A 72,089-nucleotide genomic window follows, 5' to 3' on the forward strand; every position below is an offset into this window, starting at 1 on the left:
GCATGGGTGTCCCCGGGGGTTTGTATAGGCCTACCACCCAGGGGTACAATGGTAATCCGGCTGGGCGCGGGTCCCAGCCGTCAGTGTCTATGCTCCCCGGCTTCTCCACCGGTCATTGGGGCCCGCTGACTCGTGGGTCCCGCCGGCTGCTGGCCTCTTGGCCGGCAGGCCGGCCCCACTGCTTGGGGGCTTTGTCGGCGGCTGGTTACTGTTGCTTCGCCTCTGATGACGAGGGCTTTGTCGAGGTAAGTGTGGCTACAGTGTCACCGCCTTGCGAGCCCTCACTGTAGCCTTACCTCGTCTTGTCTCCTTAATGGGGCGCATGCTTCGAGGGAGGGAGGTAGCCGGCTATTGGGAGCCGGCCACATCCCTGGCCAACTAGAGAAGGCCAGGCCGTCTTCAGGTGTCTCTCTGGCAAAGGGGGCCGCCGCCCACGGGCCGTACTGGCACTTGTGTGGGTGACATCGAGGCCAACATGGCTACAGTGCGGCGCCGGACGGGGGATGGCTGGCCCGTACGGCGCCCTGTGGCCATGCCTGTTCCGGGATTCGGGGGTAGTGGGTTGTACTGCGGCCATGCCCCATCCTATTGCCGTTACGTGGGTACAGTCTTAATAGGTGCAGTCTTGGCCGGCTTTCTTCATGGCCGGCTTCTGGGAGTCGGCCCTCTTGGGGCCGGCTTCTGGGAGTCGGTCCTCTTGGGGCCGGCTCCCTGGAGTCGGTTATCTTGTTTCTTTCTTGGGGGAGGTTTCTGGGGCTCGGTCGCCTTCTGGGAATCGGCCCTGGGGATAGCCGGCCGGGGGAAGGCGGCCCTATGCTTTGTATGCTTGAAGGCCTGAACGGCCTGAAATTTTTTTCGACGAGCCAGGGGGAGTCGGTTAGGCTACCCGTGGCCATTTACTCCGACATTCATGCTGACGCAGTTAACAATTTTCTGGATTAAAAATAATCCAGGAAATTCAAAAAAATGTTTAAAACTTCTAAAAATCATAGAAGTTCAACTGTAACTCATAATGAAATAAATTATATATGAAAAATGATAAAAAAAATCCAATCTTTCCGTCTGTATCATTTCTATCCATGTTTGAAGAACTTAAAGTTGCTATATAAGACAATTTGAATTAATGGCATTTGGAATGCCTTATGAGGAGTTTGAATTTGAATCTTGCGTTCAAACCAACTCAATTTAAATCATTGCTAGCTGCATTAGCTCAAATCACAGCATATTGCCATGTCACATTCATGCATCATATTATTGCATTACGTTGATTGTGTTCCCTCTCATTTGCCGGTGATTGTCCCCTCTTAGTAGACGTGGTTCCGACGATGAGTTCGATGACACCGATGAAGAGCTATACTATCTTCAGAAGTGCCAGGCAAGCAAAACCCCCTTGATCACTCTGATACAATCCCACTCTCTCACTGCTGCTCTCTTTTACTGCATTAGGACAACAACGATTGAACTGTTACATGCTGCAGTAGTTGAACCCCTTTCCTCTACATTACCTGTCTTTGCCACAGTAAATAGTTGAAACCCACTAGCATGAGTAGGATTTGTTTGATCCATGATGTGCCTACTCATTTATGCTTGCTTGTCATGCCTGCTATTGCTTAGAGTTGTGTCAGGTCCGATTCATCGGGGATGAATTGGAATGAGGCCATCATATCCTACTGTTAAGAGCTAAGTGTGTGAACACGATTTGGTAAAGGTAGCGATGAGAGGCCATGTAGTAGTACATGGTGGGTTGTCTCATTGAAACCGTCCTCAGGAACTGAGTTCTGTGTTTGTGATCCAAGAATAGCCACTACCACACGTTGGGCCCTGAAATATGACCCCGCTCGACTTATTAACCCCCTTGTCCTCTGTCCAGGAGTTGCAACTAGTTTCTGGTGTTTGTAGTATGCTGGAGGCCGTGCGTAGTGCTGACCGGAGGGGTGGGCTATGTTGCGGTAGGCAAGTGGCCCGATGTACCGAGTCGCCCGTTTGGTGTCTCGGGAACCCTGCACACATCATTCGGGGCCGTAGTGGAAACCTCGGTCGGACTCCCTGTGGATGGAACCTGAATAGGCTATAAACCTTTACTAGGGATTTGTGTGGTTAGTCAGCTCGTGGTCTACACCTACGTCGGCTTTCGCTTGAAGTCTGCCGAGCACATGTCGTGTGCACACGCTAAGTGGTGGAAACATGTGTGAAGAAGTACATCCCTGCAGGGTTATAAATGATCTATTCGAATAGCCGCGTCCACGGTAAAGGACTACTTGTTTGCTTATACAGTTCATAGACAAGTGAAAGTGGATACTCTAAAATGCGCAAGATAAGCGTGAGTGCTATGGATGGTCTTCTCGTAGGGAGAAGGGAGCGGATCCATAGTGGTGTATTGATATGGTGAATATGTGGACTCGTGTGCGCCACCTCAAAAGAGTTACCAGCAGTTGTAGTAAAGGATAGCCACCGAGTCAAAGCTGGCTTGCTGCAGTTAAACTCCACCACCCCTTTGTTGATACTGATGCATATGTAGCTAGTTCTGATGTAAGTCTTGCTGGGTACATTTGTACTCACGTTTGCTTAATTTATGTTTTTGCAGAGAGACTTCAGTCTCACTAGTAGTTCCGCGTGGACTTCGACCTTTAGCTTGTTACCTCAGCTACGATCTTGTACCCTTGGGAGGGTCTTGTAGATAGTCAGGCTTCACAGCCTTTTTCATTTGTAGTTGTCTGTACTCAGACATGTTATGCTTCCGTTGCTTGTATGCTCTGTATGTTGGGTCATGTGACCCCTGTTTGTATGCTATGTGGCTCTTCTTGCCTTTATCTATATGAGTTATGTTGAGTTATGTTGTGATGCCATGTTGTACAACACATACTTGCATGTTATGCGTACGTGTAACGTGTATTGCTATGTGTTGGATCCGCCAATCTAGTTGTTTATTCCTGGTAGCCTCTCTTATGGGGAAATGTCTCCTAGTGCCTCCACTGAGCCATGGTAGCTTGCTACTGCTCTAGAACACTTAGGCTGGCCGGCATGTGTCCTTCTTTGTTCCTGTGTCTATCCCTTCGGGGAAATGTCACGCGTTGTTCCTTTAAGTCCTTGTAGCTTGCTACGACTTGGGTTCATACGTTGATGATGGACACGTTCGCTGCTGGGTCATGTATGCCTGTCCCTATAAGTTAGTGCCACTTTGGGTTTACGACTAGTCATGTCGGCCCGGGTTCTCTGTCATATGGATGCTAGCGACACTATCATATATGTGAGCCAAAAGGCGCAAACGGTCCCGGGCCAGGTAAGGTGGCACCTGTGGGGATACCGTGCGTGAGGCCGCAAAGTGATATGATGTGTTACATGCTAGATCGGTGTGACTTAGGATCGGGGTCCTGACTGCTATAAAATACCTTATGGAAAAGAAAGACGCTAAACCTAGACTCATTAGGTGGGTTCTCTTGCTGCAAGAATTTGACTTCCATATCATTGATAGAAAGGGAGCTGAGAATCTCGTGGCTGATAATTTGTCTAGGCTTGAAAATATTCTTGATGACCCACAACCTATTAATGATAGTTTTCCTAATGAACAATTAGCTGCAATAAATGTTTCTCATAACACTCCTTGGTATGCCGACTATGCTAATTACATTGTTGCTAAATATACAACACCTAGCTTCACATACCAACAAAAGAAAAAAATCTTCTATGATTTAAGACACTACTGATACATCTCCAACATATCTATAATTTATGAAGTATTCATGCCGTTTTATTATCATTCTGGATGTTTTAGAATCATTTAATAGCAACTTCATATCATTTTTTGGGACTAACCTATTGACCCAGTGCCAGTTGCTGTTTTTTGCTTGTTTTTTACATCGCAGGAAATCAATATCAAACGGAGTACAAACACCGCGAAACTTCTTGGAGATTTTTATGGACCAGAACACCCAAGATGGGCCAGAGCAGCACCTGGGGGGTGCCCCGAGGCGGGCACAACTCACCAGGGAGCGCCTGGGGGCCCATGCGCGCCTAGGTGGGTTCTGCCCACCTCGGTGGCCTCCTGCACCCCCTCTTTACCCTTTAAAATCAGAAATATTCCAAAAACCCTCGCGGTTAACCTAGATCAGAAGCTCCGCCGTCGGAGGCCTCTGTAGCCACGAAAACCAATCTACACTCCGTTCCAGCAGCCTGCCGGAGGGGGGAATCATCTCCGGTGGCCATCTTCATCATCCCGGCGGCCACCACGATGATGAGGGTGTAGTCCACCCTCGGGCTGAGGGTTTGTACCAGTAGCTATGTATTTAATTAATCTCTCTCTCGTATTCTTGAGATGTCACGATCTTGATGTATCGCAGGCTTTGTTAATATAGTCGGATCATATGGTGTTTTCCCCTCTCTATCTTGTTGTGATAATTTAGTTTTTTCCCTTTGAAATTTTGTTGTTATCGGATTTAATACTTTTATGGATTTGAGAACACTTGATATATGTCTTGCAATTGAATACTCATGGTGACAATGGGGTATTGTATTGATTCACTTGATATATGTTTTGGCACTCAACTAGCGGATTCCCGAGGTGACATTGGGGTAATCTATGCATAGGGGTTGATGCATGTTCTTGTCTTTGTTTCTCCGGTAGAAATCTTGGGGCACTCTTTGAGTTCTTTGTGTTGGATTGAGTATTATGAATATGAATTTTCTTTGGTGTTATTTTAGTACGAACTCTAGGATAGATCAAACGGAAAAAATAGCTTTGTGTTATTTTAGTATGGACTCTTGAATAGATCGAACAGAAAGAATAGCTTTGAGGTGGTTTCATACCCTACAAACAATTTATTCTTATGTTCTCCACTAGATAGGAACTTTGCAGTGATTCTTTATTGCACTTTGAAGGATTGTTATATGATCCAATTATATTAGCATTGTTGAGAGGTTGCACTAGCGAAAGTACGGACCCTAGGCCTCACTTTCAAGCATTGTAATACCGTTTTTGTGCCCGTTTACTATTTGCTACCTTGCTGTTATTTTTTATTCAGATTATAAAAATATATTTCTACCAACAATATAACACTTTTATCACCATCTCTTCGCCGAACTAGTGCACCTATACAATTTGCCATTGTATTGGGTGTGTTGGGGACACAAGAGATTTCTTGTATTTGGTTGCAGGGTCGTTTGAGAGAGACCATCTTCATCCTACACCTCTCACGATTGATAAACCTTAGGTCATCCACTTGAGGGAAAACTGATACTGTCCTACAAAACTCTGCGCTTGGAGGCCCAACACGTGTCTACAAGAATAAAGTTGTGTAGTAGAGATCAAGCTCTTTTCTGGCGTCGTTGCTGGGGAGGTGAGTGCTTGAAGGTATATATGTAGGTCTTGCAATTGAATCTTTTAGTTTCTTGTTTATCACTAGTTTGGTTTATAAAAGAAAACTACAAAAGAATGGAATTGAGGTTGCATCATATTATTGATCATCTTTATAATATCTTTCTTGGAAATGATGGTTCGGAAATTGTGCTCAATTGTTAGAAGAAGAAGTCAATAAAATGTTTGGCACAAAATATTTAAATGATGAGCATGATTGCAATGTTGTTAGTATGAATTCTTTGAATATCCATGATGCTAATGATATGCAAAGTCATAAGCTTGGGGATGCTATGTTTGATGAAGATAATACTTTTACTCCCCAAGTTTTGATGAGAAAATTTATTATGATGAAAGCATGCCTCCTATTTATGATGATTATATTGATGAAAGTGGACATGGAGAGGTCATGACTTTGTTTAATGATGATTCCACTATCTTGGAAGATATTTCAATTCATTTTGACAATGAAGTTGCTATCTATGATGATTATTGTGATGACATGTATGCTATAAAGAATAAGGATAACCATGAAGCTTGTCATCATGATTTTAATTTTCAATCCCATGATAGTTATTTTGTTGAGTTTGCTCCCACTACTATGATTGAGAATAAAGTTGCTTACGTGGAGAGTAACAAAATTTCTATGCTTATGCATCATGAAAATAATGCTTTATGTGATGGTTATATTGTTGAATTCATTCATGATGCTGCTGAAAATTATTATGAGAGAGGAACATATGCTTTTACATATTGCAAAAATTTCATGTTTCCCCTCTATGTGTTGAAAGTTTTGAAATTATGCATGTTTTACCTTCCTATGCTAGTTGATTCTTGTTCCCATAAGTTGTTTGCTCACAAAATCCCTATGCATAGGAAGTGGGTTAGACTTAAATGTTATAGTCATATGCTTCATGATGCTCCCGTTGTGTTTCAATTCCTATCTTTTATACGAGCATCATTGAAATCATCATGCCTAGCTTAAAAGGCATTAAAGAAAAGCGCTTGTTGGGAGAGAACCCAACACTTTTACCTACTGTTGTTATGTGTTAACGTGATTAAGCTACTGTAGTAATCATTTTTTTATTGCTTTTGTTTCAATAAAGTGCCAAGTAAAGCCTTTGGGATCATGTTGGGTGATAGTTGATTTGATCTTGCTGAAAAACAAAAACTTTTGCGCTCACGAAAATAAGTCTCATTTTTAACAGAAGAGTGATTTGAGTTGATTCTTTTTCCAGAAGTTTAATATAAAAATTTCTCACGTGGTCCTAATTTTTTCATAATTTTTGGAGTAGCAGAAGTTGGTAGTTATCTAGATCATTAGAGACTATTCTGTTTTTGACAGATTCTGTTTTCAATGCATAGTTTGCTTGCTTTCTAGTTTCTATGGCTTGTATTGCTCAATATAAATTGTGGAAATGATATGACATAGTAGGCATCGTGTGGAAACAATTATGAATCTTGTCTTTGACATTACCAAAGTGAAATGGTTTGCTCTTTATCATACTAACCTATCTCACAAAGTTCCGTTAAGTTTTGTGTGATTGAAGTTTTCAAGTTTTGGGTGAGATATCGATATGAGGAGAATAAGGAGTGACAAGACCCTAAGCTTGGGGATGCCCGAGGCACCCCAAGGTAATATCGAGTGAATATCCAAGCAACTAAGATTGGGGATGCCTCGGAAGCCATCCCCTCTTTTGTCTTCAACATTATCGGTAACCTCACTTGGAGCTATGTTTTCATTCGTCACATGATATGAGTTTTGCTTGGAGCATCAATTTATTTATTTCGGATTTTCTTTATTTTATTTAGAATAATGTTTTGCATCTTTTATTTTAATAAAAATGTCAAGTATAGCCTTTGCCATGCTTATTTTGCAAGTCTACATGTTGCTGTTTCAAAGGAGAAAGTTTATCGATGTTGCAAAAATTCCCGAGGAAAGTCAGAATGTGATAAAATGTTGAATTTTTTTTGACAGAATAAAATTTTGAAACTTTTTGCATAATAACATCTGATGAATTTTCTACAATATGGTAGAATTTCATAATGTTTGGAGTTGAATAAGTATTGATACTCTTGCATTCTTTACAGACTGTATTGTTTTGGCAGATTGCTGTTATGTTTGCATTGTTTGCATATGTTTGCTTGTTTAATGATTCTATTGGAGGATAGGAGTATTAAATATGTAGAGGCTTTTAGTATGCAATTTTAAGTAATAATTTTAGTGATTTGCTACAGTAGAGAATGATAAGGTATTTTGCATTGGTTTATACTAACTTATCTCACGAGTTCTTTTTGAGTTTTGTGTGGATGAAGCTTTTGAGATTTAGGAAAACTGTGATATGAGAGGAATTAGGGAGACACAAGAGCTCAAGCTTGGGGATTCCCAAGGCACCCCACGATAATATTTTAATAAGTATCAAGCATCTAAGCTTGCTGATGCCCCGGTAGGCATCCCACCTTTCTTCTTTAACAATTATCGGTTAGTATCGGTTGAGACCAAGTTTTTGCTTCTTCACATGATGTGTGCTATTCTTGAAATTTAATTTTATTTTGTTTTGCTTGCTTTTTAAATAAAATACTTAGATCTGAAAGTTTTTAAATAAAATAGAGTCCTCAAATAGTTGCCAGGGAGCCTAGGTAAGGGGCTTGCACATCCCGTCAACGAAGCTCTTTTCTTTGGAAGTGCTCTAGTGCTTCACTTATATCTTTTTGGAGTAGCTTGTCATTTATTATTGTGGTTCACTTATATCATGCCTAGTGGTAGCTTCACTTTGGGTTTAGAAAGTGAAATCTTTTGAGGCTTGACAATCACAATTATGGTCATACAAGCAATTCATGAATAATTAGTATAAGGAAGAGAACTTTCACATGCAAATACACTATCTTGGAAATCTTTTGTGATTGTGAGGCCCCATCAAAATATTATATGCCGAAATTGTTGACGTTGGACAAGGAAGACAACGTAATGGTTTATGTTTGTTCATATTCACATAGAAGTTATATTTTCATAGATCCTTCAACATGTGGTGCTTGCCCCCCATCTTTACTAGCCAAAAATTCCGCACAAAGTAGATATACTACTTGTGCATCCAAAAACCCTTAAACCCAAATCTTATTTTCAAGAGTCCACCATACCTACCTAAGGATTGAGCAAGATCCTTCAGGTAAGTTGTCATTGGTGCAATAAGGCAATAAAAATTGCTTCTAAAAGTGTTAGATCATTTAGTGTAAGAGAAAATTGAGCATTGTACGAACTTGTGATGGAAAAGAATAAAAGCGACAGACTGCATAATAAAGGTTGCTATCATAAGAGGCAATGTAACATGACGTTCTTTTGCACTAAGGGGTTGAGCATACAAACAAATAAGCGCATGGCAACCTCTGCTTCCCTCCGCGAAGGGATGATCTTTAAATTTTCAGTATTTACTTTTATGCAAAGAGTCAAAGTTTTTCTCTCTATTCCTTTTATTTTTCTCTTTTGGCAAGCATCATGTGGTGACGAAAGATCTAGGTACATATGTCCAGTTGAATATGGGTGGCATGAGTTATTATTGTTGACATCACCCTTGAGGTGAATACATTGGGAGGCAAAACAATAAGCCCCTATCTTTCTATGTGTCCGGTTGAAACGGTTTGCTCATGTGTATGCGGTGAGTGTTAGCAATCATACAAGACTATACGATGGCTGACTATGTGGAGCTCTTGCTTAAACTCTGTTGAATAAGTTGAATTGCAATTGCTTGCTGACTAAGAACATAGGTTGTTGAGTTTCAAGAGAGTTTCAAGACTATATGATGCCTGTGCATAGTCTGGGCAACAGACCCAGGGTTTGTTGCACCGACAGAAGCCCCCCAGGCCTGCCGCGAACATGCTGGCGAGCGTCGTCGGGGTAGGGTCTAATAAGTGCACATGCGAGGGTTGCTGAAGAGGCTGATCTCTTGAGGTATTCTTTGCTTATTCATTAGCCTTGATTCCGGGCCAGTTTCCGGTTTCCCCGTGCGTCGTGTAAAGCCAGTAGTGGTGGGGCCGCTCCAGTAATGGCCCGTGAATGACTTTAACGCACGGGGTAGAAACGGCCAATTCATTCTTCCCACCACGCCCTGATCCTTGACACGTATGCTCATGCATCGCGCAGGGTAGGTAACGGAGGCGCGTGGCGTGGGAGAGCATCAGGGTGAGGGCCCGGTCGTCTTAAATTGGCGGAGGAGGACGGTGGCCGCCCATTGATGGTGCATCTCCCCTCCTTTCCCCACCTATAAATGGGAGGGGCGGAGGAGGGCGGAGTCACTCGTCCTCGCATTCCTCCTCTTCTTTCTTCTGCTTCTGCTGGTTATGTCGAAGGGGAGAGCCTGGGGCCAGCCCCCGGGCTCTTGGTCGGGGGTCGCCACACGTTGGTGCTGTTGCTCGGGGAGTGATCCTGGTCCTTGGTGTGGCGAACTTCTTGGTTCCTTCGAGGCTCGGCTGGGAGGCGGGGCTGGAGATCGTTGGTAATCCCAGCACTGCCCCTCCCGGAAGTCTTGGGGCTGATGTTGACGAGAGGTGCGCCTTCCTGCCCGCCAAGGTGGGGAGCGGTGCGCCTCAAGCCCCCTGGCCGCCTTGGCCGTTTGCTGCTTTCCCGAGGAAGGCGCCGGACTGGAGTCTTGGCGCTTCTCGGGAGCAGCGGTGGTGAGTAGAAAACAAGGGAAGACAGAGAAGGCGGGTGGCAAGGGGTCAAGTCAGAGTACGATGGCGTGGATGCCTTCGCCTCCGACTGGTGACCTGCTGCCTCGTCTTCCTGCTCTTGCCCTCCCCCCGGCATCATCATCACTAGCCTCCTAGGGTGATAGCCGGGGGGGATGTTCTCTTGGCGCCTTCGCCTCGCCTCCAGCAGTCCTCCAGCTGAGCTTTGGTGGATGACTCCACCGGTGCTCAAGCCGGGGCTTCTTGTTGGCTCTAGAGGTGGCAACCAGAGGGCCCCGCCCTGTCCTCCGTACTCCTCCTTCGCAGCCTCGCCACTCCCGATCTTGTCATGCCGCGCCAGGCGGGTCCTGATGGGACCGAGGTGGGCTCCTCTTTGGGCGCCCCTTTTCCCGTCTTTTCGTCCTTCTGCCGAAGTGCCTGAAGGAGGGAAAACAAAAAGAGGGGATTACGGGGCACTTATATTTTTTCAATCTTAAATCTGTAGGCAATTGCCAAATTTTAATTCAAATAATGTATTCTCTCGAGTCCATGTTTGTGTTCTATAATGCTTGTACTTGTATCAGCATATTAATGAAAAAGATGAACCTTGCCGGGAACTCGTGCATATGTATGTCCATGCAGAGGTGAGATGCCTATTTAATATAAATAAACGAGTTTTTCCCTGGCATGCTATCCTGCCGGTACCCTTCTTGTCAACCAGAGATCTGCGACTTCCGGGGAACAAACAGAGGGACCAGCCCCCCGCCATCTTCTTTTTACCAAAGGCCACTGCGACCATCCTGACTGAAGCAACGCTCGAGTCATGGGTGGGAGCACCTACGTCTCAAAAGAGTGGCGATGCTTTCTCATGCAAAGTTATAGCCTTACGGAACACTGATGGACATGAGGTAAAACTTATCTGTTTGGCTTGCCGGGGATCGCTCTGCCAAGCAATCTTCTTAACTCCTTGTCGAAGCCACGTTCACGGCAGGAACCTGTAGCTTCATGCAGATGAGAATGAATGCAGGATGCGATCCTATCTATATGCATATGCAAATGCTCATGAAATGCTTATGCAGTGATCTTGGTATGCTCATGGATGCATGCAATATTGGTCGGGGGCCCCCCACAACGCTTCTTTATTTTCTCTCGCACGGGGTCATCGCCCCGGCTTTGTACAATGGGTTACATGCAGCTGAGGCAAGGCCTGTACAAAAGGGTGGCTACCGGGTAGGGCCCGACAGCTGCGCCTTACGGGTAGAACTTGCGGAGATGCTCAATATTCCTTGACTTTTGCAACTGAGTGCCATCTCCAGTCTCCAAACGGACTGCATCGGGTCTAGTGGCTCGTACTACCCGGTAAGGGCTGTCGGTGTCAAAACTGGCCGATCTCGGGTAGGGGGTCCTGAACTATGCATCTGAGGATCGAAGGTAACAAGGGACACGGGGAACACGATGTTTACCTAGGTTCGGGCTCTCTTAATGGAGGTAAAACCCTACTTCCTGCTTGATTGTACTTGATGAGTATAGGGGTTACAAGAGTTGATCTACCTCGAGATCGTACTGGCTAAACCCCAGACATCTGGCCTATTTGAATTCTGATAGCCTCTACGGACTAAACCCTCCGGTTTATATATACATCGGAGGGGCCTAGGGTTGTACAGAGTCGGCTTGCAGAAGAAGGAAATTACATATCCGGACGCCAATCTTGCCATCCACACATAGGAGAGACCTATCCGGACACGGGGAAAGGTCTTCTACCTTGTATCTTCATGGTCCATCTGTTTGACCCATATCACATAGCCCAGACACCCGAGGACCCCCTAATCCAGGACTCCCTCAGTAGCCCCTGAACCAGTCTTCAATGACGATATGTTCGGCTCGCGAATTGTCTCCAGCATTGCAAAGCGGGTTCCTCCTCCCGAATACTTCAGCAATCTTCTGAATAAAAGAACTGTATCTGGCTCTGCATGACATTCACAACCCTCAACCACAAAGGCAAAATATTCAATCAAAATAATGTCTGTCAACTGACAACTTTTTCGGCGAAACGCCACACCTGGCCTCTTTAACATTTCGAACTATTTTTGCATCCCGCTTCGCATTTTGAGGCGCGGCCTCCATTGACACGTCTTGTCAAATCAGAGATCATGCCCGCTTATTGCGGGATCCTCATCAATACGGTTTTGGGTAATCCAACCGTGTCATTCGCACGACCCCTTGGGAACAGGTGAGATTTAAGGCTTGAGGGGGGGAGCTTGATATTCATTGCCTATATAAGTGGATAAAGATCCCTCTTTTGTCCCCACGCCTTCTTCCTTCTCCTGTTTCCCCATCCTCAAGCTCCAGCGCCCAATCTTCAATCCTTCCCACCGCCACCAACCTCTCCAGCCATGTCCGGATCTGGCTCGAAGGGCAAGTGGGAGGCCTCCTCTGTCACGGAGAAGCACGTAAAGGAGCTCCGGGAGGTGGGGTACCTGTCTGCGGACATCGCACACAGGCTCCCTGCCGAGGGGCAAGTTATCCCCACCCCGAAGTCCGGCGAAAGGGTTGTGTTCTTCCCACAATTCCTCTACGGGCTAGGGTTTCCCCTTCACCCCTTCGTCCGCGGCCTCATGTTCTACTACGGGCTAGATTCCCATGATCTAGCCCCAAATTATTTCCTCCACATCTCGGCGTTTATCTTCATGTGTGAGGCACTACTCTGGATCCCCCCACACTTCGGCCTATGGCTAAAAGTTTTCAATGTGAATCCAAAGGTGGTCGACGGGCAGCATGCAGACTGCGGCGGTGCCATGGTGAGCATGCTCTAGAACACCACTTGGCCTAAAGGGGCCTTCATGGAGACCGTCAAAAGTGTGGCAACAGGAGTGGTTCTATATCACCGAACCCTGTGGCGCTAGGTGGGCGGCCACTCCTGAGTTCAGATCCGGGCCCCCTATGCGGCTCGCGTCGTGGACCAACAAGTGTCTGTACTGGGGATCGACCGCGGAAATGCTGATGCTACAAAAGCGCATCACGAACATCATAGGGAAGAACACCAGTATCACTAATGTGATTCAGGTGATGCTCTTCGGCCGGATCCTTCCCTGCCAACTCCGTCCCCTCCACATGTGGGAGTTCAATCCGGAAGGTCCGCGGACCCTGCAACGCTTCTTCGGCACAACACATGAAGACATCTGGAGGCTGCTCTTCAAGGCCCAGAAGACGTGGCCGAACAAGACCGAAGACATCGGCCTCGACAGCGAGAATCCGGCCACTCCGGTAAGTGTGTTATTTGAACATACACTTGGTCCATAAATTCTTAGGCATAACGAGTTTTGTGTCCCTCTCGCAGGGATGGATAGCAAAGGCGGAGCGGATCAAGTGTCCGGCACCGCTGCCTAAAGATCCGGCCACAACCCAGCTTATGAACATGCTGGTTCTGGCACCCTATCAGGCGTCGAAGAAGAAGGTCAAGAAGAAGAGCAAGGAGGCCAAGGGTGGCCTCCACCGTAAGGGTACTTCGGACGCAGTGTCCGGAGAGACCGAAGCCCCCTCCTCCCACAAGGGAGATGAAGACGAAGAGGAGGAGGAGGAAAATGCATCTCCCCTCAAGGGGAGGAAAAAGAAAAGGGCAGCCTCCACAGACCCGGAGGAGGGGGTGTCCAAGAGGGGGAAAATTACCCTCTCGGATGGTTCGGATTCAGATATCGAACCCATCTCCAAGAGGCCCCCCCAGGGCGAAGCCCCTGGCCGCATCGTATGTATCAAAGCATACTTTACAAATATTTGGTCCTTTATGTTTTCAATATAACATATTATGTTGTGTGTATTTCAGTCCTGCCCGCGACCTCCCCCATCCCTCGCTATCTAAGGGGAGCTCTCTGGCACCAGAGATGGCAGAGAGCGTGACGCCTCCGCGAGCCTCTCTGCCAACCACCGTGGATGACACCGAGGTGTTGTCCTGAAGGGCCTCTCCGGGCCATGGAGGGGTGAGTGCGGCTGCTAATACAGCAACTGAGGGTGAGGCCTCGGCCGCCGAGAACATGGTGGGTGCAACCCCCATGGAGACCGATGGCGGGGGCCCTAACCAGTCTGGCCCCCAGCCTAACACTATTCCGGAGACAGATATGGCTCCAGAATTGAGCGAGCAACCCCCTTTGAAGGAGGGGGAGCATCGACTCCGGCGGCGAACTCTGCTAATCCGGAGGCGCGAAACGCTCTGGTGGAGGCACTACGACGTGCTTCCATCGTGGAGGAGCACCGCACCCTGATGGGTATGGTGGTTGAGAAGGTTCAGTCCGCCAAGAGCGGTCTGAACGAAGCCTTCACCAGCCTGCTAACAGGCTTCGAGGTATGCGACGTAATACTCTTAGATGCTTTACATATGAAGGAAATATGCCTGTATATAGATAGTAGCCCCTAAGACTATGTTCGGTTTTGAAAAGAGCCGAACAGAGGATCACATAGTATTCGGAAGAGGTGACGTACTTTTATATTTTATAATAGGCTTCCTTGTTGGCGAAAACTGCCCAGGCTGATGAAGTTTCAGAACTCAATCTGAAGCTTAAGCTGGCTGATGATAAGATCGACCGCATTAACAAGCGGTTCGATGAGGCGCAAGGTATGTTTAAAAGAGCTCTTGTACGTCTGAAGGGATATGCAAATTTAGAGTTAAGCTCATGCACTGCTATGATTATGATTGCAGGTAGCGCGGCCGGGGTTGATACCCTCAAGAGAGCCCTTGCGCAGGCGAGGGCAAATAAAGCAGCCGTTGATAAAGCGGCTGCGGAACTGAAGACCGAACAGGTCGCCCGCCGCCAGCACGAGGAGAGGGTGGCCGAGGTAGAGCAAGAGCTGAAGGACGCCATCGGCAAGTGCGAGGCCTTGGACGAGAAGAGTACGGCCCAAGCGGCCGATCTCGCCAAGGCCCTCCAAGAGGCCAAAGAGGCGCGGACCAAGTCCGGGGGTGCTCGGGAGGAGATCCGGCAAGCCGAACAGATAGTGGCTGGTAAGCCCTTTCTCTTGCAGAGTATATTTGGTGGTCAGAGATATGCCTTGCTCAATCGACTGTGGAGTTCTCTAGATGCCTTTGCGGATCTTCCGAGGAGTGCCGCCAACGCCGCACAGTCCTTCCGGGCACAGGAGGGGAGCTCGACAGAGAAGCTATTCTGGTCACAGTTCCTGGCACCGGAGCAACCGGTGTTTTTGAACAACTAGATTAAGCAACTGGCGGAGCTGCATCGGATGTCCAGCTTAGCCATGAGGGACGTCATAGTCTGGCTATGGCCGTCCGAACCCATTCTGAGTAGCTACTTTGGCCTGGTGAGGTGACTCGTCGATGCGCTGCCCCGAGTTGAAGCCGTAAAGCGCTCGGCGTGCATAGAGGTGTGCGTATGGCCTTTGCCTATGTGAAGATGCACTGGGCAAACATGAAGGCCACCGTCATGGCGACCGAGGGCCCACCCGAAGGCAAGGACCACCGAAAGCCGAAGCAGTACTTCGACGACATCCTACTGGGTGCCCGAATAGTAGAGGGCCAATGCTCAAAGGATATCATGTTTTAGTGAATGTAATATGTTTATCCAGACTTTGTGTTAAGAACCAAGGCCTGTAATATATGTATGCTTTTATCTGGAATTATTTTACTCCTGTGCGGCCGTTTTTTTAATTCTGAGAGTTTGCCAGTCGTTGGCTTCTTCCCCCACGTAGATGCTACGGGGTTGTTCGGAATAGTACGCGATCACACTTGACCCAACATCTTGGTCCATAAAGGAGGTGTCTGCATAGCGAATCACGCAATCAGACTATGTGGCTTTATCACTTTCACTAAGCCATAGGTATTTGACGGTGGGACGAAGTAATAGCCCCTAGTGCGTATGCGGCCATCCGAACAGGGATGTCTTAGACGCGTGACTGGGAGAAGACCAGTCCTTCGTATAATACAGAGTAAATCGCTAAAGATTTGTGGCAAGTCACCGAATCGCCGACCAGCTCTCGCCATATCATGATAGTCAGTTTTCGGCTTTCTCTCTTGAGTTGTTTGACCGGACGAACCAGAAACACAATCGCAATAGTTCTCCCTTTACTGCCTTAGCCAAACAAGCGGAACGTAAGGTGGTAATCACAGGAGCCAGGCAACCCAACTATTGACCAAAGATATGATTCGGAGCTGATGCATATAAGGAAATATTCGGGACGCCGAAGTATACTATAGAAGCGTTCGGACTTTTGGAAATGTTCGTGGTCGGATGGAGCCCCTGGCTTTTAAACTGTACCAAAGTATGTATGGCAATGTGAAGCAAAGACGAAATACAGATTATGAAATAAACCAACACCGAACAGGGGTTGGCAGCCAAAAATTGTTTCCATTTTAATCTGTTTAATACGACGAAATGTTTTATTACACAGAATGCCTAAACCTCAAGGCTATTTTACATGCCGAGAATTCCTAAACAAGGGGAAGCTGTATACAGGGCCGGAAAAGAAAAAGGTATTATTGAAGATTCCCTTGATGCCCTGCCACACGTCTGCGCCCTGTCACCTTGGTGCCGGATCCTTTGAGAGGAGAAATCGACGATTGCGTATATAAAGAGGTCTTGGGAAAGAGCCCTTGTGCGATCGTCAGGTGATTAGGTTTTAAAGAACCTGTAATATGAGGAAGAAAGGAATAGAAAGAAAAAGAAAAAGGAAAAAGTTGAGGTCGAAATAAGGTTGAGCCGCACGATAGGCCGTACCTGCAGCGTTCCTCTGTCGTTGCCCAAGGTATTTTAAGTGCGCTGTTATGCACACGCGGTACATATACCGCAGTTAGGTGGGGCGATCGACGGAGGCGGAACTGCTAGTTCAGCTCTAGATTCACCGAGTTGTCATTCTACAGTGTAGACCGGGCTCGTTGAATAGTGTCCGGGGGCTTGATGGCCGATGAAATGTTCGGCTTGATGAGGCCGCTCTGTACCTCGGCTGTGAGGGCCGCGGTATGCTCCTCAGTATGGAGGGAGCGCTCCGTATTTCCATTGACTGTTATAACGCCACGCGGTCCGGGCATCTTGAGCTTTAAGTAAGCATAGTGCGGGATTGCATTGAAGCGGGCGAAGGCGGTTCGTCCAAGCAGTTCTTGATAACCACTGCGGAAGGGGACAATGTTGAAGATCAAGTCTTCGCTTCGGAAGTTATCCGGTGAACTAAAGACTACTTCCAATGTTAATGAACCCGTGCAGCGGGCCTCGATGCGGAGTATCACTCCTTTAAGGTGGTGTTACTTGGCTTGATTCTTGACGGGTCAATACCCATTTTACGAATAGTGTCTTGATAAATCAAGTGAAGACTACTGCCGCCGTCCATATGAACTCGAGTGAGATGGAATCCATCGATGATTGGATCGATGACCAGGGCTGCCGAACCGCCATGACGTGTGACACCCAAGTTTTTAATTGGATTTTTCAAAAGATTTTATTTGACTTGAGGGAGGTGATTTAAATTTTTCTTCAAAAGAACTCTCCCTTTAAAATATTTTTTATGGCAAAAGTTTATTTGGATTCACCCAAGACCTGTCTTTGGTCTTGGAGGTTCTTGCTTTTTATTTGGACTCAAGACAAAATACTTTTCACTTGGAAAAAAATGCCTTTTGAAAATCTCTTTGAAATTTGCACTATGTCTTTTGGAATAATCCTTTACCACTTTCAACAATTCCCTCTTGCCATGGCCTTAGTGCAAATCCATTCCCCTAACCCTCCCCTCATCTTTGGATCATGTTTTGCATCAAATCCAGCAAGTTGAACCTCCCCTATGTTTTCTTTCCATTTAAATCTTATTCAAATAAATTTCTGTCTTCTATTCTATCCATTGGTGATTTACAAAGGAACTCTACTTTCTGTTTTGATTTTTGCCCCCAAACTAACTCTCCTCCCTAGTTCTTTGAACCCTCAACCAAGATCCATGAAGATCCACTGGTCTTCAGTTCAAAATTTTCAAACTACACTTACTGCAAGTTTGGACCAGATTTGTCAAATTTGGTGAAATTCATTCAAATCCTTTTCCAAAATTCCAAGTAAAATCAGGCAGCCTCTGGGTGCATTGAGTGGTCACCTCACCAAGTTACAGCCCCAGAAAAAAAATTCTCATTGCCAAATCTTTCTGTCGAACACCTGCAGTGCAATGTCAAAATCAGGTTCAGAAAGTTCAGAGAACAGTTCAGTGGCTTACTGTCGTTTTCTTCAGAGATGGTTGTCGATCTCACCAGTGCCACTGTGTCGCCTTGCTCCTCGTCCCCTCCCCCTTGTTCCTGCACCGCACGAACGCCTGGCACCTTGTGGACGTCGGCGACGAGCAGCAGAAGGTGCGCCGCCCCGTGACCGATGCCAGCGGCGGCTTTACGGCCGCCAGCGGGAGGCACGGCGCTGACAGCGCCACCCAGCGCCGCCCAAGCCACCGGAGCTCGCCGCGTGGCCTTCCACTCCCCCGAACACGCTGGCGCTCTCGTCGTGAACCGCAGGGCGCGGAGCGCGCTCTCTGCCGCCGTCGAGCCCGTGCGGCCATCTCACCATGGACCGACACCATTACGCCAAGACCAACTCCGTTTAGCTGTGGAATGACACCAGTACCCTCCACTGATGCTGCCTGGCCACTCAAACCTCCTGCCAATCCACTGCATCGCCGTAATCGCTCGCCGGCGATTGTCCGTTCACGGCCACCCAGTCGATCCGCCTATAAATAGAGGCCCCGAGCTTCAACTCGAGCACACACCATCCCTGCACTCCACCTAGAGCACGCCTAGGCACTGGAAGAGCCCCGAGGAGGTCTCCTTCCTCGACTCCGGCCGCCGCGACCCGCCACGTGATCCAGCTCGATTCGCCCCCATGTGTGCACCTCCGCCTCCCTTCTCTTGCCAGTAGCTTCACTATGCATCTCTCCTTCTGACCCGCGCTTCAATTCGAAGTTTGCAGCCCTCCACCGGAGTTCCCCACCATCACCCGAGCCGCCGTCCGCCGGAGATAGTGTCGCCGTCGACGTGGTGCTCCTCGTTGGTCGAGTCCACCACCCACCGACGTGGAAGAACACGCTGAAGCTCTCGGTACCCTCCGATCCTCCTAACTCGCCGTGGTTCGACGCCGGCGTCCACCGCAGTCTTCGGGCGCCGGCGAGCTTTTCAAACCTGACATGTGGACCCCGCATGTCAGCCTCTGTTATATTCTCCCTCGAACCGTTTTCTGTTGGCGCCTTCGGGCAAATACGCTTTCCCTCTTGAGCTTGCACATTTCCAATCGAACCGTTTTCTGTTTTCTCAGTTAAAACCCTGGAACTTTTCTGTTTCATTACAGATAAGTCCCTAGACAGAAACCTTTATAACTTTTTAATAAAAAGGGATTTTTGAGTCATTCTTTTTCTGACAATCTTCAAATTTTGTCTAGTTTTTTATGGGATTTATTTGAAAAATATTTGGAGAAGTTTCTGTGCACCCATTGGTTTTCACGTTAGTACCCGTTTTTCGTGATTGCCGTAGGTTCCGGAAGAGGTGACGGAGCCGCGAACTTCGCCGAGCTAGACTCCGACTTCTCCGAACCAGGCAAGCATGTTTGAACATTTGATATGATAAGTGTTTTGCATGTTTGCTTGAAAGTTTGTGCGTGGCATATGAGTGTCGGTAAATAACTCGTTGCTTGTAAGGCAACTGCCCGCATGTTCCAAAGTTGCGATGATCTCTGATGAGAGATGGCCTAATCATGTGGTGACATGAAGGGCAGCAAGGTGGTACTGTTGTAGCTAGCAGCCTTGCGTCATCCGACTTTCTCCGATGTTAACATGGACGGAGTCACGTTATCGTTCTTTTCCCCGCATGTTCCAAAGTTGCGATGATCTCTGATGAGAGATGGCCTAATCAGGTGGTGACATGAAGGGCAGCAAGGTGGTACTGTTGTAGCATGCCAGCCTTGCGTCATCCGACTTTCTCCGATGTTAACGTGGACGAAGTCACTTTATCGTCCTTTCCCCCTTCCGTGCTACCACATGTTTCATTTGCCAGGATGCGGTTTAGTAAGTTGGTAACCTCTTTCCGTGTACACACCAAACAGAGAGGCCGGGATGATGGTACCTTAGCCCAGGATTAAAGCCAGTCATCCGGTCAGGGGCCATGGGTGTTTCCGGTTGGGACCGAGAGGGGGGCACCCCCTCAGAGTGCGCGTATAGAAATTTGATCCCATGCTACGCGAGGTTGTAGCCTCCCCGTCTCAAGGTTTTTCTTGAACGTTGCCGAGGGTGATCCCTGGCTTCGGAAGGTTGAATTGGGTGTGTACTGGTTAGACGTGTTTCTTCCAAAACACCGTAAACGGAACTAGTCCCCGTGACTACTGAAATCCGTTGGCTGTGGTGAAGTACAAACTCTGCAGAGTCAATTCCTTCCAAATCATCGTATCCATGATCAGGTAGTGTAATCAGTATATCCATATCTATCCGCGTGAAAAACTTGTCCCCGGTGAACAAGCTCAAGTGGTAAATCCAGTTGAATTATTATTCCTGTGGATGGACTAACTTTATATTTGTCTCGTACTTGTGATAATTTATGTTCCCGAACTATTGTATTATTGAGCTACAATATAAGCCCTTTATGTGACGTCGCTCAGACGTCCGACTGTGGCATGTTCGTCTTTTATTTTCTGTTATAAGCCCTTTATGTGATGTCGCTCAGACGTCCGATTGTGGCATTATTATTATTCTTGCAGTTTCCTCTCGAGGAGTCATTCAGACACTCGTTTGGCACCAGTATTACTATTCTTGCATTTTCCGCTCGAGGAGTCATTCAGACACTCGTTTGGCACCAGTATTAATATTCTTGCATTTTCCGCTCGAGGAGTCATTCAGACACTCATTTGGCACCAGTATTACTATTCTTGCATTTTCCGCTCGAGGAGTCATTTAGACACTCATTTGGCACCAGTATTACTATTCTTGCATTTTCCACTCGAGGAGTCATTCAGACACTCGTTTGGCACCAGTATTACTATTCTTGCATTTTCCTCTCGAGGAGTCATTCAGACACTCGTTTGGCACCAGTATTACTATTCTTGCATTTTCCGCTCGAGGAGTCATTTAGACACTCGTTTGGCACCAGTATTACTATTCTTGCATTTTTCGCTCGAGGAGTCATTCAGACACTCGTTTGGCACCAGTATTACTATTCTTGCATTTTCCGCTCGAGGAGTCATTCAGACACTCGTTTGGCACCAGTATTACTATTCTTGCATTTTCCGCTCGAGGAGTCATTCAGACACTCGTTTGGCACCAGTATTACTATTCTGCAGTTTCCGCTCGAGGCGTCATTCAGACCCTCGCTTGGCACCCAGTATTTATTATCTCTATGTCTGAACACACTGGATAAATTGTTCATATGCTTCATGTTTACATTTGTTGTATCTTATGTCCGAACTGTCTTGCGAGTACTTTCATAGTACTCACCTGGCTTGTTGATTTGGCCAGATGTTGACGAAGGCAATCTCTTGGATGAACAGTTTGATAGCGCGTCCGACGCCTAGAGGAGTCCCAGTCAGTCCTGCGCGATCCCGGATTTTGGTCACTTGCATTAGATACGCTTCCGCCACCCGCAATAAGTCTCCTCGAGCCTCACTCCGACGCTCGAAGAGCTGTAGTCTTCAGGAGTCATATCACTCGCTTCGCGATGATACTTCCACCACCGTTATTATCGTGAGTTAGTAGTATGCCACCCTATCCGCCGTCTTGTTTTAGCGGCGTGCATGTAATAAATTGTTGGGCATCCTCCGCTCAACCTTGTATTATATTCAGTACTCCTGGTATTTTTCTTCTGTGACCAAGATATTGTCTACCAGTGAGAAGGAATTCTTCCTTACTGGTCCGTAAAAGGGATTGATCTATCAATAATTATTTTATTGAAAATCCGGTCGTGACATGACGGATACTGGTCGGGTGGTCCCTGCGATCGAGGATGATCGGACAAGCCGACCAAGGATTGAATTTTGGGGCGACCGGCTCTACGGCGTAGACGTCCCTTAGTGCACGCTTGCGCTCCCTCTTGGGGATATGAGTGACGTATATCATATTAACTATTTTTACCTCAGGGGGAATTTCTTCTGCCCCCTGTGTTCGGTGGGTGGGGCTAATCATCATCCTCGCTTGGCGGCCCTTTACCCTTATGTTTAGCATTTAACTTGCCGGCCTGTTCAGAGACCCAACAGTTTCTGTTGGAATGGTTTGTAGGCTTGTCGGTGGTTCCATGAATCTAACAAGGCCGATCGAGTATTTTGTCAAAATTGGATGGGCCGTCCCTGTTTCCTTTGAATGGCTTCTTCCGCTGACCGGGTTTAGAGCCGCTGAATCCGGCGTTGACCGTTGTATCTTCGGTTTCTTCATTGTTGTTCCGACGCTTGTGCTTGTTACGTCGCGGCCGTCCATTGCCGTCCCTAGCTTCGGAGGTGCCGGGGTCGCTGGTACTGTTGCTTCTACGAGCTAACCAGCTGTCTTCTTCCACGCAGAAGCGGGTCATGAGTGCGGTAAGAGCTGCCATAGACTTTGGCTTTTCTTGGCCGAGGTGTCGGGCAAGCCATTCATTGCGGACGCTATGTTTAAAGGCCGCTAGGGCCTCAGCATCCGAACAGTCGATGATTTGGTTCTTTTTAATTAAGAACCGAGTCTAGAGTTTGCGGGCTGACTCTCCTGGTTGCTGCACTATGTCACTAAGGTCATCGGTGTTCGGTGGCCGGACATAAATACCTTGGAAGTTGTCTCGAAATGCATCCTCCAAATCTTCCCAGCTGCCAATAGAGTTCTCTGGGAGGCTGTTTAGCCAGTGCTGTGCTGGTCCTTTTAGCTTTAGGGGAGGTATTTAATGGCGCGGAGATCGTCACCACGAGCCATGTGAATATGGAGAAGAAAATCTTCAATCCATACCGCGGGATATGTTGTTCCCTCATATGCTTCGTTGTTTACGGGTTTAAACCCTTCTGGAAACTGGTGCTGCATTACCTGATCGGTAAAGCATAAGGGGTGTGCGGCGCCTCTGTATCAAGCAACGTCACGACGGAGTTCGGATGACATCCGTGTTTGGTTTTCAGCCCGGGTGAAGTTATGCCTATCGTGCCAAGCTTGATGGCCGTGATCTCGCGTTGGGGCACGCCCCCTTGATCCATATATTGATCTAGCCTAAACGGCTCTATTGTCCAGGTCCTGGCGTAAGTCGTAGGTGTAGCCCGGAGCCGCTACCTCTTTGTCTCGACGACGAGGTGGTGCGGGCCGGTGTTTGGTGTAAGAAGCCGCCTTGTCTCGCCCACGTGGTGGTCGGTCTGGTTCATCAGCGTGATTATATCTTGATGGTATTGGCTCAAGGGCCTCGTCATCGAATTGTGGCAGTAGTCGCTGCTTCGGATAACTCTTTGTTGGGCGCTCCATGCCTTATTCCTCGGCATCTAGGACCTGGGTCCATCTGTCGTTGAGCGTATCCTGCTCGGCTTGAAGCTGTTGCTGTTTCTTTTTTAGGCTCCTCGAAGTTGTGATGAGCTGTCGCTTAAGGCGCTCTTGCTCGAGGGGTTCCTCTGGTATGATGAAGTCTTCGTTGCCGAGGCTGACATCCTCCTCGAAGATCGGCAGATATTTACTATCCTCCAAATCTGCATTCCCGACCGGCTCATCGGGGTTAACTTGTCTCTCCTCCCATTCATCCTGCTCGGACCCAGGCTCGGCAGGGTCTTCGGGATCTTCGGCATTGTCCGGAGTGTTATTGTCTCCGGTGCCTGTATTGCTTTCCTTTTCGCGACGCGATATTGAGCGGCGCCGCTGACGTCGATGTTTTGGTGGTGCCTCGACGGGCTTGTCCTCAATCGGATCCTTGCCATATACACATAATATGTGGAGGTGGCCATGCAACACCCGGTGATAGGCGGATTCCGGCCTGGATCGTCTCCGGCATCATCGTCCATACCGTCGATGTCTTCGGAGGCGTAATCTTGCATGTCGGTCAAGTCCTCGACAGTGGCTATTAAGTGGGTGATGGGTGGGACGTAAAATTCCCCGCTCTCAGCCCCTAATCCGGGCTGGGCGTAGTTCTTAGGTGCACTTCTGTAATAGCGAGAGATCGCATTAAGTCCAGGGCCTCATTTAGGAGCGAAGGCTGGATGGGGAACTGAGGGCCTGCGGGGCTAGGCATGGTAGACTCTACCAGGATGTGCTGACTGGACGCATACCTTGAGAGTTCCAAGCTAGTGTCGAGAGGTGAGTTTGGCTCCCCGATGATAGGGAGAGTCCTGTTTGATTCTAGACTTACCGAAGATAGAGTCACCTCTGGGTCTCCGGCAAAGAGCTCCATAGCAGGAGAGAGTCCGGTGGGTTTCAAATTCCCATCTTCGGATGAGGTGGTCTGCCCTGGATCTAAGGCCAGGACAGGGATGATTGCTGACTCTCGAACGAGGCCAGATAGTGGATCCGACAGGTTTCCTTCTTATAGGTGAGGAGCTGTCGGGGTCGAGAATCCTTCGAAGATTAAGTCTCCTCGGACATCACCGACGTAATTTAGATTTCCGAACCCGATCTCACAACCAGGGGCATAGCTATCGATCTATTCAAGGTGGCCAATTGAATTGGCACGCAGAGCGAAGCCGCCAAACATGAAAAGTTCACCGGGGAGGAAAGTTTCCCCGGAAACAACATCGTTGTTGATGATCAAACGAGCCATCGAACCTTCTGGCGATGACACAGTGGAACTCTCAACGAAAGCACCAATGTCGGTATCAAAACCGGTCGATCTCGGCTAGGGGGTCCCGAACTGTGTGTCTGAGGATCGAAGGTAACAAGGGACACGGGGAACTTCCGCCGTGGCCTTAGATCCGAGCGCGTCGCCATGCCCGAAGACGGACTTCCTGAGCCCGCCGGACTATACGCGGCCGCTGAACCCAGTATGGGAGAACCGGATGAAGTAGCATCGCTAGCAGTCATCATGAAGCCAGACCCTTCTCTGGATACTGGCTCCGAACCCTCGGAGTCAGCACCGTGTGAGTTTGTCCGGGGAGTCTCCCTCCCGCCGTACTCCGCGGACTCACTTCTCTCTGGACAAACCTCGCCTTAAGCGAGGCTCTGGACTTAATGCGATCCCTTGTCATTACAGAGGAGCAACGTCTGAACTATGCCCAGCCCGGACTAGGGGCTGAGAGCAGGGAATGGCAAATAAAGCCGCCCAGTGATCCGGGCACTTCCGAAGTTCGAGACGGCTCTGGCAAGCCACAACGCAATAAACACAAGCGTCAAAATAGTAATGAAGGAAGGCAAGACACGGCGGTCAACGACGGATTCAGCGGCTCCAAACCCGGTCAACGGAAAAAGCCATTCATGGCAAACAGAGACGGACCATCCAATTTAGACAAGATACTGGATCAGCCCTGCCAGGTTCATGGCACCCCTGATAAAACAGCCAATCATACCAATAGAAGCTGTTGGGTCTTTAAACAAGCTGGCAAGCTTAATGCCGAACACAAGGGGAAGGGGCCGCCCAGTGACAGCGATGACGCAGAGACTCGCCAACCGAACACCGGGGGACAGAAGCACTTTCCCCCCGAAGTAAAAACGGTAAACATGGTATACGTGATGCACATCCGTACAGGGGAGCGCAAGTGCGCACTACGGGACGCCTACGCCATAGAGCCGGTCTCCCCAAAATTTAACCAATGGGCGGTCTGCCCGATCACTTTTGATTGCAAGGACCACCCAGCCAGTATCTTCACAAAGGATCGGCAGCTCTGGTCCTCGACCCAATTATCGATGGGTTCCATCTTACGAAAGTCCTTATGGACGGCGGCAGTAGCCTTAATCTACTCTACCAATACACTGTCCGTAAAATGGGCATTGATCCTTCAAGAATCAAGCCCACCACAACTACCTTAAAGGGAGTAGTACCCGGCGTAGAAGCTCACTGCACGGGCTCAATCACATTGGAAGTCGTTTTCGGTTCGCCGAACAACTTTCGAAGCGAAGGCTTGACCTTTGATATTGTCCTGTTCCGCAGTAGCTATAATGCACTGCTCGGGCGTACCGCTCCCACACTACGCCTATGTAAAGCTTAAAATGCCCGGTCCACGCGGCATCATCACGATAAACAGAAGCACGAAATGCTCCCTCCGTAGAGATGAGCATACTACGGCTACTGCAGCCGAAGTACAAAGCGGCCTCATCAAGCCGCGCATCTCATCGGCCATCAAGCCGCCGGTCTCTATTAAACAGGACCGACCAATCTCAGAGCTGGATTAGTAGTTGGGCCTCCATCGTTCGCTGCATATACCCACGAAGTTTGTACCGCGCATACATAATTATGCACTTAAAATACCCTGGTCATCGGCGGAGGCACAATACGGACATGCCTACAATACGGTTCGCACTACCATAGCCTTTTTCCCTTGTCTAACTATTTTTTATCTTTTACCACAGGTGACTCAAAGGCTGGTCATCTTACGGACTCTTTCGGAGTTCGGCTTCGTATACTTATCCAAAGGCTATTCCTGTTAAGGAGTCCTTTCGCTGAGGCAAAGCGGCACAAACGTGCGAGAGGAGGTCCAAATATTTTTTTGTAGACCGCACTCTTTATTTCGAGCCTGTAAAGTGCCTTTTCCCTCAGCCTTCGACCCCTGGCATATCAAATAGCCCGGGGAGGGGCGTTATAATCTGTACGATTGCGTTTAACATATCAATCAGATTCCAGTGAACATAATCCGTATTCAGTATTCGCTTTTTCTAAGAACTAAATTTTGCTTCTTCGGTTGTTTCATGCACGAACCTCGGCACAAATTGACAGGGGCTCGGTATGGGAACAAATGAGTTGCCGACAAGTCCGAATAGCTTTATAGCACACTCCAGAGTCACGAGTTTGGCCTTATATGCATCAACTCCGAATCATGTATTTGGTCAATAGTTCGGTTGCCCGGCTCCTGTGCTTACTTCCTTACGTTCCGTCCTATCGGCTAGGGTAGTAAAGGGAGAACTACTGCGATTGTGTTTCCGGTTCATCTGGTCAAGCACCTCAGTAGAGAAAGCCGAAAACTGACTGTCATGATACATCGAGAGCTGGTCAACCACTCGATGACTTATCAGAATCTTTCACGATTCCTTCCGTATTATACGAAGGACCGTTCTTTTGGTCGCCTATGTAACGCACCGTATTCGAATAACCGCGTACATACCAGGGGCCATATCTTAGACCCACTGTCAAACTCCTATGGCTAAGTGAAAGTGTTAAAGCCCTATAGTCCAATTGCCTAGTTCGCTGCATTGACACCTCCTTCACGGACCAAGACATTGGGTCAAGAGTGATCAAGTGCTTTTCCGAACACCCCCGTATTATATGCAAGGGGGCCGAAGCCGACGACTAGTAAACTTTCAGATTATCCAAAAAATAGCCGCACAGGAGGAACGAAAACTTCCAGGCAAAAGTATAAAAAACATAGCCTTAATATATCATAATATTGTTTTTACAATTTCAGTACATTCACTGGAATGTCATATTCTTCTAGAACTGATCCTCTATCAAGCGGGCGCCCTCTAGGACATCCTCAAAATAATGCTTCGGCGTTTGATGGTCCTTCCCCCCTGGGTGGACTCTTTGCTGCGATGTCGGTGGCCTTCATCTTTGCCCAGTACGTATTGACGCGGGCAAAGGCCATCCGTGCACCTTCAATGCATGTTGACCACTTAACGGCGTCGATACGCGGCACCGCATCAACAAGTCGCTGCACCAAACCGAAATAACTATTCGGAATTGGCTCAGTCGGACATAGCCGGACCATGACATCCTTCATGGCAGATCCGGATATCTTGTGGGGCTCAGCCCACTGGGCAATCTGTTCGTTCAGCAACAGCGGACGCTTTGGCGTGCTGAATTGCGACCAGAAAGGCTTCTCCATTGCATGCCCTTCTTGCACTTGGAAAAACTGCACCGCATCAGAGACACTCTTCGGCAAGTCCAAGAATGCGTCTGGAGAACTCCACATTTGATTAAGTGGGGCATACTTTGGATCGCCGAATTTAGTCTGTAATAGAAAGGGCTTACCGGCCGCTATCTCCCCAGCTTGCCGGATCTCCTCCCGAGACGCTCTAGACTCGGACCGTGCTTCTCTCGCCTCTTCTAAGGCCTTTGTCGGTGTCAAAACTAGCGGATCTCGGGTAGGGGGTCCCGAACTGGGTGTCTAAGGTCGATGGTAATAGGAGACAGAGGACACAATGTTTACCCAGGTTCGGGCCCTCTCTATGGAGGTAATACCCTACTCCCTACTCGATTGATCTTGATGAATATGAGTATTACAAGAGTTGATCTACCACGAGATCGTAATGGCTAAACCCTAAAGGCCTAGCCTGTATGACTATGCTAATGAGTATCTCTCCCTCCGGACTAAGTCCTCAGGTTTATATAGACACCGGGAGGATCTAGGGTTACACCAGGTCGGTTACAGAGAAAGGAATCTACATATTTGATCACCAAGCTTGCCTTCCATGCCAATGAGAGTCCTATCCGGACACGGGTGCAGTCTCCGGTCTTCGTATCTTTGCAGCCCATCAGTCCGGCCCATGTCTAACAGGCCGGACGCCCGAGGACCCCTTAGTCCAGGACTCCCTCAGTGGCCCCTGAACCTGGCTTCAATGATGAGGTATCCGGCGCGCAGATTTGTCTTCGGCATTGCAAGGCGGGTTCCTCCTTCCGAACTCCAAGATAGTCTTCGGTCATAATGATCGTGTCTGGACCTGTAACACACACGCCACACACAACCGCAGAGAATATAATATTCCACGAGTCCAATCCGCTGACAACTTTTTGCAACATGACATCACGTCCGCCCAGTCACAATTTCGAACCGTTTTTCGTCTGCCGCTCCACGTTTCGAGACGCGGTTGCCATTGGCACGTCTTGTCGAAGCAGAGATCGTGTCCCCTTATTGCGGGATTCTCATCAATACGGGCGTGGGTAACCCAACTGTGCCGTTTATACAACCCTTGGGAATAGGCGAGTTTGAAGGCGAGTGGGGAGGCGTTTCGATTTTTGCTGCCTTTATAAGGGGATAAGGATTCTCCTTCTTCACCCACGCCTTCTTTCGTCCTCCAGCGCCCAAGTTCTCGTCTTGTACGCTCCGCGCAAGCTCTCGACCATGTCCGGATCTGGAGGTCAAGGCAAGTGGATGGCCTCTTCCGTCAGGGCGAAGGACGTCGCCGAGCTTCGGGAGGCCGGGTATCTGGCGAAGGAGATCGTCCACCATCTTCTGGCCAAGGGACAAGTCGTCCCCACACCGAAGCCCAACGAGAGGGTGGTGTTCCTCCCTCATTTCGTCTGCAGGCAAGGGTTTCCACTCCACCATTTTGTCTGCGGACTGATGTTTACTATGGGCTAGATTTCCATGATCTAGCCCCGAACTCCTTCCTCAACATCTCGGCATTTATTGTCGTGTGTGAGGCTTTCCTCTGCATCCAGCCCCACTTCGGACTATGGCTCAAAATCTTCAACATGAAGCCGAAGGTGGTGGATTGCCAACACGAGGAGTGCGGGGGAGCCATGGTGAGCAAGATGCCCAACGTCACATGGCCCCAAGGTACGTTCGTGGAAACTGTCAAGGAGTGGCAGAAGATGTGGTTTTATATCACAGAGCCCCACGGTGCCACTTGGGCCGCCGCCCCCGAATTTAAGTCCGGGGCTGCAATGCGGCTGACCTCCTGGATGGATAAGGGCCCAAATTGGTCTTCGTCGGACGAGCTGATGGCGCTGCAAACGCGCATCCTAAGCATGGTGAACAAGAACATCAAGCTCATCGACGTGATCTAGGTTATGCTGGTTCGCCAGATTCTTCCCTTGCCAAAGCGGAACTTCCCCTCTATGGGAGTTCGATCCGGAGAAGCACCAGACCCTGGTGAGGCTCTTCGGCACCACTCACGAAGACGCCTGGAAGCTGCTCTTCAAAGGTGATGAGAAGCCGCCGGCCATAGACTCGGATCATGGGCACGATCTTGCCCACCCTGCCAGCACAGTAAGTCCCTCACATCTCAAGGCGTACCCTCTACCTGTTTGTCTAAGGAGGGTAACTGAACTTCGCTAATTTATCGTTTCAGGAATGGACGGAGGAAGTGGAACGAATTCATAGTTCGGCTCCGCTACAAGAAGAGCCAGTCATCCCGCTCATCGCGTGGTCCCGACGCCCTACCAGCCGCCGGAGAAGAAGGCCAAGAAGAACGCCAAGGGGGACCGGGGTGGCATCCGCCGCAAGGTCACTTCGGACGTGATGTCCGAAGACAAGACTCACTCCTCCGCCGCCGAAGACGACGATGAGGAGGAGGAGGAAAGCAACCCTCCCCCTGATGGGGGGAGGAAGAAGAGGGCGGACTCCCCAAATCTGGAGGCGGAGGCGCCCAAGAAGGGGAAGGGCTCCCTCGTGGACAAAACCGCTTGGGACGTCGACAGCAGTCCGGAGCGACCCTCGCGGAGCAAGCCCCTAGCTGCGTCGTAAGTACTGACAGACTCGTACTCGCCCATGTATCCGACCCTTCCTCTTTATTGTATTAACATGGCTAGTTATGCAACTACAGTCCGGCCCGCGACAACTCCCCGCGAACGTCATCGGGAGGTTCGTTGGATTCAAAGGCGATGGCCAGCGAGTCACCGCCGGCCGCTCACTCTCCCCCGGCCAAGGGCTATGCCGAGCTATCGTCCTGAAGGACCCTTCCTGGCTAGAGAGAGGTTTCGGAGATCGTCAGGGCAGCGCCAGAGGGCGAGACCTCAGTCGCCGGACACATGGGGAAACAGATCCCCGTGGGGACTGATGACGGGGGCCAGGTTCAATTCGGCCCCCAACCGAATACAGCTCCGGAGACACACAAGGCTCCGGAATCCGGCAAGCAGCCTCCCTCGAAAGAAGGAGGCATGCCCATCCCACCTGTGTCCTCTGTCCAACCAGAGGCACCGGACAATTTGCTGGAAGCACTACGAGGCGCTTCCATTGTTGATGAACACCGTATCCTTATGGGTACGGTGATAGGAAGGTTCAGTCCGTCAAAAGCAGACTGACCGAAGCCTCCAGTGGCCTGCTGACAGGTTTTGAGGTAAGCAACGCAAAAAGAGAAAATCCCATTATAGACAGTAGCCCCTGAGACACTGTCCGTTGTTCGGAAAGAAAAGCTGGACAGGGGATCAAATAATTTTCGCAGGGAACTAACGAAATGTGTCTTATATGAATAAGCAGGCGTTGTTGCTGGCCGCGACCTCACACACTGCCGAAGTCTCTGTACTATAGCAGAGGCTGAAGCGGGCCGAGGGAGAGCTCGGCCATGCGAGGAAGCAGCTGGAAGAGCAGTAAGGTATGCTATGACTCGCAATATATTCAGAAATAATAAATGATGTTTATTGACTGTAATGTCATGGCTTATGTAGGAGCGACGACCGAGGTCGAGGCTCTGAAAAAGGCCCTGGCCGAAGCCGAGGAGAAAGCTGCCAAGGAGCAAGCCGCCCGCAAAAAGCTCAAGGCTAGGCTCAACGAGGTCCAGCAAGAACTCCAGGACGCGGTGAAAAAGTGCGAAGCCTTGGAGGGTGATGTTTCGGCTCGAGAGACCGAACTCGCCAAGGCTCGCAAAAATGCGGAAGAGGCCCGGGTTGACGCCCAGGGTGCTCTATAGGAGATCCAGGAGGACAAGAAGATCGCGTTGGGTAAGGAGTTTAGTATGAAAAGCAAGTATGTGAAGAAGAAGTATTTCTTACTAACCCGGATTCGGAGTTCTCCAAGGGCTTTATCTGATCTACCTCGAAGTGTATCTGACGCTGCAGAGTTCTTCCGAATCAAAGAAGGGAGCTCGACGGAGAAGCTGTTCTGGTCGCAGTACCTTGCGCCAGAACATCCAGTGCCCTTCACCGATCGGCTGAAACAGCTGGTCGAGTTGCATAGGGTGGCCGAACTGGCCATGAAGGATTTGATAATCCGGCTGTGGCCTGCCGAAGCTATACCCAGCAGCTACTTCGGCCTCGTGAAGTGGCTGGTGAGTGCCTATCCTCGGTTGGACGTCGTCAAGCGGTCGATCTGCATCGAGGGCGCGCACCTCGCTTTCGCCTATGTGAAGGTGTGGCGGGCGAAGATGGACACCGTCAAGCTAGCAACCGAGGGGCCGCCTGAGGGCAAGGAGCACCGTACACCCGAGCGATACTTTGGAGACGTCCTGGAGGTGTCTCGCATTGTGGCGATGCAATGTGCGAAAGACATTATTTTTGAATGAATACATTCATGTTGTCTAGGCCTTGTATGGTCAAACAAAGTTGTTATGTAATATAATGTTTTGTTTTTATAAAAAAAATTACCTCCTGTGCCGCCGTGTGGTATAAAATCTGAGGGTTGGCCAGTCGTCGGCTTCTTCCCCACGTACATAGTACGGGTGTGTTTGGGAAGGAATCTAAACACTCTTGATCCAATTATTTGGTCCTTGAAGGAGGTGTTTAGCGCAACGAAGAGGGCAATCAGACTATACGGCTTGAACACCCTCACTTAGCCATTGGAGTTTGACAATAAAAATATAGGTGTAGCCCCTAGTATCCAAACTAGGATGCTGTAAACACCTGATCGGGTAAGTACCGATCGTTCGCGTAATGCGGAAAAAATCTCCAACGATTTGAGACCTCCGAAGAGCTGACCGGCTCTCGCCGCATCATGACAGTCAGTTTTCGGCTTTCTCTACTGAGGTGCTCCATTGGGTAAACCAGGGCACAATCGCAGTAGTTCTCCCTTTACTACCTTAGCCGATATAGCAGAACGTAAGGTGGCAAGCACAGGAGCCGGGCAACCCAACTATTGACCAAAGACATGATTCGGAGCCAATGCATATAATGCTAAATTCGGGGTGCCAAACTGTACTATAAAAAAGTGTTCGGACTTTGTTGCCGTAGTGTGGGGCGCTATGAAGCCCCTTGCAAATGGGAACGTACCAAAGTGTACGGGTGCTACTTGATTAGGTTATTAACAGAGAATAAAGGAAAACAGAAAAGGAGCAAAGGTAATGAGCTAGGGCCGCAGAATTTGGGCCGCGAACTGTTTTCATTGCAATTTTATTAATACGTCAAAGCGCATTGATACAAATAGTGCGATAAGAAACTGCCTATTTAACATGCCAAAAACCAAGGGAGAGTGATTGTTAACGAAACCACCTTAGAGATTCCCCTGCACGCTTGTGCTTCTTGCCATCTTGGTGTTGATCCTTTGACAGGACCGGTAAACAAGCCATCGCGGAAAGCCTGTGAAAAAGAGACCTGAAAAAGGGGGAAAGGGGAAAGAGAAACAGTGAAAGTATGTGTGTCCGGGAGCGGTCGAGCCGTACTATGGATCACAAGGTAGGTATGCCTCTGTCTGTGCCCATGGTACTTTGAGTGCGTAGTTATGTACGCGCGGTACGAATGCCGTCACTTGATTGGGGCTGGGAAGGAGGCCGGATTGCTAGTCGAGCTCTTGACGAGCCGAGCTGTCATGCTGCAGAATGGTCCGGACCCTCTTGACGGTGTTCGGGAGCTTGGCCGCCGAATTAAGGTTCTGCTTTAAAAGGCCGCACTATACTTCCGCTGCTAAGGCAGCGGTGTGTTCCTCGGTACGCAGGGAACGTTTCGTATTTCCATTAACTTTTATGACGCCGCGTGGCCGGGCATCTTGAGCTTGAGGTAGGCATAATGAGGCACCGCATTGAATCGGGCAAAAGCGGTTCATCCGATCAGTGCGTGATAGCCGCTGCGAAAAGGGACGATGTCAAAGATTAACTCCTCGCTTCGGAAGTTGTCCGGGGATCCGAAGACAACCTCTAGCATAATTGAGCCCGTACAGCGAGCCTCTACACCTGGTATGACTCCTTTCAAGGTTGTTTTTGTGGGCTTGATCCGTGATGGGTCAATGCCCATTTTGTGCACTATATCCTGATAGAGCAGATTGAGGCTGCTGCCACTGTCCATGAGGACTCTCGTCAAGTGCAATCCATCAATGATTGGGTCGAGGACTAGTGCGGCTGAACCACCATGATGGAAACTGGTCGAATTATCCCGGCGATCAAAGGTGATCAGCCATGATGACCATGGATTGTCTTTTGGGGCGACTAGCTCTATCACATAGATGTCCCTGAGTGCGCGCTTGCGCTCCCTCTTAGGGATGTGTGTGGCATATATCATGTTCACCGTTTTGACCTGAGGGGGGAACTTATTTTGTCCCCCTGTGTTCGGCTGCCTGGGCTCCTCGTCATCGTCCTCGCTTTGCGATCCCTTCTCCTTGTTTTTGGCATTTAACTTGCCGGCCTGCTTAAAAACCCAGCAACCTCTGTTGGTATGATTGGCAGGTTTGTCCACGGTGCCATGGATTTGGCACGGACGATCAAGTATGCGGTCCAAGCTAGATGGTCCTTGATTGTTTCTTTTATATGTCTTCTTCCGCTGGCCAGACTTGGAGCCACTGAAGCCGGCGTTGACTATCGTGTCACCGGTGTTGTCGCCATTGCTTCGGCGTTTATGCCTGTTGCGTCGGAGCTTGCCGTTGCTATTTTTGCCCTCGGAGGTGCCCATTTCACTTTCTGTGTTTTTGCTACGGGCCAGCCAACTATCCTCACCCACGCAGAAGCGGGTCATGTGTGTCGTGAGGGCTGCCATGGATTTCGGCTTTTCCTGAATGAGGTGACGGGCGAGTCATTCGTCACGGATGCTATGTTTAAAGGCCGCTAGGGCTTCGGCATCCGGAAAGTCGACGATCTGGTTCTTTTTAGTTAGGAACCTAGTCCAGAATTTCCTGGCTGAATCTCCAGGCTGTTGGACTATGTGACTTAAGTCATCGGCATCTGGTGGCTGGACATATGTACCTTGGAAGTTGTCAAGGAAAGCTTCTTCCAAGTCCTCCAAGCTACCAATAGAATTTTCAGGAAGACTGTTTAGCCACTGCCGAGCTGGCCCTTTGAGTTTTAGTGGGAGGTATTTGATGGCATGAAGATCGTCCCCGCGGGGCATGTGGATGTGGAGAATAAAATCCTCAATCCATACTGTGGGATCGGTTATTCCGTTGTATGATTAGATGTTTACGGGTTCGATCCATACCACTTCTGGGAATTCATGATCCATTACTTCGTCAGTGAAGCAAAGAGGGTGTGCGGAACCTTTATATCAGGCCGCATCGCGACGTAGGTCCGATGGAGTCCGTCTGCGGTTTTCGGCCCGGGCGTGACTAGGTTTGTCGCGTTCGAATAGATAGCAGTCATCGTGTGTCAGGGCACGTCCTCGCGATCCATAGATCGATCTTGTATGTCCTTCTCTACTATCCTGGTCTTGACGAAGGTCATATGGATAACCCCGAGCTGTCTTATCCCTACTTTTTCAGCGAGGTGGGACAGTCTGGTTTTCGGCTCGAGTTGCTGTTTTATCCCGACCGCACGGTGGTCGGTCCGCCGCCTTGCGCGATGCTAGTGCGGGTGCTGTCGCCTCGTCATCGAGCTGAGGTAGCAATTTGTGCTTCGGGTAACTTTTAGCTGGGCACTTAAGGCCGTATTCTTTGGCTGCCAGGACATCGGTCCATCTGTCATTGACCAGGTCTTGATCAGCTTGAAGCTACTGCTGCTTCTTTTTCAGGGTCCTCGCAGTGGCTATTAGCTGAAGCTTAAAGCGCTCCTGCTTAAGGGGTTCCTCATGCACGATGAAATCTTCATTGCCGAGGCTCACTTCCTCCTTGAAGGGCGGATGATAACTACCGTCCTCCGAGTCTTGTTCTATGGCCTGTTCATAAGGGCTGACTTGCCCATCTTCCCGATTGTCTTGTTCGGCGGTTTGTTCGTTGGGGTCTTCTGTGTCTTCGGCACCATCCGGAGTGTTATCGTCTCCTGTGCCGGTGTTGTTGTCTTTGCTGCGGCGCGATTTAGAGCGGAGCCGCTGACGACGGTGCTTTGGTTGTGTTTTAGGAGGGTGATCCTTCGCTGGGTTCTCCTTGTCGTTGCCATTATCTTTTGGTTCATCCACCATGTATACGTCATATGAGGAAGTGGCCGTCCATCGTCCTATGAACGGCATGTTTTGGGCCTCCTCTTCTCCGGCATCGTTGTCCATACCATCGATGTCTTTGGAGTCATAGTCAAGCATGTCGGTTAAGTCCTCGACTATGGCTATGAAGTGGGTGGCGGGTGGGAAGCGAAATTCTCCCCCATCATCAGCCTCCAGTTCAAACCGGACATAATTCGGCTGTCAGTCCCCCGCCAAGGACAGATTCTTTAACGTGTTCAGCACATCACCGTGGGGCGAGTGTCGGAAGATGTCTGTGGTGCTGAATTCGAAGATCAATAACTGATCAAGCTCGGCATCTGCGGACGCATATGGTTCGGAACTTATAGCCGGAGACGAGTCCGGAGTTCCGGTGACACAGATATCTTGTGAAGTTAAGTCTATGTCCGGCTCCAACGTCGCGGAATCTACAAACTCCATGCCGGGGTTGGGCTTCCCATCCTCGGATGGCGCGGTCTGCTCCGGATCTAATGCCAGAGCAGTTACGGAAGCTATCTCATGGATGCGGTCTGATGACAGATTTAAGTCATGTTCATCGGGGTGACAAGGAACGGTCACCGCGGTCTCAAATCCGTCGAAGATCAAGTCTCCACAGATGTCTGCGATGTACTTCAAGCTTCCGAATCTGACCTGATGGCCAGGGGCGTAGCTATCGATCTGGTGCAGATGGCCAAGCGAATTGGCCCGCAGTGCGAAGCCGCCGAACACGAAGATCTGTCCGGGGAGGAAGGTTTCTCCTTGGACAGCATCATCGTTGACGATTGAAGGGGCCATCAAACCTTTTGGGGACGACACAGTGGAATTCTCAATGAAAGCACCAATGTCGGTGTCAAAACCGGCGGATCTCGGGTAGGGGGTCCCGAACTGTGCGTCTAAGGTCGATGGTAACAGGAGACAGGGGACACGATGTTTACCTAGGTTCGGGCCCTCTCTATGGAGGTAATACCCTACTTCCGGTTTGATTGATCTTGATGAATATGAGTATTACAAGAGTTGATCTACCACGAGATCGTAATGGCTAAACCCTAAAGGTCTAGCCTGTATGATTATGGTAATGAGTATCTCTTCCTCCGGACTAGGTTTATATAGACACCGGGAGGATCTAGGGTTACACCAGGTCGGTTACAGAGAAAGGAATCTACATATTTGATCGCCAAGCTTGCCTTCCACGCCAAGGAGAGTCCTATCCGGACATGGGTGCAGTCTCCGGTCTTCGTATCGTTGCAGCCCATCAATCCGGCCCAGGGCTAACAGGTCGGACGCCCGAGGACCCCTTAGTCCAGGACTCCCTCCGCCTTGTCGAGTTTGGCTACTTTGGCCTTGTTCTCCTCCTTGACTGTTTGGCATTTCCCAGCGGCATCCTTTAGATCTCGCTCTATGGAAGATATTCTCTCCTCGCACTGGCGCCGAGCAGCCTGTTCGGTCTTTCATTCATCAGCTGCCTTCTGGGCAGCCACATTACTCATCCTGGCTTGCTCCTTGACTCGGGCAAGCTCAGCCCAAAGGGTCTCTACCGCGGCAGCACTATTTGCAGTTATGCATGTCTCAGTATATGATTCTCAGCTTCGTGCTCATGTTATTATACATAGATATACTGACCGCTCCAAACATACCTTGCGCCTCGTCGAGCTGCCTGTTAATAAGCGTGACGTCGTATTCTGCCACGTCAAGTTTCTGCTTCAGACCTGCAACCTCTGTAGAGTGGGCAGTCGCCATGGATGTAACAACCTGTGTTCTGGTTAATTAGATTATTTCCTGGGCATATCTTTTTCGATCCTCTGATTGCCTCCCTTTGGACGCCAACTAGAGTCTCAGGGGCTACTATCTATACACAGGTGCATTTTGCATATAGAGTGCAATTGAAGATATTTCATTGCATACCTCGAAGCCTCTTAGCAGGCCCGTGAAGGCTACATTTAATCCGCTTCTCGCGGACGGAATCCTTTTAACTACCGTACCCATTAAGGTACGATATTCCTCTAAGACAGACGCATGCTGCAACATGTCCATCAATGAATCTGGCACCTCCGGATTCCTGGAAGCGGCTGCGGGAGTACGGACTCCCTTTGAAGGGATATGTTCACTCGACCCAAGAGTCGTCTCCGGCTGTAAACCAGATAGTCCGGGGCCTTTATTGTTGGTCCCCGTAGGGGCCGCACACCCCGGACCCTGGACGACCGAAGTTTCACCTTCGGGCGTTGTCTTCATTGTCCCCCGCACCATTTGTTGATCAGGAGAGATCCTCTAGGACGACACCTCAAAATCGTCCGTCCTATTGGGAGAGGAGGTTAGAGGAGGCGTCTCGCTCTCCATCATCTCCAGAAGAAGATCCCCCGAGGAAGAGGACTGTTGAGGAAGACTGCGTGCCGGACTGCAAACATATATTCTAGATGTTACCGTTGTAACTGGAAAAGAACGGGATATGTTTAAGACACCCTTGTTCACTTATGATTCGGCTAAAGGCTTCTCCTTATGGAGGAACTGTTCGACAACGTCTTCTTCCAAACCCGAACCGCCTGACAGGGGCATCTTCCCTCGCTTAGGAGCCTTTACCTCCAAACCTTCGGAGGCGGCCCTTTTCTTACCATGGGGAGAAGGGATGTCCGTTTCTCCTTCTCTTTTCTCTTCGGAAGAGGGAGCCTCACTCTCCCCGGACATAGTTTCTGGTGTACCTTCATAATGGAGGCCACCTTTGGCCTTCTTGCTCTCCTCCTTTTCCTCCTTCGCCGGCACTTGATATGGTGCCGGAACCAGCATCCTTGTTAAGACAGGATCAGCTGAGTCTTCGGGAAGAGGGGCCGAACACCTAATTCATTCCGCCATCTTTATCCAGCCCTGCTCGAAGATGGTTTTCTCAGTATCTTATTATGGGATATTTAACTAAGCTATGTTCGGGAGTCGAGTGCTTACCGAGGTATCCGGATGGTTCGGTGGTATCCGGCCACTGTTTTCGTGTCCCGAAGAATAACTTCCACATTCCTCTGTGCGTCGTGCCGAAGAAGTGCTGAAGGGTTTGTGGTCCTTCCGGATTGAACTCCCACATGCGGAGGGGCCGTTGCTAGAATGGCAGGACCCGACGGACTAGCATTGGCTGTATTACATTGATGAGACCAGTGTCCTTCTCAAGGAGATTCCGGATGCGGCTTTGTAGAGTCTGCACTTCGTCAATTGATCCCCAGTCCAACCCCTTATTGATCCAGGATGCAAGCTGTACTGGAGGGCCAGATCGGAACGCAGGTGTAGCTGCCCACTTGGTACCACGGGGTTCAGTGATGTAAAACCACTCCCATTGCCATAAGTTGGAGGATTCCGTGAAAGAGCCTTTTGGCCAAAGAGTTTTGGTAAGCTTGATCACCATGGCACCACCACACTCCGCTTGCTTCCCCTCGATTACCTTCGACTTCACATTAAAGGTCTTGAGCCATAAGCCGAAGTGTGGGGGAATACGGAGAAAGGCCTCGCACATGACGATGAACGCTGAGATGTGAAGAAAGGAGTCCGGAACTAGATCGTGAAAATCTAGCCAGTAATAGAACATGAGTTCGCGAACGAAGAGATGGAGAGCGAACCCTAGCCCCTGGAGGAAGTGGAAGATGAATACGATCCTCTCGGCAGATCTGGGAGTAGGAATAACCCGCCCTTTAGCAGGGAGCCTGTGGAGGATTTCCGCGGTCAGGTATCTTGCCGCCCGGAGCTTCGCGATATCCTCCTCTGTGACAGAGGAAGCCACCCACCGGCCTTGAGGGATGGGTCCGGACATGACTGGGAGGATTGGAGCAATTAAGTTGAAACCTGGGTGCTGGAACTCGAGGTTGGAAGGGTTAAGGAAGACCTAGGCGTAGAGGAGAAAGATGGGTCTGTGCCCCTTTATAAAGACGATGAATAACAAATGCCTCCTCGTATGCCTTAAAACCTACCTATTCCCAAGGAATCATGCCAACGGGACGGTTGGGTTACCCACGCCCGTATTGATGAGAATCCCGTAATAAGGGGACACGATCTCTGCTTTGACAATACGTGTGTCGGGACCCCGATTCTAGGTCACACCGATCTAGCCTGTAACACCTCATATCACTTTGCGGCCTCACGCACGGTATCCCCACGGGTGTCGCCTTACCATGGCCGGGACCGTTTGCGCCTTTTGGCTCACGTATATGATAATGTCGCTAGCATCCATATGACAGAGAACCCGGGCCGACATGGCTAGTCGTGAACCCAGAGCGGCACTAACGTATGGGGACAGGCATACATGAATCAACATCGAACATGTCGGTCAGCAGCGTGCGAATCCGGGCTGTAGCACTGGCTAACAGGACTCCGGGAACCCGGGCTGTAGCAGGCTAGGCAGGACTCCGGATGTCACCGCGTGACATTTCCCCGAAGGGACAGACACAGGAACGAAGTGAATCACGTGCCGGCCAGTCAAGTGTTCCGGAGCAGTAGTGCTGGGCTAGCAGGACTCCGGTGAACCGGGCTGTAGCGGACTACTATGGCTCGAGGAGGCACTAGACTACATTTCCCCATAAGAGAGGCTACCAAGGATAAACAACTAGGTTGTCGAATCCCACACACACCAAGCATTTCAATCATACACACAATATGCTCGATATGTGCAAATACAACATGGCATCACAACAAGACTCTACGACTCAGAGTATTTATTCATTAGGCTCCGAAGAGCCAGATATTACAAACATGGGTCTCATGACCCAACATTCAGAGCATACAAGTCAGAGCACATGCGCAAGCTTAACATGTCTGAGTACAGACATCTACAAATGAAAAAGGCTGAGAAGCCTGACTATTTACTAGATCCTGCCGAGGGCACAAGATCGTAGCTGAGGTATCAAGCTAAACGTCGAAGTCCACACGGAACTACTAGCGAGACTGACGTCTCTCTGCAAAACATAAAATAAGCAAACGTGAGTACAAATGTACTCAGCAAGACTTACATCAGAACTATCTACATATGCATCGGTATCAACAAAGGGGGTGGTGGAGTTTAACTGCAGCAAGCCAGCTTTGACTCGGTGGCTATCCTGACTACGACTGCAAGTAACTCTTTTGAGGTGGCGCACACGAGTCCACATATTCACCATATCAATACTCCACTATGGATCCGCTCCCGTCTCCCTACGAGAACGCCATCCATAGCACTCACGCTTATCTTGCGCATTTTAAAGTATCCACTTTCACTTGTCTATGAACTGTTATAGGCAACCCAGAAGTCCATTTCCGCGGACACGGCTATTCGAATAGTTCACGATAACCCTGCAGGGGTGTACTGCGTCACACACGCTCTCGCCACTTACCACCATGTACACGTCGTGTACCTCGGCAACCTTCAAGCGGAAGCCTGGCGAGGGAGTCGGCCACAGCCTACCTAAACACTCAAGTCTCTAGTCCAGGTTTATCGCCTATTCAGGTTCCATCCGCAGGGAGTCCGGCCGAGGTTTCCACATACGGCCCCGAACGATGTGTGCAGGGTTCCCGAGACACCAAACGGGCGCCCGGTACACCGTGCCACGTGCCTACCGCATCACAGCCCACCCCTCGGTCAGCGCTGTCCACGGCCTCCAGCATACTACAAACACCAGAAACTACTTGGAACTCCTGGACAGAGGACAAGGGTGATTAAGAAGCCGAGAGGGTCCATTGGTTTCGGGCCCAATGCGTGGTAGTAACTGTATCATGGATCACAAACACAGAACTCAGTTCCTGAGGACGGCTTCAATGAGACAACCCACCATGTACTCCTACATGGCCTCTCACCGCTACCTTTACCAAATCGTGTTCACACACTTAGCTCACACACAGTAGGACATGTTCATCACCATTCCAATTCATCCCCGATGAATCAGACCCGACTCAACTCTAAGCAGTAGCAGGCATGACAAACAAGCATGAATGAGTAGGCACATCAGGGCTCAAACAACTCCTACTCATGCTAGTGGGTTTCATCTATTTACTGTGGCAATGACAGGTCATGCAGAGGAAAAGGGGTTCAACTACCGCAACATGTAACAGTTGAATCGATGTTGTCCTAATGCAGTAGAAGAGAGAAGGAGCGAGAGAATGGGATTGTATCGGAATGAACAAGGGGGTTTGCTTGCCTGGCACTTCTGAAGATATTATAGTTCTTCATCGGTGTCATCGAACTCATCGCCGGAATCACGGCTATCGAGAGGGGACAATCACCGGCAAACAAAGAAGAACACAATCAATGCAATGCACAATATGATGCATGATCATGACATGGCAATATGACGTGATTTGGCCTAATGTAACTAGCAACAGAAAGGTTTGGGTTGATTTGAACTCAAGGTTCAAATTCAAATTCAAACTATGAATTCAAATAGTGCATTATCATGTTTTCACCTATACAGCAGGTATAACTTAGTTTGACATGCATGGAAATGATACAGATGGATAGATTGCATTTTTCTGATCATTTTTCATATATAAATTATTTCATTCTGAGCTACGGTTGATTTTATATGATTTTTAGAAGTTTATACTATTTTCTGGAATTTCCTGATTAAAAATAAATCCAGAAAATGTAATACTGCGTCAGCCTGACGTCATCACTGCGTCAGCGAGTCAACGGGCTGGCCAGGGTCAAACCTGACCAGTGGGGTCCCACTGGTCGGTGTCACGGTGCTAGTTAGGGTCACTGACATGTGGACCCAGAAAATGGCCACGTCAGCATGGTCAACGCTGACGCGTGGGGCCACTGTGATTAGTTAAAACTAAATAGAAACTAATCTATGTTTAGTTAGTCAGTGGGGCCCTGCTGTCAGTGTCACTAGGTGTTGACTAAGTGCGTCATTAGCCCTAACTAATCTGCCACGTCACCCTCGCCGGGGTTACGCCGGCGGCGACCAAAACGCGGCGGAGGCGCACTGGAGTGACTCGGGTTTCGCCTACAGGCCACCGTTTGACGCGCGGACGGGCGCGTTTGAAAGAGGGAAGCGAGGCGCATCTGTGGGTGGCCGTGGTTCGAGTGGGGGTGGACGGAGTCAACGGCGGCGAGCTCTTTTGCGGCCGCCGGAGTTCGGGTTAGCACGGGGGCGGCGTTAGGGAGCATGACAGGGGGTGCGGAGGGGTGCTATGGCCTCCTGGGGGTGCACTGAGCACGGCTACGTGCTCGGTTTAAATGGAGGCGAACCAAAACGATGACGGCGTCAAGTCCGGCGCCGGTGAGGTCTCGGTCTCGACGGAAACGAAGGCTACGCTGAGCTAATGGACATGGGAGAAGGGGGAATCGGTAGAGGAGCTCACGGCGAGTGCAGAGGTGGCCTCGGCGTGCCCGGGGAAGCACCGGAGCGAGCGGGGCGGCGAGAGGGATCTCCGGCGTTGGGAGGTTGAAGACGACGACGTGGAGACACTCGGGGCGTCCGGCGTTGCACAGCTCGACGAGGAGGAAGAGGGATACTAGGCGGAGCTCTTGGGCATCTCAGGGCGTCGCCGGGATGGCGGTGTCCGCGGTGGTGGCGAGCGGCGGCGACGGAGGCGTTCGGGCGGGAAGAACAGAGGAGGGGGAGAGCGTTCGGGGGAGAGTGAGAGAGAGCCGGATGGCTCTGGGGGTCGCGTGGCATCGTCCAGACGCGTCGAGGCGGAGCCAGGCAGGCAGGGAGGGAGGAGGTGGCCGCGGCGTGTAGCGGCGCGCGTTGGGCACGCGCCCTCGCCTACTGGCGCGAGGAGGAAGGCGACAGGAGAGCGCCTGGTGGGCTGGGCCGCCAGCTGGGCCGGCGAGGTGGGCTGCACAGTAGGTAGGTCCAGGTAACTTTCTCTCCCTCTTCTGCTTTCTAATTTGTTTTTGTTTTTTCTAATATTCTGTAGTCTTTAGGGCTTTATTAAAAATACTTAGACACTTCCAAAAATCATGAAACTACTCATGATCACTGTTGGGAATATATCCTACAGTAAACATTTTAGTTTATGATTATTTGAGCATTTAAAATATTTAATAGCATTTAAATGCCCAAATGCAAATAGAGTATGATTTAATCCAGAGCCCAAATATGACATGGAAAGATGTGCATCACCTCTGGTTACTGTTTCCAGCATTTTCCAAGAATGATGAACATTTTTGAAAGCCATTTGGATTTACTGGAAATATTTTGGTTGAACCTAGTGAATTCCTTTAATGCTAGGGTTTAGGCAATCCCCATTTCAAGTTTCTTTCAAAATTAAACATGATGACATGAGGAACAAGTAAAAGTCAAACAAGGGCTGATCTGGGGCTGTGACAGCTCACCCCCACTAAACAAGAATCTCGTCCCAAGATTCAAGACGTGAGGTAAGAAGACAGAGGGTACACAAAGCTAACACGATCTTCATGATCCAATTGCTCTTCGCGAAGATGTTGATCCGTTGCTTCAATTAACGTTGACGTCTTTGCTTTCGAGATCTTCATCCGACACGATGACGACAAGGGAAACTCTATAGAAATCGATCTCCTTAAAGATCGAGCAACTCACGATCAACTCACGGAATGCGACGTTGAGTATCTCTTGAGCTGAGACTCAACACATACATCGAGAGAGGGATGAAGTGAAACAGAGAACGAAGATTCAAGTTGATAAACACAATTCCACGTTGAATAAGACGGTGCATGGTTTCAAAGTAGCGAGGAGATAATTGCCATGATTCTATAACGGGGCACCTTGGGGAAGGTGACTCGTAGAACTATTCCTTAAGTGGCAAAAAGAATTACTTTTGATCCTAAGATCATTGAAACTCTTTATGCCAGCCTAGGGCAATCACAAACGATCGTTCGAGGGAGTTCGGGAGAACGACACACTCGGGCTAGAATGGACGATGTGGAATACCTTGTTGAAGACAACGAAATGGATGATTTTTTTCATATATCATCAGAAATGAATGGAACTTATGGTAAGACCACCTGAAGATGATCTTGATCAGTAATTACTGAGAAGGGTAGTCCATAGTAGGACGGCACAATGACGGTGCAAGCTGGGAACATAATGCAAATGCTGGAATGATTTTAGTAACAGGGGAGAAGCTCAACAGTAGAGGGTGAATCCACTGTTTGAAAGGTTATAGCATAATCGAGGAAACTGGGGCAATCCCAGTTGGTGCCGGTGAAAACACCTAGCGCTTGTGCGTGCTCTCAAGAACTTGAGCATTTCCATATTCATCAAGGTTTTACCAACATCCGTGTCGAGGATCCTGGCAACACATCATACTACCATGATGAATGGTGATGGAGGATGCAGGTGCAAAGGAGGACAACACTTTCTCAGATTTTTCCTTAGCAATGCCAAAGAAGCAGATCTGGATGATCGACCGAGAGACATTTAGCACTCCGCTTCTAATGTTCTCCTTGATGTGCTAGCGTAACCCATTTATTGATATGGTTTGGTATCTAGAACATCAAGTAAAAGGTCGGACTTCGGGAGCACAAGAATCCATAAGGAATAACTACGGAAGTAAATCCTACGAAATCCTTATGGGGAGGTGGCCAACTTCCTCAATCAAGATACCACAATAATAGGCCTTCCGGCTGGATGTGTTGGCCACGACATCCACTTTACCGGTTATCGAGAGGGCAATATTATAATTCTTGGGAAATGTTCCAACCATCATATCTGCCTGAGATTCAGATCTAGTTGGTTTCAGTATATTCCAGACTCATCAAGTCTAGAAGGAAAAATGAAGGTTTGCAACACAAATCGACGAGATGACGTTGCGAGATTCTCAGGGGATGAACTACGATAGCAAGCTCCAAAACACGAGCTGGTTCTGCTACAAACATGTGAACACGCTGTCCCAGACAAGCATGACCACATAGTAGTCTTAGAGTAAAACACTACCGAGTTCTGATTAGGAGCCATCATTGCGGAGAGCGAAGTCATGCGCATGTACCTTTGGGTCCTTAAGGAATAGCACTTAAGAACTTCTTTTCCTTGAACAAATCAATCAGTGGCTTGGTGTGCTAGGGATTCATATAGAACGAAGGTTGCAAGTCTCCAGACCAAAGAATACTTCGCACGTATGCATGACTGACTTGGGATGATTCCAGAGGAAGCGAAACAAACTTCCTCAAGTTCACGGCGGCAACTTGCATCATATGCACGTGAACTAGAGGAAGTCACTTCTTCCATCAAAACATAAACTTCATGAGCTAACACGAGGAAGATGCTTTCAAAAGTTTCCAACGCTAACTTAGATGTTCAACCAAATCATGGAGGAGATAAGGATGTTGTCGATGGGCTCAACAACAAACCATCTAGGCTTCCATATAGATGGAATTCCACAATTAAGTGAACATGGTGATAGCATTGGTCAGACCAAAAGATGTAATGGTGTATGCTCGAGGAATCAACCACGGGTAAGACAACATCACGAACATCATTGGTTCTGATTTGATTTGATGATAGCCCATACCCAAATCAAAGTTTGGTTAAGCTGATAGGTCCATTAATTGATCACGAGGACCAATCGATGAAGAAATCATCTTTCTACAACACACAACACAAGATATCCCTTTGGAAATGAACTAAGTTAGACAAGTTTTTATCTTCCAACTCTCCAAGTTGTTGTTTAGCTTGACCAACTAGCTCAGGGGTATCCAACACAGGTTCTTGGAGAATGGGTGGTTTGGAGGAAAACCAACATGATCACGAACTCAACATAGCGGTCAGGCGACAACCTGGTAATACATCCGAGAAGATATTCGGAACATCACGAACCACCGATATGTTGCTAAGCTCGAGAACAATCTTGCTTTTCAGGGCAAGACGATATGACCAAGAGAGTGATGGATTGACACAATCCTATCTCATTAATCGAGGAGTGCACCAGGGAAAATGGACTAGGTCGCACGATAAATCTTAGGATGACGATTCAATAACCGGCATACTAAGGATGAGAGTATTGTCCATAACTACCAAGCAACGGAGTTGCTAGGAGTATAGATTCCGCACATCACAATTCACTTGTCGGTATTCCGGTTATAATAACACGGGGACCGAGGAATGAACGATGATGGCGAGGAGTATCACTTAATCAAGAATTCATAAGAGGTGGTGCAATTCTCATGACAATTCTGACATAAAGGGGGTAATACTCCGAGGTAGAACAGAACAAAAGCTGGTTAGGCATTTGATCTGCGGAATACAACTACTTTGACCCAATCCCAGAGATGGACGAGGTACTGGAGTTTGTTTCTCTTAGTCATTCCGGATTAGAATGGCTTGACAGACCCCAAGAATAATAGGCATCGATAACACAAATGCACAATTACTCCCGACTATTAATTGATAGATGAGGGCCAGAAAATAACTAAAGAGGGACAACCCAAAGGAACATATGGTTTTCTGAGTTGTGGATGCATAGATTAGTATGTCGAACCAAGTCCAACAAGTTTCTTCTAGATAACCCATGCAGAAAGGTAGGACTGGCAGAGTCACAATGTAGAATGGAGAACTCATTAAGAGCACTCTGGTCGTGACCTTTTGGTTCAGAAGAACTCCTGCCAAGAATGGTTCATGGTATTTGGAAGAACGATATACCACGGACCTCGAGGACTAATGCAAAGGTTACTAATAACCTAAAGGAACGAGCAAACACTAGCTACACGAGGTAAGTAGAGTGAATCTTGGGTTCAAGAACCCAGAAATAGAATGCCTACTAACTAAATGGCATCACGGGATGCTTTCAGGAATGATGGCCAGAATCATCACACTGGGACACACAACATGGCTAGGTTACTAGATGATCCCCTAAGACACCTAGGGCCATAATAATAACTCCAACATATATGTCGAGGCAATAGAGTACCTCAACTCAGCAATTAGTGTGATTAACCTGGCCTAAAGGAACATCGAGAACGGAAAGAAGGGATTTGCAAATGCATCAGATTATTTAGAAGCCTGGGATGACTCGGATAGCATAACGACTGTAAATGCTCAAAAATACTTGAGACATCCTGCAAAATAGTGGCATGACCACTCAACATCACAATATAAACTTCCGGGATCAATGGTCAACGTACGGAAGTAGTAGGAACCGAACTGAGGCTTAAATCCATCAATCCTACGAGTCTACGGATTAGTAACACGTGATCCTGATAGAAAGATGAGAAGCCTAGTTCTTAATCCCCGTAGAAGAGAAGAGGATGACTCAGATCAGAAGGGCATAAGGTAAAGGAGTAAAAAGAGCCTTACGTTCCCTTCCACAATCAATTCCCTTATATAACTAAAGCATTTCTAGACTCAACTTCGACCAGTTTGGCTTGGTAATCCTACAGGCAGTCAGGCTCTGATACCAACGCTGTCGGGACCCCGATTCTAGGTCACACCGATCTAGCCTGTAACACCTCATATCACTTTGCGGCCTCACGCACGGTATCCCCACGGGTGTCGCCTTACCATGGCCGGGACCGTTTGCGCCTTTTGGCTCACGTATATGATAATGTCGCTAGCATCCATATGACAGAGAACCCGGGCCGACATGGCTAGTCGTGAACCCAGAGCGGCACTAACGTATGGGGACAGGCATACATGAATCAACATCGAACATGTCGGTCAGCAGCGTGCGAATCCGGGCTGTAGCACTGGCTAACAGGACTCCGGGAACCCGGGCTGTAGCAGGCTAGGCAGGACTCCGGATGTCACCGCGTGACATTTCCCCGAAGGGACAGACACAGGAACGAAGTGAATCACATGCCGGCCAGTCAAGTGTTCCGGAGCAGTAGTGCTGGGCTAGCAGGACTCCGGTGAACCGGGCTGTAGCGGACTACTATGGCTCGAGGAGGCACTAGACTACATTTCCCCATAAGAGAGGCTACCAAGGATAAACAACTAGGTTGTCGAATCCCACACATACCAAGCATTTCAATCATACACACAATATGCTCGATATGTGCAAATACAACATGGCATCACAACAAGACTCTACGACTCAGAGTATTTATTCATTAGGCTCCGAAGAGCCAGATATTACAAACATGGGTCTCATGACCCAACATTCAGAGCATACAAGTCAGAGCACATGCGGAAGCTTAACATGTCTGAGTACAGACATCTACAAATGAAAAAGGCTGAGAAGCCTGACTATTTACTAGATCCTGCCGAGGGCACAAGATCGTAGCTGAGGTATCAAGCTAAACGTCGAAGTCCACACGGAACTACTAGCGAGACTGACGTCTCTCTGCAAAACATAAAATAAGCAAACGTGAGTACAAATGTACTCAGCAAGACTTACATCAGAACTATCTACATATGCATCGGTATCAACAAAGGGGGTGGTGGAGTTTAACTGCAGCAAGCCAGCTTTGACTCGGTGGCTATCCTGACTACGACTGCAAGTAACTCTTTTGAGGTGGCGCACACGAGTCCACATATTCACCATATCAATACTCCACTATGGATCCGCTCCCGTCTCCCTACGAGAACGCCATCCATAGCACTCACGCTTATCTTGCGCATTTTAAAGTATCCACTTTCACTTGTCTATGAACTGTTATAGGCAACCCAGAAGTCCATTTCCGCGGACACGGCTATTCGAATAGTTCACGATAACCCTGCAGGGGTGTACTGCGTCACACACGCTCTCGCCACTTACCACCATGTACACGTCGTGTACCTCGGCAACCTTCAAGCGGAAGCCTGGCGAGGGAGTCGGCCACAGCCTACCTAAACACTCAAGTCTCTAGTCCAGGTTTATCGCCTATTCAGGTTCCATCCGCAGGGAGTCCGGCCGAGGTTTCCACATACGGCCCCGAACGATGTGTGCAGGGTTCCCGAGACACCAAACGGGCGCCCGGTACACCGTGCCACGTGCCTACCGCATCACAGCCCACCCCTCGGTCAGCGCTGTCCACGGCCTCCAGCATACTACAAACACCAGAAACTACTTGGAACTCCTGGACAGAGGACAAGGGTGATTAAGAAGCCGAGAGGGTCCATTGGTTTCGGGCCCAATGCGTGGTAGTAACTGTATCATGGATCACAAACACAGAAATCAGTTCCTGAGGACGGCTTCAATGAGACAACCCACCATGTACTCCTACATGGCCTCTCACCGCTACCTTTACCAAATCGTGTTCACACACTTAGCTCACACACAGTAGGACATGTTCATCACCATTCCAATTCATCCCCGATGAATCAGACCCGACTCAACTCTAAGCAGTAGCAGGCATGACAAACAAGCATGAATGAGTAGGCACATCAGGGCTCAAACAACTCCTACTCATGCTAGTGGGTTTCATCTATTTACTGTGGCAATGACAGGTCATGCAGAGGAAAAGGGGTTCAACTACCGCAACATGTAACAGTTGAATCGACGTTGTCCTAATGCAGTAGAAGAGAGCAGGAGCGAGAGAATGGGATTGTATCGGAATGAACAAGGGGGTTTACTTGCCTGGCACTTCTGAAGATATTATAGTTCTTCATCGGTGTCATCGAACTCATCGCCGGAATCACGGCTATCGAGAGGGGACAATCACCGGCAAACAAAGAAGAACACAATCAATGCAATGCACAATATGATGCATGATCATGACATGGCAATATGACGTGATTTGGCCTAATGTAACTAGCAACAGAAAGGTTTGGGTTGATTTGAACTCAAGGTTCAAATTCAAATTCAAACTATGAATTCAAATAGTGCATTATCATGTTTTCACCTATACAGCAGGTATAACTTAGTTTGACATGCATGGAAATGATACAGATGGATAATTTGCATTTTTCTGATCATTTTTCATATATAAATTATTTCATTCTGAGCTACGGTTGATTTTATATGATTTTTAGAAGTTTATACTATTTTCTGGAATTTCCTGATTAAAAATAAATCCAGAAAATGTAATACTGCGTCAGCCTGACGTCATCACTGCGTCAGCGAGTCAACGGGCTGGCCAGGGTCAAACCTGACCAGTGGGGTCCCACTGGTCGGTGTCACGGTGCTAGTTAGGGTCACTGACATGTGGACCTAGAAAATGGCCACGTCAGCATGGTCAACGCTGACGCGTGGGGCCACTGTGATTAGTTAAAACTAAATAGAAACTAATCTATGTTTAATTAGTCAGTGGGGCCCTGCTGTCAGTGTCACTAGGTGTTGACTAAGTGCGTCATTAGCCCTAACTAATCTGCCACGTCACCCTCGCCGGGGTTACGCCGGCGGCGACCAAAACGCGGCGGAGGCGCACTGGAGTGACTCGGGTTTCGCCTACAGGCCACCGTTTGACGCGCGGATGGGCGCGTTTGAAAGAGGGAAGCGAGGCGCATCTGTGGGTGGCCGTGGTTCGAGTGGGGGTGGACGGAGTCAACGGCGGCGAGCTCTTTTGCGGCCGCCGGAGTTCGGGTTAGCACGGGGGCGGCGTTAGGGAGCATGACAGGGGGTGCGGAGGGGTGCTATGGCCTCCTGGGGGTGCACTGAGCAGGGCTACGTGCTCGGTTTAAACGGAGGCGAACCAAAACGACGACGGCGTCAAGTCCAGCGCCGGTGAGGTCTCGGTCTCGACGGAAACGAAGGCTACGCTGAGCTAATGGACATGGGAGAAGGGGGAATCGGTAGAGGAGCTCACGGCGAGTGCAGAGGTGGCCTCGGCGTGCCCGGGGAAGCACCGGAGCGAGCGGGGCGGCGAGAGGGATCTCCGGCGTTGGGAGGTTGAAGACAACGACGTGGAGACACTCGGGGCGTCCGGCGTTGCACAGCTCGACGAGGAGGAAGAGGGATACTAGGCGGAGCTCTTGGGCATCTCAGGGCGTCGCCGGGATGGCGGTGTCCGCGGTGGTGGCGAGCGGCGGCGACGGAGGCGTTCGGGCGGGAAGAACAGAGGAGGGGGAGAGTGTTCGGGGGAGAGTGAGAGAGAGCCGGATGGCTCTGGGGGTCGCGTGGCATCGTCCAGACGCGTCGAGGCGGAGCCAGGCAGGCAGGGAGGGAGGAGGTGGCCGCGGCGTGTAGCGGCGCGCGTCGGGCACGCGCCCTCGCCTACTGGCGCGAGGAGGAAGGCGACAGGAGAGCGCCTGGTGGGCTGGGCCGCCAGCTGGGCCGGCGAGGTGGGCTGCACAGTAGGTAGGTCCAGGTAACTTTCTCTCCCTCTTCTGCTTTCTAATTTGTTTTTGTTTTTTCTAATATTCTGTAGTCTTTAGGGCTTTATTAAAAATACTTAGACACTTCCAAAAATCATGAAACTACTCATGATCACTGTTGGGAATATATCCTACAGTAAACATTTTAGTTTATGATTATTTGAGCATTTAAAATATTTAATAGCATTTAAATGCCCAAATGCAAATAGAGTATGATTTAATCCAGAGCCCAAATATGACATGGAAAGATGTGCATCACCTCTGGTTACTGTTTCCAGCATTTTCCAAGAATGATGAACATTTTTGAAAGCCATTTGGATTTACTGGAAATATTTTGGTTGAACCTAGTGAATTCCTTTAATGCTAGGGTTTAGGCAATCCCCATTTCAAGTTTCTTTCAAAATTAAACATGATGACATGAGGAACAAGCAAAAGTCAAACAAGGGCTGATCTGGGGCTGTGACAGCTCACCCCCACTAAACAAGAATCTCGTCCCAAGATTCAAGACGTGAGGTAAGAAGACAGAGGGTACACAAAGCTAACACGATCTTCATGATCCAATTGCTCTTCGCGAAGATGTTGATCCGTTGCTTCAATTAACGTTGACGTCTTTGCTTTCGAGATCTTCATCCGACACGATGACGACAAGGGAAACTCTATAGAAATCGATCTCCTTAAAGATCGAGCAACTCACGATCAACTCACGGAATGCGACGTTGAGTATCTCTTGAGCTGAGACTCAACACATACATCGAGAGAGGGATGAAGTGAAACAGAGAACGAAGATTCAAGTTGATAAACACAATTCCACGTTGAATAAGACGGTGCATGGTGTCAAAGTAGCGAGGAGATAATTGCCATGATTCTATAACGGGGCACCTTGGGGAAGGTGACTCGTAGAACTATTCCTTAAGTGGCAAAAAGAATTACTTTTGATCCTAAGATCATTGAAACTCTTTATGCCAGCCTAGGGCAATCACAAACGATCGTTCGAGGGAGTTCGGGAGAACGACACACTCGGGCTAGAATGGACGATGTGGAATACCTTATTGAAGACAACGAAATGGATGATTTTTTTCATATATCATCAGAAATGAATGGAACTTATGGTAAGACCACCTGAAGATGATCTTGATCAGTAATTACTGAGAAGGGTAGTCCATAGTAGGACGGCACAATGACGGTGCAAGCTGGGAACATAATGCAAATGCTGGAATGATTTTAGTAACAGGGGAGAAGCTCAATAGTAGAGGGTGAATCCACTGTTTGAAAGGTTATAGCATAATCGAGGAAACTGGGGCAATCCCAGTTGGTGCCGGTGAAAACACCTAGCGCTTGTGCGTGCTCTCAAGAACTTGAGCATTTCCATATTCATCAAGGTTTTACCAACATCCGTGTCGAGGATCCTGGCAACACATCATACTACCATGATGAATGGTGATGGAGGATGCAGGTGCAAAGGAGGACAACACTTTCTCAGATTTTTCCTTAGCAATGCCAAAGAAGCAGATCTGGATGATCGACCGAGAGACATTTAGCACTCCGCTTCTAATGTTCTCCTTGATGTGCTAGCGTAACCCATTTATTGATATGGTTTGGTATCTAGAACATCAAGTAAAAGGTCGGACTTCGGGAGCACAAGAATCCATAAGGAATAACTACGGAAGTAAATCCTACGAAATCCTTATGGGGAGGTGGCCAACTTCCTCAATCAAGATACCACAATAATAGGCCTTCCGGCTGGATGTGTTGGCCACGACATCCACTTTACCGGTTATCGAGAGGGCAATATTATAATTCTTGGGAAATGTTCCAACCATCATATCTGCCTGAGATTCAGATCTAGTTGGTTTCAGTATATTCCAGACTCATCAAGTCTAGAAGGAAAAATGAAGGTTTGCAACACAAATCGACGAGATGACGTTGCGAGATTCTTAGGGGATGAACTACGATAGCAAGCTCCAAAACACGAGCTGGTTCTGCTACAAACATGTGAACACGCTGTCCCAGACAAGCATGACCACATAGTAGTCTTAGAGTAAAACACTACCGAGTTCTGATTAGGAGCCATCATTGCGGAGAGCGAAGTCATGCGCATGTACCTTTGGGTCCTTAAGGAATAGCACTTAAGAACTTCTTTTCCTTGAACAAATCAATCAGTGGCTTGGTGTGCTAGGGATTCATATAGAACGAAGGTTGCAAGTCTCCAGACCAAAGAATACTTCGCACGTATGCATGACTGACTTGGGATGATTCCAGAGGAAGCGAAACAAACTTTCTCAAGTTCACGGCGGCAACTTGCATCATATGCACGTGAACTAGAGGAAGTCACTTCTTCCATCAAAACATAAACTTCATGAGCTAACATGAGGAAGATGCTTTCAAAAGTTTCCAACGCTAACTTAGATGTTCAACCAAATCATGGAGGAGATAAGGATGTTGTCGATGGGCTCAACAACAAACCATCTAGGCTTCCATATAGATGGAATTCCACAATTAAGTGAACACGGTGATAGCATTGGTCAGACCAAAAGATGTAATGGTGTATGCTCGAGGAATCAACCACGGGTAAGACAACATCACGAACATCATTGGTTCTGATTTGATTTGATGATAGCCCATACCCAAATCAAAGTTTGGTTAAGCTGATAGGTCCATTAATTGATCACGAGGACCAATCGATGAAGAAATCATCTTTCTACAACACACAACACAAGATATCCCTTTGGAAATGAACTAAGTTAGACAAGTTTTTATCTTCCAACTCTCCAAGTTGTTGTTTAGCTTGACCAACTAGCTCAGGGGTATCCAACACAGGTTCTTGGAGAATGGGTGGTTTGGAGGAAAACCAACATGATCACGAACTCAACATAGCGGTCAGGCGACAACCTGGTAATACATCCGAGAAGATATTCGGAACATCACGAACCACCGATATGTTGCTAAGCTCGAGAACAATCTTGCTTTTCAGGGCAAGACGATATGACCAAGAGAGTGATGGATTGACACAATCCTATCTCATTAATCGAGGAGTGCACCAGGGAAAATGGACTAGGTCGCACGATAAATCTTAGGATGACGATTCAATAACCGGCATACTAAGGATGAGAGTATTGTCCATAACTACCAAGCAACGGAGTTGCTAGGAGTATAGATTCCGCACATCACAATTCACTTGTCGGTATTCCGGTTATAATAACACGGGGACCGAGGAATGAACGATGATGGCGAGGAGTATCACTTAATCAAGAATTCATAAGAGGTGGTGCAATTCTCATGACAATTCTGACATAACGGGGGTAATACTCCAAGGTAGAACAGAACAAAAGCTGGTTAGGCATTTGATCTGCGGAATACAACTACTTTGACCCAATCCCAGAGATGGACGAGGTACTGGAGTTTGTTTCTCTTAGTCATTCCGGATTAGAATGGCTTGACAGACCCCAAGAATAATAGGCATCGATAACACAAATTCACAATTACTCCCGACTATTAATTGATAGATGAGGGCCAGAAAATAACTAAAGAGGGACAACCCAAAGGAACATATGGTTTTCTGAGTTGTGGATGCATAGATTAGTATGTCGAACCAAGTCCAACAAGTTTCTTCTAGATAACCCATGCAGAAAGGTAGGACTGGCAGAGTCACAATGTAGAATGGAGAACTCATTAAGAGCACTCTGGTCGTGACCTTTTGGTTCAGAAGAACTCCTGCCAAGAATGGTTCATGGTATTTGGAAGAACGATATACCACGGACCTCGAGGACTAATGCAAAGGTTACCAATAACCTAAAGGAACGAGCAAACACTAGCTACACGAGGTAAGTAGAGTGAATCTTGGGTTCAAGAACCCAGAAATAGAATGCCTACTAACTAAATGGCATCACGGGATGCTTTCAGGAATGATGGCCAGAATCATCACACTGGGACACACAACATGGCTAGGTTACTAGATGATCCCCTAAGACACCTAGGGTCATAATAATAACTCCAACATATATGTCGAGGCAATAGAGTACCTCAACTCAGCAATTAGTGTGATTAACCTGGCCTAAAGGAACATCGAGAACGGAAAGAAGGGATTTGCAAATGCATCAGATTATTTAGAAGCCTGGGATGACTCGGATAGCATAACGACTGTAAATGCTCAAAAATACTTGAGACATCCTGCAAAATAGTGGCATGACCACTCAACATCACAATATAAACTTCCGGGAGCAATGGTCAACGTACGGAAGTAGTAGGAACCGAACTGAGGCTTAAATCCATCAATCCTACGAGTCTACGGATTAGTAACACGTGATCCTGATAGAAAGATGAGAAGCCTAGTTCTTAATCCCCGTAGAAGAGAAGAGGATGACTCAGATCAGAAGGGCATAAGGTAAAGGAGTAAAAAGAGCCTTACGTTCCCTTCCACAATCAATTCCCTTATATAACTAAAGCATTTCTAGACTCAACTTCGACCAGTTTGGCTTGGTAATCCTACAGGCAGTCAGGCTCTGATACCAACGCTGTCGGGACCCCGATTCTAGGTCACACCGATCTAGCCTGTAACACCTCATATCACTTTGCGGCCTCACGCACGGTATCCCCACGGGTGTCGCCTTACCATGGCCGGGACCGTTTGCGCCTTTTGGCTCACGTATATGATAATGTCGCTAGCATCCATATGACAGAGAACCCGGGCCGACATGGCTAGTCGTGAACCCAGAGCGGCACTAACGTATGGGGACAGGCATACATGAATCAACATCGAACATGTCGGTCAGCAGCGTGCGAATCCGGGCTGTAGCACTGGCTAACAGGACTCCGGGAACCCGGGCTGTAGCAGGCTAGGCAGGACTCCGGATGTCACCGCGTGACATTTCCCCGAAGGGACAGACACAGGAACGAAGTGAATCACATGCCGGCCAGTCAAGTGTTCCGGAGCAGTAGTGCTGGGCTAGCAGGACTCCGGTGAACCGGGCTGTAGCGGACTACTATGGCTCGAGGAGGCACTAGACTACATTTCCCCATAAGAGAGGCTACCAAGGATAAACAACTAGGTTGTCGAATCCCACACATACCAAGCATTTCAATCATACACACAATATGCTCGATATGTGCAAATACAACATGGCATCACAACAAGACTCTACGACTCAGAGTATTTATTCATTAGGCTCCGAAGAGCCAGATATTACAAACATGGGTCTCATGACCCAACATTCAGAGCATACAAGTCAGAGCACATGCGGAAGCTTAACATGTCTGAGTACAGACATCTACAAATGAAAAAGGCTGAGAAGCCTGACTATTTACTAGATCCTGCCGAGGGCACAAGATCGTAGCTGAGGTATCAAGCTAAACGTCGAAGTCCACACGAAACTACTAGCGAGACTGACGTCTCTCTGCAAAACATAAAATAAGCAAACGTGAGTACAAATGTACTCAGCAAGACTTACATCAGAACTATCTACATATGCATCGGTATCAACAAAGGGGGTGGTGGAGTTTAACTGCAGCAAGCCAGCTTTGACTCGGTGGCTATCCTGACTACGACTGCAAGTAACTCTTTTGAGGTGGCGCACACGAGTCCACATATTCACCGTATCAATACTCCACTATGGATCCGCTCCCGTCTCCCTACGAGAACGCCATCCATAGCACTCACGCTTATCTTGCGCATTTTAAAGTATCCACTTTCACTTGTCTATGAACTGTTATAGGCAACCCAGAAGTCCATTTCCGCGGACACGGCTATTCGAATAGTTCACGATAACCCTGCAGGGGTGTACTGCGTCACACACGCTCTCGCCACTTACCACCATGTACACGTCGTGTACCTCGGCAACCTTCAAGCGGAAGCCTGGCGAGGGAGTCGGCCACAGCCTACCTAAACACTCAAGTCTCTAGTCCAGGTTTATCGCCTATTCAGGTTCCATCCGCAGGGAGTCCGGCCGAGGTTTCCACATACGGCCCCGAACGATGTGTGCAGGGTTCCCGAGACACCAAACGGGCGCCCGGTACACCGTGCCACGTGCCTACCGCATCACAGCCCACCCCTCGGTCAGCGCTGTCCACGGCCTCCAGCATACTACAAACACCAGAAACTACTTGGAACTCCTGGACAGAGGACAAGGGTGATTAAGAAGCCGAGAGGGTCCATTGGTTTCGGGCCCAATGCGTGGTAGTAACTGTATCATGGATCACAAACACAGAACTCAGTTCCTGAGGACGGCTTCAATGAGACAACCCACCATGTACTCCTACATGGCCTCTCACCGCTACCTTTACCAAATCGTGTTCACACACTTAGCTCACACACAGTAGGACATGTTCATCACCATTCCAATTCATCCCCGATGAATCAGACCCGACTCAACTCTAAGCAGTAGCAGGCATGACAAACAAGCATGAATGAGTAGGCACATCAGGGCTCAAACAACTCCTACTCATGCTAGTGGGTTTCATCTATTTACTGTGGCAATGACAGGTCATGCAGAGGAAAAGGGGTTCAACTACCGCAACATGTAACAGTTGAATCGATGTTGTCCTAATGCAGTAGAAGAGAGCAGGAGCGAGAGAATGGGATTGTATCGGAATGAACAAGGGGGTTTGCTTGCCTGGCACTTCTGAAGATATTATAGTTCTTCATCGGTGTCATCGAACTCATCGCCGGAATCACGGCTATCGAGAGGGGACAATCACCGGCAAACAAAGAAGAACACAATCAATGCAATGCACAATATGATGCATGATCATGACATGGCAATATGACGTGATTTGGCCTAATGTAACTAGCAACAGAAAGGTTTGGGTTGATTTGAACTCAAGGTTCAAATTCAAATTCAAACTATGAATTCAAATAGTGCATTATCATTTTTTCACCTATACAGCAGGTATAACTTAGTTTGACATGCATGGAAATGATACAGATGGATAGATTGCATTTTTCTGATCATTTTTCATATATAAATTATTTCATTCTGAGCTACGGTTGATTTTATATGATTTTTAGAAGTTTATACTATTTTCTGGAATTTCCAGATTAAAAATAAATCCCGAAAATGTAATACTGTGTCAGCCTGACGTCATCACTGCGTCAGCGAGTCAACGGGCTGGCCAGGGTCAAACCTGACCAGTGGGGTCCCACTGGTCGGTGTCACGGTGCTAGTTAGGGTCACTGACATGTGGACCCAGAAAATGGCCACGTCAGCATGGTCAACGCTGACGCGTGGGGCCACTGTGATTAGTTAAAACTAAATAGAAACTAATCTATGTTTAATTAGTCAGTGGGGCCCTGCTGTCAGTGTCACTAGGTGTTGACTAAGTGCGTCATTAGCCCTAACTAATCTGCCACGTCACCCTCGCCGGGGTTACGCCGGCGGCGACCAAAACGCGGCGGAGGCGCACTGGAGTGACTCGGGTTTCGCCTACAGGCCACCGTTTGACGCGCGGACGGGCGCGTTTGAAAGAGGGAAGCGAGGCGCATCTGTGGGTGGCCGTGGTTCGAGTGGGGGTGGACGGAGTCAACGGCGGCGAGCTCTTTTGCGGCCGCCGGAGTTCGGGTTAGCACGGGGGCGGCGTTAGGGAGCATGACAGGGGGTGCGGAGGGGTGCTATGGCCTCCTGGGGGTGCACTGAGCACGGCTACGTGCTCGGTTTAAACGGAGGCGAACCAAAACGACGACGGCGTCAAGTCCAGCGCCGGTGAGGTCTCGGTCTCGACGGAAACGAAGGCTACGCTGAGCTAATGGACATGGGAGAAGGGGGAATCGGTAGAGGAGCTCACGGCGAGTGCAGAGGTGGCCTCGGCGTGCCCGGGGAAGCACCGGAGCGAGCGGGGCGGCGAGAGGGATCTCCGGCGTTGGGAGGTTGAAGACGACGACGTGGAGACACTCGGGGCGTCCGGCGTTGCACAGCTCGACGAGGAGGAAGAGGGATACTAGGCGGAGCTCTTGGGCATGTCAGGGCGTCGCCGGGATGGCGGTGTCCGCGGTGGTGGCGAGCGGCGGCGACGGAGGCGTTCGGGCGGGAAGAACAGAGGAGGGGGAGAGCGTTCGGGGGAGAGTGAGAGAGAGCCGGATGGCTCTGGGGGTCGCGTGGCATCGTCCAGACGCGTCGAGGCGGAGCCAGGCAGGCAGGGAGGGAGGAGGTGGCCGCGGCGTGTAGCGGCGCGCGTCGGGCACGCGCCCTCGCCTACTGGCGCGAGGAGGAAGGCGACAGGAGAGCGCCTGGTGGGCTGGGCCGGCGAGGTGGGCTGCACAGTAGGTAGGTCCAGGTAACTTTCTCTCCCTCTTCTGCTTTCTAATTTGTTTTTGTTTTTTCTAATATTCTGTAGTCTTTAGGGCTTTATTAAAAATACTTAGACACTTCCAAAAATCATGAAACTACTCATGATCACTGTTGGGAATATATCCTACAGTAAACATTTTAGTTTATGATTATTTGAGCATTTAAAATATTTAATAGCATTTAAATGCCCAAATGCAAATAGAGTATGATTTAATCCAGAGCCCAAATATGACATGGAAAGATGTGCATCACCTCTGGTTACTGTTTCCAGCATTTTCCAAGAATGATGAACATTTTTGAAAGCCATTTGGATTTACTGGAAATATTTTGGTTGAACCTAGTGAATTCCTTTAATGCTAGGGTTTAGGCAATCCCCATTTCAAGTTTCTTTCAAAATTAAACATGATGACATGAGGAACAAGCAAAAGTCAAACAAGGGCTGATCTGGGGCTGTGACAACGTGCCAATGAAACCGCATCTCAAAACGGGGAGCGGCAGGCCGAAAAATGGTTCAAAATGATGACCGGGTGGTGACATGGCATCACGCTATGAAAGTTGTCAGTGGATTGGACTCGTGAAATATTATACTCTCCGCAGTTGTGTGTGGTACTTGTTTTGCAGAGCTGGACATGTTCTTTGTGTTCGAAGGCTGTTTAGGAGTATTCGGAGAAGGAACCCGCCTTGCAATGTCGAAGACAATCTGCGCGCCGGACACCTCGTCATTGAAGCCTGATTCAGGGGCTACTAATGGAGTCTTGATTAAGGGGTCCTCTAGCGTCCGACCTGTTGGACATGGGCCGGACCGATGGGCCGTGAAGATACAAGACAGAAGACTCTCTCCCGTGTCCGGATGGGACTATCCTTGGCGTGGATAGCAAGCTTGGCGTTCGGATATGAAGATTCCTTTCCCTGTAACCGACTTTGTACAACCCTAGTCCCCTCCGGTGTCTATATAAACCGGAGGGTTTAGTCCGTAGAGGCAATCATAATCATACAGGCTAGACTTCTAGGGTTTTAGCCATTACGATATCGTGGTAGATCAACTCTTGTAATACTCATATTCATCAAGATCAATCAAGCAGGAAGTAGGGTATTACCTCCATAGAGAGGGCCCGAACCTGGGTAAACATCGTGTCCCCTTTCTCATGTTACCATCGACCTCAAACACACAGTTCGGGACCCCCTACCCAAGATCCGCCGGTTTTGACACCGACAGCCTTCATCTGTCCTCAGCAAGGATCTCACCGGGGGTCTTCGTCTTCTGGTTCCCATCTAGATTTGCAGGCCTTTGGTCTTCACAAAGATCTGCATGCCACCCTACAGGCGCCCCCGAGCCTTGGTCCTGACATTGTCGATGGTGTCAGAACTCTCGGGCTTAAGGGTGGCGGCCTTGCTCATGTTTGGCAAGTGGCCCCGGCAAGGATCTTGCCAGGGCTGTGTAGGCCACCCCGGCAACGGTCTTGCCAGGGGAATCCACCTTGACCCTTTGCTCTTCATGCTTCTGGCTCGGGTGCTTCCTCGGCAGCCTTGTACCTTCCCTTCCTCTGCCTCGCCAAGCCCGGCCGCAGGTTCGGCTATGACTGCCCGTGCAAAAGTAAAGGGGTACAGAAGGCCCCTACTTTTGTACACTGACACGATGTTTACCCAGGTTCGGGCCCTCTTAATGGAGGTAAAACCCTACTTCCTGCTTGATTGTACTTGATGAGTATAGGGGTTACAAGAGTTGATCTACCTCCAGATCATAATGGCTAAACCCTAGACATCTAGCCTATATGAATTTTGATAGCCTCTACGGACTAAACCCTCCGGTTTATATATACACTAGAGGGGCCTAGGGTTGTATAGAGTCGGCTTGCAGAAGAAGGAAATTACATATCCGGACGCCAATCTTGCCATCCACGCATAGGAGAGTCCTATCCGGAAACGGGGAAAGGTCTTCTACCTTGTATCTTCACGGCCCATCAGTCTGAATCATATCACACAGCCCGGACACCCGAGGACCCCCTAATCCAGGACTCCCTCAAGGGCCTTCCCTCTTTGGTGACAACTTCTTTGTACCCTTGGCGGACTGAACGTGCCTAAGGACAAGGTCACCTTCCTCAAAACACTGGGTGTCGGGGATATACCCCGCGGTATGACCCGACCGGAGTTATAACCCGGCCGGGACATGGTAAACCGGCAAGTGTTAAGTCAGGTGATAACCCGATAGGTGTTAAGTCAGATCATAACCCAGCAGGCAATCATAAACCGGCAGCAGTCATAACCCGACAGACAATCATAAACCGGCAGGAGTCATAACCCGACAGACAATCATAGGAGGAGTCATAACCCAGAAGGCAGAGTCGCCTGGGGTTAGTAAGCCCGAGATGTTATGAAGCCCGAGACGTTATGAAGCCCAAGACGTGAAGAAGCCCATGAAGAGAAGTCAGAATAGTTTAAGTCTTAATCCGAGTTGGACTCTACATGTAACCCGCCCCTTCAACTTATATAAGGAGGGGCAGGGCACCCCAAGAGGGGGAGAGAAAATAATCTTAGGGCTAGACATAACTGGGAGGGCCTGTTTACGGCGACTCCCTCATGATGATAATGAGACCTAGCCACAAACAACATGTAGGGTTGTTACCGGATGATGTTTCCCGGGGCCCGAAGCTATCTAAACCCTTGCCTTGCATTGCGTCTCTCGATTCCGTTCAACCCCTCTCAAGGTACCACATAGATGCGTTGGCCTCACGACTATGTCCTCACACTAGGACATCTGCTGTGACAATTCCACAACAGTTGGCGCCCACCGTGGGGCCTGCACATAGTGGTGTTGAGTTCTTGGGGGGATCTCACCTAGGGATTGAGATGGTCACAATTTTCTGGATGAAGAAAAGCTGGTTTGAAAGGATTTGCATCGGCGTCATGTTCATCGATGCAGATTTGAAGATTTTTGAGATTTAAAGTTCAAGTAAGTTAAGGTTGCAATCTATTTGCTGCCGCAAGTCGCCAAGAAAAGAAGTCGCAACTCACCAACACCATCGATTTCCTCTATGGCCTGTTTTCGCCGGCGGGTCAAGTCTGGATCTGTAACTCGCCAAAAACCAGCATGGTTAGAGTCGCCGCTTTGTTCAGCGTTAATGTGACGAATCTGATGGAAGCAAAGCGCCAAAACGGAAAAAGCCAGGTCCCGATCGAATTATTGGATCAGGTGAGGGATTGGACACTGTTTGGAAGTTGACTAAGCCTTACGTCTGACGGATCAAAACAAAACAGAAGACAAAAGGAACAGAGGCAACCGCGTCCACAACCCGGAGAAGACGACCACGACCCGTGACTGGTATGGACTCTACCTTCGGTCCGAGTCACCGTTGCGCCAAGCTTCCCCTGTGCCGCCATTCTTGCTGCTCCTGGGTTGCGGTGCCGCCCGAGCGCTTCCACTTCTGCCGCGAGGTCGACCAGTGAGTCGCCTCATCGCCGTGACTCGCCAAGTCGCTGGCCCTGCATGGCCAAGGAGCCGCCTGGTGCGGCCCTCGCGTCGAGCCTCTGTCGTGCGCACCTTCCTCACATCTGCAGTTCCATCCATGGACTCGCCCTTGCACAGCGATTAATCCGCTGGTGCGCCCGCTGACCCGGTAATATGGCTTCTGCAAACAAGCTGCTTCCTCGGCTCGATGGTGTGGCCGTCTGCGATCTACTTCCGGGTCTGCCGCTCCACCGCTGACCCGGCCGGGCATGCTGCAGGAGGATTAAAATGGCGCTAAACACGGGGAGGCCATGGCCCGGCAGACGGATCGCCTTCGCTGGCCTGCCGCCACATCGATCCACCGCAGTCCTCTGTCACCCCAAACCGCCGCCACGCCTTGAGCCGTCGGCGCCCCTCCATCTCCGTCAACTGCTTCTGGTCCGGTTTATCCCCGCCGGTTGACTCCAGATTGCTGCGTCAGGATTACTTGACCCGATTCGCCACTCGGAGGCGCCGGACCCGTGAGCCGCTGTCGCTCACCTCTGCTTGAGCTGCACCGCGCCGGGAGCCGCTGGCCAGCCTCCGTTTCAACAACAACAGCATTGAGTCACTTCCGACTGCAGCGCTGAGTCGCCGGCCATGTTACCATGAATCGCTGCCACCAAACAACCTGGATCAACTCTAAATCGCCACGGCCGTGAAACCGCCCTGTTTAGGCCGTCACCGACTTACTACTGTTGCTGATGCTGGTCGCCCATTCCGGCCTACACGCCCCTGCGCGTCTCACCGGTGCCCGGCCATCGGCCAATGACGTTGCCTGCGAGCCCGCAGTTGAGCCGCACTTGCCAGATGCGGTCTCGAGCCGTCACCAACATGTTGAGCCGCCACCTGCTGCTCCGATTATGCCAAAAATTAGCATGGCCTGTCGGACTGCATCTCTCATTCGTCGTGCTGAACCGGCTATAGTTGCGCCTCTCCGACCCGCCACTATCGCGGATGCACCTTCATCGACCCGCCCTGCAACCCGTCGGGCGCCGAGTCATCGCCATCTCATCCTTGCGACAAGCTGCCGAGGCCTGACCTTGAGCCGGCTCTCACCCGCTAAAGCGGCCGTCAGTTTCCGAACCGGCCATCCTGCACCATTACAGAGCTGTCCCTTGTTCAAAAAAGGTCTCGCCTCTGTTGTGGCCATGGAAACTTAGCGCCCCTCTGCTGAATCAAGCTCTCTCAAAAGATCCACGCATACAGTCTGGATGACCTCTGCACTCCCAGCTTGCATTTGTTGGACCGCCACCGGGTTACGCTTTGCTGCTACTTCATCCTCGGGCCAAGTCACCGCTCGTCCGCGCCGCCCTGACCCACCGCCCAGTCGCGGTTTCGGCCGTGCTAAGCTGCCTGCTGCGACCTCTCACTGGCGTTTTCCTTCGGTGCCGAGGCCTCTGCTTCCCTCCTTCAAACCGTCTCCATGGCCACTCATACCATACTAATCCGTCAGCTGGTTGTACCTGCTCCACCTCGCTACTAAACCGCCATGGCCTCTCATAGCCACCGTTGTTGTCTTACTGACCTGGCTCCAGGCTGCAGGCATTGCACCAGAGTTCAGTTGCTGTTCCATTGTGTGGCCAGCATTTCTCTACCGTAACTGCCTCAAGTCGCTGGTTTGAATCCTCAGCTCCTACTCCAAGCAGATCAGTCCAAAGCAATAAAAAAATGGGGGAAAAGGAGGGCGGTGGTTGTTAGTGGTATTAGGTGTGCGTGTGCCTGCTGCTATTATGGCATTAAATTAGACAAACATCACATCTCCTAAGATAAATAGCAGAAGAGCAAGCTGCTAGCGCTGCGTGTCGTGCACCACTTTGAACTTGCTAAAGAAAGGAGGGGATTTTCTCCCCACGTGAAGGCCCAAGCCGATACAAAGTACTGACAAGGTTAGTACTCATTGATGAATGTGGCGAATATGCATATGATATTGCATGATAAGGCACTTGCAAACCGGAGGAGCATGCATATTGGAAATAAAGCAACTAGGAGAAGTTGAAGCCCACGTACCGTTCCGATCGGTTTGCAGACCATGACTGAACATTTTAAGGGCAAGCTGGACCTAGAAATAGGGTTTGCATACAAAGCTATCTCCAAGATAAATCAGGTGATATTTATCCTATATATTGTTTGATTGCATGTTGATTTCTTTTCACAAATAACTACTACGCCTTGCTGTATTTTTTATACGCAGGACAATTATGTCTATACCGCTGGTGTGGAGCACGAGCTCGCAACATTCTGCACCAGCGTTTCGTCCGCACCACTAAACAATGAACGGACATGTACAAGTCGCTGTTCATGTGGCCTGGTCTACATCGATCACCTCGCCAAGGCCGCGCCTGCAATTGGCTCGCCTGTCCACGCGGCTTACCGCGTCTGCGATTAACTCGCTCGTCCGTGTTGGCTTACAACGCCGTGGCCGGACTATCTGTCTACTCCTACGGCCGACTCGGTCGTGATTGATTTCAGCTTCACCGTGGTGATGATCAACTCCGCGGTGGATAATTTCTGGCTTAACATGTCAGGTGAAATCCATCCAGTATATTTTTATATTATATATTGCTTTCTTTAAAAAGAGCAATTACTCCGGCTTCCAAAGTTTTCTAATGCAGGACCCTAAACCACAATATTGGTGCAAATTTAAAGGCCGTCAGAAGGTTCCGGCTTACAAAGAAGGATTCCGGTTTAAAATCCGGATCAAGGGAAAGTTGTCTCCCACAAAAGCATTGAAGCTCTCAATATCCGGTTTAAGAATTTCCGGTTCAAAAAAAATAATCTCTCGCAAGTTCAAAGTTTTCTGGAAAAAATAAAGGGACCAAAGAGAGTTTGTTGCAAAAGCACAGCTCAAACATAGGTGCCCCTTGAGCACAGCTCACAGTATCATTTGGTGGCTTGGACGTATTCGAACCATAGCTACACCTCTTGATCCGGCTATCAAGCCAATATTATCATAAGAGCACAGCTCTGGTTACTTTGGTAACCCGGCTATCAAGCCAATATTATCATTAGGGGCCAAAGAGAGTCTGCTGCACAGCATAGCTCAAACATATATCCCTTGAGCACAGCTCACAATATGACTTGGGGGCTATGTTCGAACCATAGTCACACCTCTAGATAGGCTTAAGGCCACCAGGGAAATCACTTGGGGGCTTGGTCATATTCGAACCATAGCTACACCTCTTGATAGGCATAAGGGCACCAGGGAAATCACTTGGGGGCTATGGGTTCGAACCATAGTTACACCTCTTGATAGGCTTAAGGCCACCAGGGAAATCACTTGGGGGCTTGGTCGTATTCGAACCATAGCTACACCTCTTAATAGGCATAAGGGCACCAGGGAAATCACTTGGGGGCTTGGTTGTATTCGAACCGTAGCTACACCTCTTGATCGGCGCAATGCCACAATTATGACTACTTGGGGGCTCTGGTCATATCCGAACCATAGCTTAAACCCTCTTGATCATACACATACATCATCATATATTGCGTCATACATTGCATCATCATTACATCATCATAGCATGTATCATATGGGCACGGATATACCGGTTTATATGGCAGGAATCGGTTTTCAAACCAGGTTATATTATTCAAATCTTTAATAGCCAACACAGCTGGATTTTTATTATGGTTATCAATAACCAATATTATGATTGAGGTTTTCAAAAGTCGCTTCAGCGTAATGGATATAATTTATTCTACAATGGAAGGAATAGTCCCGAGTCGCTGCAGGCTTACGACCCGGCACTTGGGGGCTACATTATTCAAGTTGAGATTACATCAAATACACATGTCTCATGTCGCTGCAAGCATGCACCATGATACTTTGGGGCTAATGCAAAGTCATTGTTTGCTCACCTTATTGAAGACCCGACTCATCACATCGTAATGAGCAGGCCCTTGGGGGCTACCAATTGCTCATGTCAACAATTCAAGGTACAATGCTTTTAATCCATTATATTGAAGGGTCCACTGCTCAATTGGTAAAGCACAAGGCTATTAACCTTGTGGATGTGGGTTCAAGCCCCATGATGGGGGTTACATCATATGATGCTATTTTCATTGAAGTATATATCAAGTCCCAGCTATATATTATCTTACTGAGCCGACCCTTGGGGGATACACGTTGCTGTTCAAAGTTTACATGATTATATTTACAAAGTCCCTGCTCATTATTGCATAATGACCCGGCCCTTGGGGGCTACACTGGTTGAAGTTTTTATGAGCATCAGGAAATTACAAGTCCCAGGTTGCTGCAAGCATGACAACCCGGCACTTGGGGGCTACATATGTGGAATACTCAGTTCTGACTGGTGATTGAGATGAACAACCTGGATTTCTTCAAGCTTGTGACATTCATATTGAAGCAAATCTTAAGCTGTTACTACGTTACCTTATTAAGACTTGGGGGCTGCAAGTGATTGGCATATAAGAGGTATATTTTCAAGCTTGATGTTAACTACAATTATGACCTGGTGCCATCAATATTTATAAACCTGCAATCTTGGCAATGATAAACCAACAAGTTCTACATCCTTAAACCGGCTGAAGATCAGATGAGTATTTCAAGGACCAATATTTTTGTTAAGCATTGGGAGCTGAGTCAAATGAATTATTCTTCATAATATTTTTCTGTGACAAACCAATGTCAGCAAATTGATTATGAAGCTGGTCTATTGACCCAGATTTTCTAGAAGAAGGAAATGATAAGGACTTAAGGATGATCAGGATCAGTTTAACATGGATAAATCCAAATTAAATTGGGGGCTAATGTCGGGGATATACCCCGCGGTATGACCCGGCCGGAGATATAACCCGGCTGGGACTTGGTAAACCGGCAGGCGTTGAGTCAGATGATAACCCGACAGGTGTTAAGTCAGATCATAACCCAGCAGGCAATCATAAACCGGCAGGAGTCATAACCCGGCAGACAATCATAAACCGGCAGGAGTCATAACCCGGCACACAATCATAAACCGGCAGGAGTCATAACCCGGCAGACAGAGTCGCCTGGGGTTAGTAAGCCCGAGATGTTATGAAGCCTGAGACGTTATGAAGCCCAAGACGTTAAGAAGCCCATGAAGAGAATTCAGAATAATTTAAGTCTTAATCCGAGTTGGACTCTACATGTAACCCGCCCCTTCAACTTATATAAGGAGGGGCAGGGCACCCCAAGAGGGGGAGAGAAAATAATCTTAGGGCTAGACATAACTGGGAGGGCCGGTTTACGGTGACTCCCTCGTGATGATAATGAGACCTAGCCACAAACAGCATGTAGGGTTGTTACGGATGATGTTTCCCGGGGCCCGAAGCTGTCTAAACCCTTGTCTTGCGTTGTGTCTCTCGATTCCGTTCAACCCCTCTCAAGCTACCACATAGATGCGTTGGCCTCACGACTAAGTCCTCACACTAGGACATCTGCCGTGACAATTCCACGACAACAGGCGTGAACCCTGCGGCTATGATAGCAACACAGGGCCTGCTGGTAGTGTGCAGCATGCGTAGCAGCCCAGAGACAGTTCTCCTGGAGTAGCACAGCGTCGTCACGCCGGTGCTGATCTTGCGCTACTTCATTGTAGGCAAGCACTCGAGGCGACCCGTAAATGAGTTCTGTGGGGATAACTGCTTATGCCCCGTGGACCAGGGAGAAGGGAGTCTGCCCGGTAGCTCGGTTTGGTGTCGTTCTGAGGGACCAGAGAACTATTGGCAGCTCCATGATCCACCGCCTACCGTGCTTCTGCACCGCATCAAAAGTTCTTGTCTTGAGTCCACACACCACTTCAGCGTTCGCCCTCTGAGCTTGTCCATTGCTCCGGGGGTGTGCCATAGACACAAATGAGATTTTGCATCCGAGGGCATGAACATATTGGATGAAGGCGCGGCTCGTGAACTAGGTGCCATTGTCGATGATGATCCTTGCCGGAACTCCAAGACGACACACCAATTCTTTCAAGAACTTGATACCTGACTGAGCAGTCACCTTTCTCACGGCAATCACTTCTGGCCACTTTGTAAACTTGTCGATGGCAACGAACAATAATTTAAAGCCCCCGATTGCTCGAGGGAAGGGGCCGAGGATATCGAGCCCCCAGACCGAAAATGGCCATGATAGAGGGATTGTTTGAAGTGCTTGGTGAGGCAGGTGTGTTTTCTTGGAATGGAACTGGCAGGCTTCACATTTCGTGACTAGCTCAACCGCATCTTGGAGGGCTGTGGGCCAATTGAATCCTTGCCGGAATGCTTTCCCAACAAATGCCCTTGATCCAATGTGCGAGCCACATATTCCTCTCTGAATCTCAGCCAGCGGTTCCTTTCCTTCTTCCCGGCAAACACACTTAAATTTCACGCCGTTGGGCCTCCTTCTGTACACAGTGTCATCGACAAACTGATACATACTGGCCCTCCGGGCTACTTTTTCAGCTTCATCTTGGTCACCGGGAAGCTCTCCGGTTCGGAGGAAGTGGACAATGTGCCTTTCCCAAGTTGGAGCCTGGGGCTCGGCAACGAGGACTAGTGGCACCTCCTCTGCTGCGGGAGCACCAGCCTCGTTTGTGGGGTCCATGGGCCCGACTGGAGGCGGTGGTCCGGTAGGCTGTGATGATTTGTTTCCGGTAGGGTCTCTGCCAGGAGCGGACGGCTCTACCGGGAGAGGCTTACCATAGTCCAACTTTCTCCTCTTCCGGGCCATTGTTGCTGGGGAACGGAGGGCTGAGTGAGATGGAGAACAAAAGTCCCTGGTTCCACAGGAAGCTTCTGCGCAGCACACTTTGACAAACGATCAGCTATGTTGTTTTCCCCACGGGGCATGTGGTCTGTTTGCAATCCATCAAAGTGCTCCTCCAATCTCCTCACTTCCTCAACGTATGCCTCCATCAATGGACTTCGATAATCCTTGTTGTCTTGTCTCACCACAAGTTGTGAATCTCCTCGAATAATCAGCTTCTTAATTCCCAATTCAGCTGCAATCATGAGCCCGGCAAGGAGCCCATCATACTCAGTTGCGGGCTCCCCTGAGGACTAGCGGCACCTCCTCTGCTGCGGGAGCACCAGCTTCTTAATTCCCAATTCAGCCTTGTTTGCCCCCTGCGGTTCCTTCTTCCCAGGCAAAATGCATTTGGACAACGTACTTCAAGTGCTCCCGGAGGGGGCGACAAGAAGCACGCCGGCTCCTGCACCTTGTAGGGAAAAAGGACCATCAAAATACATAATCCATTCTTGGGGCGATTTCTTGCCGGGGATAACTGTCTCCGTCACTTCCTCATCAGGGGTTGGCGTCCATTCTTCAATAAACTCTCCCAATGCCCTGCTCTGAATAGTTGACGTGCTCTCAAACTTCAAACCAAAGCTGGATAATTCCAAAGCCCACTCCACTATTCTGCCGGTAGCCTCAGGGTTTCGGAGTATCCTTTGCAACGGAAAACGAGTAACAACTGTGATCTCATGGGCTTGGAAGTAGTGGCAAAGTTTCCTTGAGGCCATAACGAGACCAAAGATCGACTTCTGCATGCCAGAGTACCTCGATCTAGCCTCCTGTAACTAGGAGCTGACAAAGTACACTGGGTACTGCCCCACTTTCTTCCTTGCCGCGTCCTTGGGGTTGCTCTCGCTATCGTGCTCATTGCTTTCCTGATCCTTCTCTGATTCTGCCGGTCTCTGCTCACATTCTGCCTCATCCACTTCTCGCTGCGCTACGAAGGCCACACGGACCACTTGGTTGGTTGCCGCCAAGTATAGCAACAACGGCTCCTGGGGTTTGGGAGCAACCAAGGTCGGTACAGAGGACAAGCAGGCCTTCAACTCTTGCAAAGCTGCATCTGCTTCTGGGGTCCACTTCATAGGACCAGCCTTCTTCAAAATTTTGAAGAACGGTACGGTGGGCTCGGTAGACTTGGAGATGAATCTGCTTAGTGCGGAACCACATCCTGTCAGGCGTCTCACATCCTTAACTGTCCTTGGCGCTTGGATCTGCTCGATGGCCTTGATCTTATCGGGGTTGTCTTCGATCCCGCGATGGGATACAAAGAACCCAATCAACTTGCTGGAGGGAACACCAAACACACACTTCTCTGGGTTGAGCTTCAGATTGATCTTGCGCAGATTATCAAATGTCTCCTCCAAATCTTGAATAAGGGTGGCCTTATCCTTGATCTTGACCACAATATCATCCATATAGGCTTCTATGTTTCTGTGTAACTGTGGCTCAAAACCAATCCGGATTGCCCTTGCAAAAGTGGAC

Source organism: Aegilops tauschii, chromosome 7 (assembly GCF_002575655.3).
Source record: "Aegilops tauschii subsp. strangulata cultivar AL8/78 chromosome 7, Aet v6.0, whole genome shotgun sequence".
Classification (NCBI taxonomy): domain Eukaryota; kingdom Viridiplantae; phylum Streptophyta; class Magnoliopsida; order Poales; family Poaceae; genus Aegilops; species Aegilops tauschii.